The sequence below is a fragment of the Kogia breviceps genome, chromosome 19 (assembly GCF_026419965.1).
Source record: "Kogia breviceps isolate mKogBre1 chromosome 19, mKogBre1 haplotype 1, whole genome shotgun sequence".
Classification (NCBI taxonomy): Eukaryota; Metazoa; Chordata; class Mammalia; order Artiodactyla; family Physeteridae; genus Kogia; species Kogia breviceps.
The window spans coordinates 20,138,866-20,209,822 of record NC_081328.1 but is presented as its reverse complement, the minus strand read 5'-3'; the positions used below and the strand labels follow the sequence as shown (position 1 = coordinate 20,209,822).

Genomic DNA, 70,957 nt, shown 5'->3' with positions numbered 1-70,957 from the left:
CATAATTATTACCAAAAAAATCCTGTTAAAGGTCCAGCTGGGTGCTGGATGCTACAATCTGGGATCACTGTTCAGGCCTCAAAGTGAGGGTCCCTGAAAATGGGAGTGTTTCACCATTGACCTGGTGGAAGTAAGCTGAAGTGTAAATAAAGTCTAAGTAAGTAAATAAGTCCTAAGATAGGTTTCTCCACCTTTGGAGCTGATGGGTTGAATCAATTTCCTGCTTCTCATAGACCCACAGACATAGAAGAGAAACTCAGGGTTTCCCTGGTGGCGCAGTGGTTAAGAATCCGCCTGCCAATGCAGGGGACACGGGTACGAGCCCTGGTCCGGGAAGATCCCACATGCCGTGGAGCAACTAAGCCCGTGCGCCACAACTACTGAGCCTGAGCTCTAGAGCCCGTGAGCCACAACTACTGAGCCCACGAGCCACAACTACTGAAGCCCGCGTGCCTAGAGCCTGTATTCCGCAACAAGAGAAGCCACTGCAATTAGAAGCCGGGGCACCACAAAGAGTAGCCCCAGCTCACCGCAACTAGAGAAAGCCCACGCACAGCAACAAAGACCCAATGCAGCCAAAAATAAATAAATAAAAATTAAAAAAAAAAAAAAGAAGACAAACTCATGGTTACCATAAAGAAAGGGCAGGGGAGGGATAAATTAGGAGGCTGGGGTTAACATACACACACTACTATATATAAGTTAGATAAACAACAAGGACCTACTGTATAGCACAGGGAACTATACTCAGTATTTTGTAATAATCTATAAGGGAAAAGAATCTGAGAAAGAATATAGATATAGATATAAATATATATAGATGTATAACTGAATCACTTTGCTGTACACCTTTCATTGAATCACAATTCTGTACAACACTGTAAATCAACTATACTTCAATAAAATATATTTTTGAATAAAGTTTTATAATTTCTGCTATTAAAAATTTACTGTTTCTCATACACCATTTCTGCTCTTGTTTTTAGATCAAGCATAAGAATTTGTTTTCAGGATTCCCTGGTGGCGCAGTGGTTAAAAATCTGCCTGTCAGTGCAGGGGACACAGGTTCAATCCCTGGTCTGGGAAGATCCCACATGCTGCGGAGCAACTAAGCCCGTGCGCCACAACTACTGAAGCCCACGCGCCTAGAGCCCGTGCTCCGCAACAAGAGAAGCCACCGCAATGAGAAGCCCACCCACCACAACGAAGAGAAGCCCCCGGCTCGCCCTAACTAGAGAAAGCCCGCGTAGCAACGAAGACCCAGCACAGCCAAAAATAAATAAATAAATACTTTAAAAAATCTTAAAAAAAAAAAAAAAAAAAGAATTTGTTTTCAGAATGAGTCCTAGAGAACCGTGGGTGGCGTCTGGGATCACTGAGACATGTACATTCCTGTGCACACGCTTGCGTGTGGGCACACACACACCTGGCCCAGACAAGCACACTCAGCACACCACCCCATTCGTGATGAGCAGGCCCTGGAAACAAGGGTGGCCTTCGCGGGAAGAGCAAGTTCACGGGCTTGTGGTCTCCATTCCCCGGTGCATTGGTGTGACCGGTTACGCCCTGCTGTGGCGGGGCGGAGCCTGCCTTCTCTGAACTGAGTCCCGGCTGGGGCAGTCTTCCCAGAGGTTCGCCCAGGGGCCCGGGGACACAGTTCCTATTCCCTGGTCTCGGTCAGCAGCGATGCTTTCGTAGGTCAAAAGGGAAAGCATTGTGGCTGCCCTGTGGCCGGGCAAACAAGCAGCTGGCTTTGAAGTCCCAGGGGGCATTTGCTCAGGCTGGAGCGGGAAGCCTGAAGGAGACGGCTGCGAGCCTCCCCCGAGCCTGGCTGTGTTTGTTAACTCCGCCTGGCCACCCAGGCCTGGGGTGTTTGATGTCTCTCGGGAGAAGCAGGAGGAGGGAGGCCTGCCCAGGGGTCCTCCCCGGGCCAGCTTTCAACTCCTGCTGAGCCTGCGACGGAAGGAAACACCTAGCCCCCTCCATCCAGGGTGGGCCACGGGGGTGTGGCCCAGGGCGGCTGGCGGAGTGTGCTGGTTCCCTTGGGCGCTGTTTCTTTTCAGGTGGCATCAGGTAAGAATGAACAGCAAGGGAGACTGGAAGAAAGAGGTGACAAAGGCAGCCCTGGTGCCTTCAGTAGTCACAGGCCTGAGGGTCCCACCTGAGGATCAATCTCCTCCTCCCTTCTCATCCTCCACCAACTGCTTCCCTGGGTCTCCACACCATGCCTCACCCTTTCTCCCCCATCCCCAAAGCAGCGCAGGGGGCAGTTTGCCTTCCCCCAGGGGCAGCGCTGCTGTGTTCCTGCCTCAGAAGCTCTGCCCCCCAGCCCCGCCTGCAAGCAATAAAATGCACTGGGTGAGGAACCTTGGTGGGAGGTGGAGGGGGGGAGAAGTCTCTAGAAACCTGGGTAAGACAGTGCTCCCACCGGGCTGGCTCTCGGGCTTGCCTTAGGGTTCCCAAAGCATGTTTGTAACCTTTCAGGCCTGGGCCACAGGGAATGAGACAAGGAATTAACCATTATTATTAACCAGTTCAGTGTCCTATGTACGATTAACCACGAACAGCTCCATTTCTGTCTCCTTCTTTTCCTCCTAAATGTCCCTCTTCTGCTACAAGCAAAGGAACACATTTCTGCTAGAGTCTCACCTCCAACACGGCTCCATCTGGTCCGTCCCTACCTGCCGCCCCCACCACACATGTTGAGATTGAGAAAGAGCTTGTTTACGATAAGACCTTGAAATCTGGAGTTATAAATCCTTCCAGGACGGCCACCCTATCTCCGTGCTAATGCTTGTGGTGCCATCCAAAGGAGGCTCACCTGATTGTGACCCATCCCCTCTCATTCCCCGGAGCCCCCTGCTCCTCCTCTGCAAACATGGGACAATGGGCAAATGGGAGTTACCTGTCTCAACAGGTGTTAGCCCGGCCTCACTTTCCTACAGGGTGATGGAGAGGTCACCTCTAGCCCAGCCCTCTCTGGGCATTCTTGTGATTGTAAAGGCCCACCTTCAGATGTGACCTTCCTTTTGGTCCCCCACGACTTTAGCTGCAGGAGGCCGAGCCCACCTCGATGGATTTAGAAGTCCTCACTTCAGGGACTTCCCTCGGGAATCCGCCTGCCAGTGCAGGGGACACGGGCTCGAGCGCAGGGGACATGGGCTCGAGCCCTGGTCCGGGAAGATCCCACATGCCGCGGAGCAACTAAGCCTGTGTGCCACAACTACTGAGCCTGCGCTCTACAGCCCGCGAGCCACAACTACTGAAGCCCGTGCGCCACAACTACTGAAGCCCACACACCTAGAGCCCGTGCTCCGCAACAAGAGAAGCCACCGCAATGAGAAGCCCGCACGCCGCAACGAAGAGTAGCCCCCGCTCGCCGCAACTAGAGAAAGCCTGCGCGCAGCGACAAAGACCCAATGCAGCCAAAAATAAATAAATTTATATATAAAAAAAGAAGTCCTCAGTTTAGCTGTTGAGGCCACTGGCTAGAGCGCAGGCAGCACCCCCATTGTCTGGGGATGCGGTGTGTGGGGGGGCGGAGGCTGATGCCAGTCTGCTCGCTACTCTGTCGTGCACTGGTCATAGCCCCTATTAGCCTTCCCTACTAAGCCATGTGCCGCCTGAAGGAAGAGATTTTTTCTTATTCAGCGTTGAATCCCTATATGCCCAGCAGACTGTACAGAACATAAATATTTGGTAAATGACTTAGCCTAATGCTGTCATACTCATCACCAGCAAATATTTCTTGAGGGAGCCTTCTGTGCAGCGACTCCGCTAAGCAGTAGTGGGTACAGAGATGAATGAGACACCATTCCCACTCACAGGGGTTTACGCTAGAGTCAGAGAGACCCAGAGAAGCTTCACTTGCCAGGAGGTCAGAGGAAGGAGCTGGGGCTGGAGACCCCAGGGAATCTGGCAACCAAAGTTTCCCCAAAAGTTAACTTACTGTGGTTACCCCCAGAGCCAGAAACCCATTCACTGTGGACCTCTGTATATTCCAGAGTGGAGCTAACCACTTACCAATTATCTGCACGTCTAGCTTTTCCCTAAGTGATTTCCGTGACTTTGTCTCCAAAATGTGAATAAAAAAGTAGTGTCTCTCCTTGGGAAGGATTTCTCAACCATTTAGTCCTGGGAACCACGGAAGTGAAACGTGTCCCCATGGGGACTCCAACCAGAGCCACACTTGTTAGCTGTGCCCGTGCTGTTTGGTTTGGGGCTCCCCAGGGATTTGAGGCCAGAGCTGCCACCGCCCTCAGGAGGAAGGAAGGAAGGAAGGAGATGGAGGCACCTGTCTGGAGTTCGGGCCATCCCAACACAGCTCAGCACATCTGTGCTGGCCACCAGGGATAGAGAAAATGATAGCAGGGTTGTAACTCCTCCTCTTATATCTCCGAGAAGTTTGGAGAAGAAGGACAGCAAGTTGATCTCTTGGGGTCCCAGGGGGGCCAGATAATGTGAGGGGCCATTGCTGTACCAATGCCACTGTCTCATCAAAGGGACCTTCACTGCATGGACTGGGGGTCTAGCAGCGTGCGTGGACAGTAGAGGCACTGTCAGTGGGTGGCATTTTCTGCTTGATTCTTTTAAGCCAGTGCTTCTGAAACTGTTCTACTCAAGTACCATGTGGCAGAGAAGAGTGAATTTCACGTTTCTCAAGGAGCCTGGGGTTTTAGATCACTGCAAACAGGACATTTCTTTGAAAACTCATATTTGATCTTAAAAATGCATGTAAAATTTGTATTTTCTACCACGACCTATCAATTTGCTTTGATATCAAAATGCAGTTAAAATTACTTATCTCTCGGCTTCCCTGGTGGCACAGTGGTTGAGAGTCCGCCTGCCGATGCAGGGGACACGGGTTCGTGTCCCGGTCCGGGAAGATCCCACATGCCGCGGAGCGGCTGGGCCTGTGAGCCATGGCCGCTGAGCCTGTGCGTCCGGAGCCTGTGCTCTGCAACGGGAGAGGCCACAACAGTGAGAGGCCCACGTACCCCCCCCCAAAAAAATTACTTATCTCTGAATAAAATGGATGCTCCAGGAAGACGAACTATCTTTCCTGTGGCTTCTTGGACCCCCTGACTCATTGCCCTGTACCCTACTTTGAAAAGAAGCATTCCTTTTAGGACATCAGGCCCATACACACATTCCAACCCAAAGTGGGCCTATAACACACTTGCATGGCCCATGACCTTGACCCCCAAACACTCCTCTAGGTCTGTCCTATGCTGCCCTGTCCACACGTTCCTCCAGTCTGACCCTGTGGGATCACCCCTTCACCTCTGGGTTTATCCTGGTGCCTCTAGCAGAATTTGGAGATCAGGTGGCCAGTAATCCTATTCTTCAAATGTCTAGGGGCCATGGCTCTAAATCTTTTTGCAGCCTCTTTCACAGAGAATGAGCAGGGCAGTAAGTATGAGATCCTGAGGTGGGTTGAAAATAACTACTAAAATGGATACTTAATGAATCAATTATCTAAAGGGTCCTCGGCTAGGGATTTTCCTTGCAATGGCCTTGGTAGGCTTTGCTTTTCCTGACACAACTGCTCCACCTGTACAAGGAAACTAGGAATCAAGGCTGCCTGCTTACGTGATGACGCAGAAGTTAGGTGATCTGAAGTCCATAGTAGGTTTGTTATGGATTCACTCTATCAGTGGATTTCAACTTTTAAAAGAAGTGCCACCAATTCACTTATTCACTCATGCATTTGCTTATTCATTCAACGAGTCTTTATAGAGAATCTAGCATGCACCAGGCACTACACGAGGTACTGGAGGTACAGTGGTGAACAAGAGTAACATGGTCTGGGCCGCCTTAGAACTTGCTAGGGGGAGACAAAATTAAAGAACTGGTCTCCAGGAAGCAAACAGAAGGAGCTCAGATGGGGCAAGTCCAGGGCCTTCCACCATTGACCCCTCCTGCCTTGGACGTCATGCCCAATAGCACAAGGACACAGTGAGTAGGTCCGGAACTAAGTTGGGGTCATGGCGAATTACCTGCAACTCCTCATAGGAAGGTTAAAAACACATAGAATGAAATTCCCCTCCGAGTCCCCTGACCTGCCCAACTGCCCCAGAGACAATGCACCAAAACCTAAGTGTGCAAACATGCCTGAGAGTGAGGAAACTCATGGTTTCATAGAATCCTCACATTCGAGCAGCAACGTGAAGTGGCACCAGGCCCCCCCCCCCCCACCATTTCACAGATGCAGAACCTGAGGCCTTGGAGAGGGGAGGCAGCCTGTGGAAGGTCCCCTGGCCGGGCCAGGACTGCATTGGGGTTTACGGGGGCGGGGGTGGGGGCCGGGGGCGTAGGTCCCAGGCATGGCTCTTGATTCTACTGAACAGTGCTGGGCTGGAGCCTCTAGTAACCTGCCAGACAGACCCCCATGGTTCTGGAGACTCTGGCCACAGCCCTTTATCTTTCCTCCCCGTGACCTGTGCAGATCTGATGGCTCTTGTTCTGAAAGATCTGGACTCTAGAACTCAGCTAAGAGCTGGTGGGACAATGGAAACGTGGGCTTTGGAATGTATCTAAACAACCCACAGCCCTGCCCCCTCCTCCCCAAAGACTGACCAATGACCCCTAAACCCCTGGATTGTTCCTAAGAAACCTAGCGTGGCTTTGGCAACTGCCTGGATTGTCCCCATTTCCACCCTTCAGTGCTGGAGTATCTTCATCTTAGCCTGTACTGCCATGTAAAAGAAAACACAACCGAATCTGGAGTAAGTTAGGCTGTAGAGCTAATCACGGGTAGAGTCACCTTCTTATGACATTAAGACCTCCAGGAGAGCCACTGAAAAGTCTTGTGAGGTCTGCTAATTCCCCTGCAAGTGAGGAATGTGTTTATTCTTCCAAGGGGCAAAGATCCCCCACTCGAAGTGACGCTGCCACATTGTGTAACCAGGAACACGGGTTGTTGCTGATGTAAACATCGGCGGAGGGCAGACCTGCCGGGAGCCTGGGCTTCTTTTCCCAGAGGTGTTTCTTATGAATGGTTGTGTCCAGTGAAGCAATTTCCTGCCTTGTAAATTTCTGCCCAGCAAACCACATCTCCTATCTATCTGCTGCCTGGCTCTGGGTCATAAAACAATTCCCCAGAGACCAATCAGAGCCCGCTCAGGAGTCCTTGAGTCACAGGAAAATTACCCTCCACCTGCAGAGGTAATGACACTCTGCAAGCTAGTGGCTTTGCAGTTTCTGGACGTAAACATCACATGCCTTATGCCATGCCTTACCTCTGCTCATCTGAAATGGGGGGCCCACATATTTGATTCTCAGGCCCTGGTTCACTCCTCAGAGGCACTGGCTGGCTAGTGACCCATTACTTTGACCTGAGGACCCTGAAGCCTGAAGAACATATTTCACTGTGTCAGGATCATGATTTGCAGAGCCAGGGCAAGATAAGTTCAGGCAGGGGGTCTCAGGTGGCACAGAAGACAGAAGATTTGAGCTGAAACTACATTGGAACTGGTTTGGACATTCACTTTGCATTTTGTGGGTCCTCAGCCTGGAATGTCTTCTCCCCACCCCCTCCCACATCTGCTTGGTGAACTGACATTCATCCTTTTAATTTAATTTTATTTATTTACTTTTTGGCTGCGTTGGGTCTTCGTTGCCGCGTGTGGCGGTGCGCAGGCTTCTCACTGCGGTGGCTTCTCTTGTTGCGGAGCACGGGCTCTAGGCACGCGGGCTTCAGTAGTTGTGGCACGCGGGCTCAGTAGTTGTGGCTCGCGGGCTCTAGAGCGCAGGCTCAGTAGTTGTGGCACACGGGCTTAGTTGCTGCACGGCATGTGGGATCTTCCCGGACCAGGGCTCGAACCCGTGTTCCCTGCATTGGCAGGTGGATTCTTAACCACTACGCCACCAGGGAAGTCCCCTGCCATTCATTCTTTGTGATGCAGTTCAAGTGTCCTCCGAGGAAGCTTCTCTGATGATTTCCACCCAAACAGAATTTCCTCCACTGGCCTACCACTCTACCTTCTAACACCAACACAGCACATTCATTGTAATAACTTGCAAAATTTTCTGTCTCCCTGGCCAGGCTGGGAACTCCTTCAAGGCATCTTGGAATCCCCAGCACCCACCCCTGTGCCTGGCTCAAGTCAGTGTGCAAAAGATGTTTGTTGAATAAATCAGTGACTGGGCATCTATTATGTATCCCTCTACCACATTTAGATGCTTTGCATATGGAAAATGCACAATGGATATAGTCAAAGGGATGAAGCTCTGAGTTAGGCCAGTAAAGACAGACATAACCTAGGCGTCCTGTCTTGGATAAGTCTGCAATCTGGTTATGTTTCTATGGGTGATAGGAATATTTGCAGACAGGGTATAAAGATCAGATTCACAGATAGAAGAGGTTTGTTTTTGTTGTTGGTTTTCCTTTCTGAGGGCCAGCTCAGAAGCCAGAATGGGTGTTCCAAGCTGGTCTAACTAACCCTAGTACTGCACTAGCCATAAGGCGATACCTAGGACCTCCATTTTCATCTCTTTCCTTTCTCCTTGTCCCCATTTATAGCAGATATAACAGTGACTTGCTCCTTCCTTTGAAGCTTGGGAGGCCCCAGACAGAGGTGCTGAGGGTGGTGGTAGCAGGTGCACATTGGGGTCATTTTCCAGTTGTAAAACTAGTAAACTCCATGACACACATACACACTTGCATTCACTCAAAAAATATTTACTGAGCGCCTAATATGTACCAGGTGCTAGATGCTGGGGACAAAACAGTGAATGAAACTCCCAGGTCCCTGCTCTCACAGAACTTATACTCCAGCTGGGGGCAGGCACTCAGTGACGGCAGGGATGGGGCCCATCATGTTCTCTCTCACATAGTCTGAAAAAATTGGATGTAAATAACTAATATTTAGTGCACACTTTCTCATGTACCTGGTGAAGGACTTGATCCACCTTGTATCTCATTTAATCCCTACAACAGCCCAATTTTCAGAGAAGGAAACAGGCTCAGAGAGGTTAAGTAGCCTTCCCAAGATCACACAGCTAGAAAGTGGTAGAGCCAGGATTTGAACTTCGATTTGCCTGACTCCCCCCAGTCTGAGTTCCTCACCATGACTCTGTATGGCAGCAGTAAATATTTACCAGGTGAACAAAGGGGTGGATGAATGGTTAACCGTCACTACAGTGGCAGCCTGTTGTTTTGCTTCCATGATACAAACGTGAGCACCACGTTTAAGTTTTTCATTTACTTATTGATTCAAGCTTTTCCAAAGTGTGGCTCCCATAGAAAGTAGATTTCATAAAGATGAAGAAACAAGCATCTTTCTCATTATCGTCTGTGTTTCCTGGGCAAGGCAACCTATTTTACAAAAATAATCGTGAATTATCATTGAAAAAGTTATGCCAAAGAAACTGTCACCTTCAGTTCTCTTTTCTGGGTTTGTGGTAAAGTCTGTATTAGGCTGCATAACGACCCCCAAAGATAGCAGGTCTGAATCCTTGGAAGCTGTCAACCATTACCTTAAAAGGAAAGAGACTTTGCAGGTGTGATGAAGGGAGAATATCCTGGATAATCTGGGTGGGCCCTAAATGCAATGACATGGATCCCTATGAGGAGGAAGAAGAGGGAGATCTGACACAGGAGAGAAGGCAATGACACCAGGGAGGCAGGGATTGGAGTGATGTGGCCACAAGCTAGGGAACCTGGAAGCCACCAGGAGCTGGAGGATACAAGGAACAGATTCTCCCCTATAACCTGTGAAGGGAGTGTGTCCCTGCTGACCCCTGGCTTGGGCTCAGTGATACTGACTTTGGACTTCTGGCCCCCAGAACTGTGAGACTATATATTTCTGGTGTTTTAAGCCACTGAGCTTGTGGAAATTTGTTATAGCAGCCACGGGAAACTAATACAGTCTTCTACTGAAGGAGGCAGCAGGGAGAACAAGTCTTTGACCACCAGTGTAGGTGATTCAGAAACACACTCTCTTTTAAAACTAAAAATAGAATTACCGTATGATCCAGCAATCCCACTCTTGAGCATATATCCAGACAAAACTCTAATCCAAAAAGATACATGCACCCCTATGTTCATAGCAGCACTATTCACAGTAGCCAAGACATGGAAACAACCGAAATGTCCACTGACAGACAAATGGATAAAGAAGATGTGGTACATATATACAATGGAATAGGACTCAGCCATAAAAAGAATGAAATAATGCCCTTTGCAGCAACACGGATGCAACTAGAGATTATCATACTAAGTGACGTAAGTCAGAAAGAGAAAGACAAATACCATATGACATCATTTATATGTGGAATCCAAAATATGACACAAATGAACCTATCTATGAAACAGAAACAGACTCACGGACATAGAGAACAGACTTCTGGTTGTCAAGGGGGAGGGGCTTGGGGAAGGGATGGAGTGGGAGGTTGGGGTTAGCAGATGTAAGCTTTTATATATAGAACGGATAAAGAACAAGGCCCTACTGTAGAGCACAGAGAATGATACTCAGTATCTGATGATAAACAGTAATGGAAAAGAATACAAAAAAAGAATGTATATGTAAGTATAACTGAATCACTTTGCTGTACAGTAGAAATTAACACAACATTGTAAGTCAACTATACTTCAATTAAAAAAAAAAAAGAAATGCATTCTCTTTTTAGTCAGGATGCCCCCAAGAAATCCCACCTTGGAAAGCAAGGGGATTCCCCTACAAAAATGAATCCACCTCCTTCCCAGCTCCTATCCCCTCTCTTGGCTTTGTGCTTCTTTCTTTTACCTGTCAATCAATACCTGGCATACTGTATATTTGTTTATTTCGTTATGGTTGGCTCCCTTCCAGTTGAATGTAAGCTCCATGGGAAGAGTAACATTTTTTAAACTGCTTTTCTTTCCAAACTTAGAAGTGTATGTAGCACATAGTAAGCACTCAATAAACACTTGTTGGATGAATGATCAAATGTCAGGTTACTGCCACCTGGAGAGTCCTGACATCATCTCAGGGACATGATAACAGCAGACATCACAGCATGACATACTACCCAGATGCTTCCTAAAGTACCACTTTACAAGATGCCTGAGATAGAGTCTTTGCCCAGGTAATATTGTTTTCCATTTTCTATAACGTCAATTTCTATTTCCTGATTTGTCCAGGCCTCAGACCTTGGAGTCCTCTTTGATGCCACATCTAAACGATCAGAAAACCCTGGTGCCTTCAAATCCTCTCCCTTTAAAACCACATCCACGATCAGACAGCCTCTCCTCACCTCCACCACCCACCACGCCCTGGTCTCAGGCTCTGATGATGCAATGGCTTCCTGATGGTCTCTTTGCCGTCACTTTTGGCGCCTCCCTACAACTCAGCTGTCAGAGGGATTCTTTTAAAGCGTAAGCCAGATCTTGCCCCTGTTCTGCTCACAACTTTCTGATGGCCTCTAGCTCCCTCAGAATAAAAGTCCTTCCAGTAGCTTACAGCAGTCCTTACAATGGTGACAAGGTGCTTGTCATCTGTCACCACCTCCCAGCACTCTGTTCGCACCCTGACTCCCACACTCCCGCTCACCCAGGTCTATAGCTACTCTAGCCTCCCTGCCGAATTTTTCATAGATTTAAAAAAATCATCTGACATGCACATACACACATTCACGCATTCGCTACCCATCTCCTTAACCAGAATGTAAAGCTCACGAGGGCAAGGATTTTTATCTATTTGATTCACAGATGTATCTTCAGTGTCTAGAACAATGGTGCCTGGCACACAGTAGGTGTCGGTAAGTATTTCTTGAATAAATAAATGGGAAATATTATTTTGGACTAGATGATATTTCCAAAAGCAAAGGGATATACAGAAGGCTAAGGCCTTTTGGCTCAGGAAATCAGGCATGCTTTCCTTATAGTGCGATTGTTTTTTTGGTCTTTTGAAAACTAGCTTTGGACTTCCCTGGCGGTCCAGAGGTTACGACTCCACACTTCCACTGCAGGAGGCACGGGTTCAATCCCTGGTCAGGGAATTAAGATCTTGCATGCCGTGCAGCAAAGCCAAAAAAAAAAAAAGAAAAAACAACTAGCTTTATATTTTTATCTCTTTCATACTTAATTGGGAATCTTTAATATAATTGGTTTATTAAGGATGTCTGGACAATTGGCCACAGGAAGGAAACCTGCCTTTGGGGACTGTAACAGTATGTATCTGGTGAGAAAATTAAATGTGTGGAAATGGAGAAGAAATTTCGGGTGATCTGTTGGAATAAACATATTTATACACGTGCAGCCTGCATGAAACCTGCTCTGAGGATTCCTGCTTTTGATGTTGTTTCCCCTCATGTTTGCTCTGCTCATTCTTCCTTAGAAAGTATTTCCTCTATATACATGCAGGTACCATTCCATATACACCAGGAAAAAAATGGTCACCCAGGTGTGCGTGAAGCCCTGCGTGCCCCAAAGATTCATTTATAAAATACTGTCAAAAAAAAAAAATACTGTCATGCTATAAATCTTGGCTGACAATCTAGTATTTGCCCAGCTGGAATGACCTCTGTACGAAAGAGAGACAGAGACAGAGAGACAGGGAGACAGACATAGAGAAAGAAAGGGAGGGAGGGAGCCAGGGAGGGGCTTTATAGGCATTTGGTTTAGCTGATTGCAGCTTCTAGTGACTATTCAGTCTGTTTGATACAACCGGGATGTGTTTAAAGTATTAAAAAACATGGATGTGTTATATGCCACTATGTGGTCCATTACTGGCAATCTCTTATTTTCCAGAACAGATTTCAATGGCATTTATGTGAATTACTTCCTCATTCAAAGGGGACGCATCAGCCCTGATGGTGCTTGTGAAGAAGTTCACTCCTGCCTCTTCCTGACCCACCAGCTTCCTCACTCCCTGTTATTCCTCCTCCATGACTGCCCCCTCCCCAACCTTTAGGGACCTTTAGTCCCAGCCTCCTGGCTCTCTGTGGCCCTCCCACTCATCACCACACTTTACCTTCTTCTTGCCCTAAGGACACAGACTCCCCAGTCAAGCTTCTCCTCTCTCCTCAGACCTCTCCTCCCTGACTCATCCTCGGTTCACTGCTTGATTGGTCATATACCATAGACATGAGCAAAATCGTTTCACCAGTGATTGGCGGTTTTCTATACCAAGCATCACACTGGTGATGAGGGTGTCTGGAAAGGTCAGCCAAGTCCAGAAGACTGCATGAGGAGGCACTCTGGGACGAGAGGATGCTAACACACACGCTCTCACAACGTACCAGGCCCACGTCTAAGCGTTTAACATATATGAACTCAATTACTCCTCAACAACTGTATACAGTAGGTACTACGATTATCACCCAATGTTATGTAGGAGGACAATGAACACGGGGTTTAGTGGTGAAGTGGGAGATTCTAATCGAGGCATTCTGGCTCCGGAAAGAATATCAAAGACCTGGCCCCAACCCAAAAGCTCAGCTCCCTGGCTGTCTACACTGTGTTCTTATCCACCTTAATCCAGCAGTTAACACTGCAGTTATTTCTGCCTTTGCGGGGAGATAATCCACAGTTTGGCACGGACAAGTCCATCCATTTTAAGGCAGGTCTTCATTACCGATGTCATTTCTTATCCACGGATGTGAAAATGAAATCTGCCTTCCCCAGATCTCACCCTAGAGGACGGAGGCGGGTCGTGGTAAATACAGAACCACCTGTCTGTTAGCCTGGGCTCAGAGTGTAAAGAGAGACCCTGGAAATGTTGGTCCATAACATGCTGGAGGAAGGTATAGGGAGGTGTTAGTTGCAAATGAATCTTCAGAGTGGGCAATGCCCACCTGAATGCACACACAGTGAGCCTCCTTGCCCCTCTTAGAGCCAGTGGGAAGGGAGATTTGATTTAGAAGGGAGGTGTTCTCAGCTGTCAGGGTCACCTTCTACAAGTCTTGGGTCACGTGGGGTTTGGTAAAGAAAACTCCCTGGAGATTTCCCCCTACCTGCCCACCCCCCAACTCCCAGATGGCCTCTTGGATGGTTAAGACCTTCTGGATTCTCGGGGTTATTGCAATAACGCAAGATCTAAAATCTATCAAATGCAGATACTAGCTGTCCCAGAAACAACGTGAGTCCAAACACAGGGCTTCAGTTGAGGCTTGAGCTCGAGACCTATATCCCCTTCCTCTTCCTGGAACTCACAGGAGCCAACCAACAGGACATCTCAACCAGAGACAGCAAATCTTGGCCTCTCTTGATACATGGTGCTCGGCCTTGGCCCCAGTCCTTTTCAAGCCAACCATGAATTTTCTCTTGACCACTTTAGCCCAAATTACATTGTCTGGGGGAGCCAGGAGCCAAAGGAGGTCAGCGTTTCCAAACCTACCCATCCCTGCCCTGGGTACTCAGTACATTTGCCCGGCTCACTAAGAATGACATCTTCCACTACACTGGGATTTTGAAAAACCTGTTGCTTAGGGCCTCGCTGGTACAATGCCCTTGCTTACACCCAGCTTGCGAACTGCTCCGTCTAGAAGCCAGAAACCACATGCTGGTAGGTCTACGCTGTACGTAAGAGGAGACGGCAAAGAGGACAGGTCCAGCCTCCTCCTTCCTGGAGTCGACACTGGCTCATCTGTGGCAAAGTCCCTGCTGGCAGAGTGTTCAGGCCTCTGGCTTTTCACCTTTTGGCTTTTCACCTTCCTGCCTGGGAAGGAAGAGCTATTTTCCTGACTAACAGCCCTACGGAAGGGAAGAGAGCTGGAGTTAACGCTTAAAAGGAGGTTGAAAATGTCACCCACGGGGATTCCACTTTTCCTACTTTTTCTCTGCTCCTGTGACCAACAGTCACCAAGAGTTGGCTCCATGTCTACTCCTGTGAGTTGCAGAAAGACAAAGGTACTGGAGTCTGACTGGGGGAAGAGCCTTTTCTTACCTTAGCGGTTAAAACCGGCCTGAAGACACTTGGGCATGTAGCAGCGAGCCTGGTGGAGTAAGTGGAAAATTCCAAGGAGACCAGGGGTCGGGGGTTCTTGGAGGAACCGTGGCAGGGGAAGAGTCAGAGACAGACAGAAATATGAGACTCTGGGCAGTGACAAAATAAATTGTTTTAATGGGAGGTTTTCGTAAAGGGCAACTTTTCCTTGTGCTATCAAACAGCCAGTGTCCCTGTCTTGGGGTTTCCTGGGGAGGTACTGGCTGATCCCCCAACCCCACCAGAAGCGAGGACATTACTCTGACGCTATGTTCAGCCCTTCCAGGGATCCAGAGGTGTGTCTTAACATCAGGAGATTGGAGTGAGCTAGCAGACAGTCCAAAATACACAGTCCCTGTGTGTGCCCGGGCCCGAGGAAGGGGGCAGGGGCTTCACTTCCACCTTAGATATTTCTCCGTGGGGGAAGACAGAGGGGGCAAATCACTTTGAAAATTCAACTCTGACCTTTACGAAGAAACTGATAGGCACTTTAGTATTATATACAGGGCAGAGGGGAGAGGAAGTAGAGGGGAAATTGCACTTAATTACAGTAGTTTATAGTTTACACCCATTGGACAAATTTACTTCTTTAAAAGAAATCTCCAGATCAGCCGGGATGGGGGGGTGGGGGAGGGAGGTGGCTGATATTTACAGTGTGTTTGGCTCAGTTCAATAGCACGTGTCCTCCTCGCCTCATTTCAGTAACAGATTCAAGTTTTCACATCAGTTTGTTCGATGAAGGAGCATAATGTAGACGCTCCGGCTTTCTCTCTTCCTCTTCCTCGGTTTCTCATCTCCCGCCTTTAGGACGGACCAGACGGGAGAGCTTGACGTCTTGGGAGAGGCATCGTGACAATACTGCATAGAAGGGAAGCTGGGCTCCGGGCCGCGCCTCTCAGAGAGGATTGTCCGAGGTGCTGGCAGGACGTCAGGTGAGCAGGGACCTCTCACAGGTGCTGCTTGTCAGGTCACTGCGCTTTTCCCCGCGACAGCTGCCTGGAGGGTGATGGTGTGGAAAATAGGGTCCTTGTTTCTGTGCACAAAGTAAGTGATGTGTGGGCCATCACCAGGCTTGGAGAGGACACTGCAGAGAGAGAGGAGAGACAGCTCAGCTGTGTACATCTGCCGGGACCTGGGCCATTAGTCTGGCCTCTCTGGGGGAGTTGAGACCCAACTCAGTCAGCAAAGAGCTGAGGCTGGAGGCCTGGGGACCCCGTGCCTGCTGAGCCCTACGGGGCTGGTCCTGAAACACGCTCCCTTTAGGAAGACCTAGGTGCCGGCTTCCCTGGCTACTTCAGAAGAGAGAAGTGCACTGCCGCCGACCTTGGAATAGTCATAACTCGCCGACCTTTATCCTGAAGTTGGGCTCCTCTTCCTGTGAGTTTATAAACGAACTGCTCAGTTTGGTGGCAATGGCAGCTGGATGGGGAGCTCTTGCTTCTGGCAGAAACAAGGGTCTCTTGCTAAGTCCTCTAAGAGCAGGGGTTCCCCTAGGCCCCTTCCCAAACTGTGATGGACCCATGAGTAGCAGAGATCCTGTTAAAATGTACTGACAGATTCTGATTCAGTGGACCTGGGGTGGGCCTAAGAACCTGCATTTCTAATCAGCTCCCAGCTTGGGCGGATGCTGCTGATATATTTTGAGCCACAAGGCCATAAAGCACAGGAGAAAATCACCACGTACTCGCAAGCGATCCATCAGGGGAGAAGCGTGGGGAACTGCAAAGTGCTTTCTACAACATTTGTTACTGTCAGGACAAGAACTCAGAGGATCAGGATCCAAGGGCTGAAGGCCTCTGATGCCGGTGGGTCGGGGCAGGAGAGCTGCCCAGCATGGAGGAGCCTTTGAGAGGAGCCGGACCCCCATCCGAGGCAGCCTCTGCTCCCAGGGCCCTGGGCCTTCCTCATCTCAACTGTCTTGGAACACCATTGCTCGCCCTTGCCTTCCAGAGAGTCCCCTTTCTCCTCTCTCTGTCTCCTCCTTCTCTTTCCCCTTTGTTGACATCTCAGGGGAAGGTTCTGCCCTTCGGCTTAGTGGCTTATTTTCTCAAGACCTCACCCAACACACATGCGTGCGTGTGCGCGTTAAAGGCCTATTATCCCACTGTTATCTCATTAATTAGTGCTCCCAGCCGTAGCCTTGTATGAGGCTGCCATTATGTCCATTTTACAGGTGAGGAAAACAAGGTCAAAGAAAGTCCGTGAATTGTCCAAGGCTTCAGAACTAGGAGAGCGTGGGGGTGGGGATTCAAACCAGTTCTGGGAGACCTCCCAGCCCCGCATTCTTTCTATCACGCTGAGGTCAGGAGCCTTCTACTAGCTTTCTTCTTGGTCAACCTCCTTTCTCTGAGCCTCGGTTTCTCCACTTATAAGATGAAGGTTGTTGGGGGATCAGAGGGGCTGCTCTGTGTGCAATACTCCGCACGGCGCTTGGTGTAACTGTCCTTGTTAACACCGGGCTGCTCCCCCTCCAGTGCTCCTCGGAGCAGGACTGAGCTGTGCGTCCGCGGGAGGAGACAGGTTTCTGGCCCTTCTTCACTCTCGAGGCCCTGGTCAGGGTCCTCTGATACCCTTTGCCTCCTCTTCCTTCTCCCACCCGCCCCCACTCTCGAGTTTCTTTACTCCCCACTATCAGCCTTTTTCCAATTTTCAGATTTCAGGTGGAGGAGAGGGAAAATGGCTTGTGACCTTGCAGGTTTCAATAGAAGAGCAAACACCAAGAGCAGATAAGGAGACGCCAGCAAGATTCTATGACCTGTCATTAGGGATGGGCTTCCCAGCTATCAAATGTTTGCTCACATAATAAAATGGTGGCAGAGCCCTAAATGTTGTCAAAGGAACTAGGGTTATTTGCCCCCTTCAGAGTCTAAACACAAACATCTGATAAGGGGTGCACTGTGCTCCCTCAGAACGGAGGCCTGGCTCACCCAGCGGCGCGGGGGCCTTGCCCGAGGACCTCTGAGTGACTACAGAGCCCTCGTCTGGAGGGTGTAGCGGCTGGGGGATTGTTAAGGACGTCCTCACCCTAAGAAGATCTGATCCGTAACGGGGAAGAGCTGACATTTGTTGAGGTCCTACTGTGTGCCGGGCTGCACCGCTAAGTAAGGGCTTGACGCGTATCATGGCACTGAATGCTCACGTCAAGCCTCTGAGGCAGGTAAACATCATTCATTCATTTCACACGGTTTGGAGGTCCTTCCATATGCTTAGCCCCTTTTTTAGGCACTGGGTGTGTGTGCAGTTGTGAACAAGACCCTGTCCCCATCCCCACTGAGATTACATTCTAGTGAGGGTTTTGGACAATGAATAAAACAAAATGCATAACATAAAAGTTTAGGAGGAGATGAACACTCTAGAAAAACAAGCATGCTAAGAGGTTTCAGTGACTGGAGGGAAGAGGCGATAAATTGGGGAGGGGGATCCCCCCACTCTGAGGTGGTGACGTTTGAACTCAATGAAATGAATGCAGGTAAAGATATGCACGAAAGAATATTCCAGGCAGAAGATACCGCAGAAGCAGAAGTCCTGTGGTGGGATTGCTTCAGCTCTGGTTCAGCTGAAGCTGAGTGTGACAGAGGGGGGAGAAAGGGCCGTGGTCTGACCACATAGGGCCTTGGAGGTCCCTGGTTCAGTCTGGTTACAACGGGAAGCTAGTGGAGCGTTTTGGCAGGGGAGCGACGTGACAGATTTCCCTTTTCCAGAGATCACTCTGGCTGCTGTGTGGCCAACAAAGCACACCCACCCCTGTGGGGGCAAGCGTGGGACTGGGGATGCGTTTTGAAGGACCCCTAGCAGAACTTACTGATGGGCTGGATGTGGGGCGCAGGGTAGGAAATGATCAAGGGCACCCTCAGGAATCTCAGTGGAACAACTGCTATCGTGTTTGGAAATGGAGAAGCCCAAGGAGGAAGCAATCTGGGTCAGGAGGAATTGGGGCAAAATGAAGAGCTGCTATTTTAGGCAGGTTCACTTTGAGAGGCTTGTCAGGTATGTCAGGTATGCGTCTGTATGTGCCAAAGACTCATCCGGTTTGTGAATGGGCCCTCGGGGGAGAGGTCTGTACTGGAGACAGGATGACAGGATCCATCTTTGCGGACACTTCATCCGAAGGCCTGGGACTGGAGATCGCCCAGGGACAAACATGGAAGAGAAGAGGCCAAAGAGTGAGTCCCAGGGCCCTTTGACAAGTCGATGTCGCAAAGACGAGTTGCCAGCCAAGGAAAGGAGGAGTGGCCAGTGCCATAGGAGGAGAACCAGGAGTGGGTAATGTCCTAAAATCCAAGTGAAAAGAGGAGGGAGTGATTGGCTGTGTCAGAGATAGAGCTTGAGAGATAACCACTGGATTTGGTGACAAGGAGGTTATTAGTGAGCTGGCCAAGAGGGGTTTCAGGAACGTGGGGACAAAAGCCAGACTGGAATGTTCTCAAGAGAGGTATATATACAATGTGTGTGGGGGGGTATATAGACAAAGGGGTACTCCTCAGCCATCAAAAAGAAGGAAATTTCACCATTTGCAGCAACACGGACGGATTTGGAGGGTATTATGCTTAGTGAAAGAAGTCAGGCAGCGGAAGACAAATACTGTATGATATCACTTATATGTGGAATCTAAAAAATATAACAAATGAGTGAATATAGTAAAAAAAAAAGTAACAGATTCACAGATTATAGAGAACAGACCAGTGGTTACCAGTGGGGACAGGAAAGGTGGGTGGAAAAAGAAAGGAGATTAAGAGGTACAAACTACTATGAATAAAATAAATAAGCCACAAGGATCTGTTGTACAGCACAGATAATGGAATATAGCCATTATTTTATAATAACTATAAATGGAGTATAACCTTTAAAAATTGTGAATCGCTATGTTGAAACGTATAGAATATTGTAAGCCAACTATACCTCAATTAAAAAAAAAGAAAAACAGAGAATTGGGGGTGAGGAAGTGGAGACAGTGAGTACAGATGATTATTAAGTTAGATTAATTATAGCTCTATTAATTACAAGGAAAGATTATACTTGCAGTTTTGTAGAGAATTGAAGCTTACAGAGATTTTAAGTGACGTGCCCAGGGTCTCAGAAGAGAAAATTCTGTGCTCTTACCCACTACGTATGATTACTGCCTTTTCTGCGAATATTCTCGTTGTTCTGATTTTGAAATAATCAGGGCAGGCTAAACATTCGCTATATTAAGACCATGCATGTGTCCCCAGATCTAGTTCTTTTCCTAGGTCTGGTTTTATAAATGCTGGTGATAAATAAACCAAGTCTGCTTTATGTGATGAATCTTATGTGGGAAATGTCTGTGGCTCTAGGTATCCGATCAACCTTGAGAAATGGTAGCACAGCTAGTGTAATCACTTTTGAAGATAACCATTGCTAATTTGATGATTACCCGTTGCCATTAAATGAATTGTAAAAAAAAAAGATTACTGCCTTTTATCTTGAGTGGGACACCAGGGGGAAATAAATGCCCTTTGCCATTTAAAATCCTCCTTCCTGGGGAAGGGTAAGCGGTGACGATGTGAGAGAGTGGCAGGGACATATACACACTACCAAATGTAAATGAGATAGCTAGTGGGAAGCAGCCGCATAGCACAGGGAGATCACCTCTGTGCTTTGTGACCACCTAGAGGGGTGGGATAGGGAGGGTGGAAGGGAGGGATATGCAAGAGGGAAGAGATAGGGGAACATATGTATAACTGATTCACTTTGTTGTAAAGGAGAAACTAACACACTATTGTAAAACAGTTATACTCCAATAAAGATGTTAAAAAAAGAAAAAAGAAAAATAAAAAAAATAAAATAAAATCCTCCTTCCTAAGCTCGAGAGACACTCAAGGTTACCCTCAGGGAAAGCCAAGACTGACCCAGCTGCCACGGACTGGGTGTTTCCAGCCAAGCGCCTTCCGAGCTGAGTGTTTTACAAGTTTTATTGTGTTTTGTCCTTTGGGTGATCCCACGAAGGAGGAATCGTTATCTTCATATTAAAGGTGAGGAAACTGAAGTTCAGAGATGCTAAACTATTCCCTTTGGTCACACAGGTAGACAGTGGTAGAATCTTGAGCCCGGGTCTGCCTCGCGCCCACGTGGGCTCTTCATAAGCCCACGCTGCCGGTGGGGAAGGCCGGGAGGGTGGGAGGCAGCTGTGGGGCATTTATGACGACGAGGCCGCCCACCTCCTTCTCGTCAGCACCCCTGACGGGCGACTGCTCCGGGGGTCCTCCCCTGACCTCTCCCTACGTAAACTAGGAAGTGGAGCGGCGGGTAGAGAAGTTGTGGAGACAGGAGTGGGCTCACAGGCTACCCACACTTGTTCTAGCCAAGCTTGGTGCTGGCTGTGGTCTGGTTCCCAGGCTGGCGGGCTGTCGTTTTGCAGGAGGCTCAGGCAGAGACCCACTTAGGTGGTGACTTGCCAGCACCCGAGGGTTGAGAAGTGGGGGATGGGGCATAAGCTCTGGAAAGGACGGAGGGCAGTAGCTGCCAAGGATTCCCAGCAAGAAAGTTCCAGCCTGAGGTTCCCGAAACATGATCCACGAGGCCCTGGGGCATGTCTGTCTTGACAATGGAAAATACTGGGATCAGACAGATTCAAGGTCAAATGCCGGCTTTAGCCTTATACGGGCATAACCTTGGGTCATTTTAATGAGTACTTTAAAAATGGATCTTAGGACTTCCCTAGCGTTCCAGTGGTTAAGACTCCATGCTCCCAACACAGGGGGCACGGGTTCTATCCCCAGTCGGGGAAGATCCCCGCATGCCGTGTGGCACGGCACAGCCAAAAAAAAAAAAGAAAAAAAATTAAATGTTAAAAAAAAATGGATCTTAGAAGGTGAGTGTTGTCTAATGGATGTGGAGTGAGAAGAACCAAAGTCTGGAACTCCAGCTCCAGATTTACCATCATGTGAATTGGGGCGGATTCTTCCCCATCTTTGAAATTCAGGTTTTTGCTCTATAAATCAGGCATACAAATTTCTACCTCGCAGGATGGGTGGGAGGATTAGCCAGGAAATTAAGATGGACAAGCATCTGGAGTGCTGTGTGGCAAATGGGAGGCAGTCAAAAAAATGCTAGATCTGAATTCATTCATTCATTCATTCATTCATATTTACTGAACATCTACTAAAGCCCAGGCATTTGGCTACACACAAAGGGCTTGGGTGCTTTGAGAGGCCCTGAACTATCTGCTTTTCTCCTGGGACATGGGTGAGGGGGCATCCTCGTGCCAGCAGGAGAATGGGAAGCAGGGATCTGGAGCCTGTGCCCAAGAGGCAGGACGCGCTGCAGAGACGGTCCTAACCCTGAGAAATGTTATTGTCAGAACCTCCTTTGATCACATGCAGACCAAGCAGCGAGTTAAATATTGAAGGAGCTAATGGAAGGTGTCTCCTAAAGGATCACAGACAGAAAGGGGTAGGAACAGGGAGGAAGCTATCACTTCGAGCACGTGACTCTGCACTATGCATGGTCTTCAGGCACTTTGAATATTCTGTAAGAGGGACGTGGGATTTTTCCCCTTTAGAGATGAAGCAACTCAGTCTCACAGCCGTTGAATTAACTGCCCAAGGTCGTGCAGCAGGGGTGAAGGAGCTGGGATTGGCTCAGGCCTGTTGGCTTTTCCTAGCATTCTACGAGGCCTCTAAAGCAGCACTTCCCCGGGATGGGTCTCTATTCACTGCCCACATCAGCACAGGAAAGATTCTGAGATGCCCTGCCCTGTGGGATTTCTGTTTAGCCCAGCTGTTTCCCCAACAAATTTAACCGTGGAATCTTCTCCTCATGCCACGGGCCCCTGATTCCTAGCAATAGCCTTGAAACTCTTTTGGGAAAATACAACTTTCGTTTTTATTTTTTAATTTTAATTTTTTCTTGCAGTAAGCGGGCCTCTCACTGCCGTGGCCTCTCCCGTTGCGGAGCACAGGCTCCGGACGCGCAGGCTCAGTGGCCATGGCTCACGGGCCCAGCCGCTCCGCGGCATGTGGGATCCTCCCGGACCGGGGCACGAACCCGCGTCCCCTGCATCGGCAGGCGGACTCTCAACCACTGCGCCACCAGGGAAGCCCTGGAAAATACTACTTGAAAACAACAAAAAAGCAGAATTCCCACCATTTCTCTTCCAGAACTCACTCCGGACCCTTTGCCTTTGGAACAGAGTTTGTACAACTTTTCTTCACCTTGGGTCCCTTTCTGCTGCCAGGAGACAGCATCTTTACCCTCTTTTTACTTCATTCTGTCTTTCCTATTTCCTCTTCTCCTGTAGTTTGTAGGAAGAAAGTTTCCTGACTGGAATACAGTACGTGGGCTTAAGTTTTACTCTTGTTCCTGACCGTTAAAGACCACAAGAACAGCGATTTGGGGCAGGTGACCCTGCATCTCTGAGCCTCAGTTCATTTCTTTGTACTTCTTAGGAGTACTTCATTTCTTTTGTACTTCTTTGTACTTCATGAGAAGTATCAATGTAAACTGTAAAGTGCCATATGAAGTTTCATCCTCACTAAACGTGACCATCATCCTAGAGGTGAGTCCATCACAGACTCCTGAAATGTCCGGGGACTCGGAAACAACTTCACAGTAGTTCTAGAGGGCCGTCCGTGCGGCTTCAAGGTCGGCTGGCCACTCTGTCCGGTGGAGGGGAGAAGCCGGCTGGGGGCCGGGTGCAGCGTCTCAGAGAGCATCTCGAAGCATTTTGATTAAGAGACCATTTCCTGAATTCAGAGGACTTGTTTCAACAAGCAAGCATCAAAGTCAACTTGGGAAAGACAGGAATCATTAATCGCAGCCCCATCTAGGGCTGACCGAGCGGCAGATGGATTGATAGACCTTTCAAAGGGGAAGGTGTTCCCAAGCAGGGCTGCTGCGCCTGGCTGCCCCCCTGATTGAGATTTGTGAGCACAGATAAATGTTTTCCCTGCTCGCTACAAAGAGTGGGAAATCACATGGGAGTCGAAGGGCAGGGCAATGGGGGCTGTCCTTTCATCTTCCAATGGGTGAGAGAAGGGTAGCAAAGCAGGTCCCACACACCTCTCCCTCCCCAACACCCCCAATTCCAGAGCCTGGATGCCTAAGTTGTATGTGTTTCAGCATCCAAGATGTGCCAGGCACTTAATCTACATGACGTCATCAAATCCTCAGAACAAGCAGATGTTATGACTTGTTTTAGAGGTGAAGAAAGTGAAGGCTCACAGAGGTCAAGGTCACCAAGCAAGTGGCAAAGCCAGGAATTGAACCCACCTGTTTGACGCTGCAGGACCAGGAGGAGATGGGGGCAAAGGAAGAACAGAGAAGGCTGAGCCCGTGAAAGAACTGGCTCAGAAACACATGGCACTGGATGAGGTGTGATTTGAGGGAAAATGAAAGACCATCAACAGGACCAAACCCTGCCGAGAGCATCTGACGTGAAGTTCAAGGTTGTCGCCTACTTATCTAGCAATCAATAAAGGCCAAACAGTTCCCACACTGCACAGACCCCAGCTACTAAAAGGTCCTATTGTGTTGCTCTGGAATTGTGACCTGCGTTCAGACATCTTGTCCTGTTTTCTAACTCTCGGCGTCTCATTCCAGTGCGGCTGTCCAAGCTGCAGCCTCACCATGGGTCATCTTTACTCTCCATCCCCTCTATGTGGAGACGGGCATTACTCATCAACTGACATGGTGACTAAGCCTCTGGATTCCCCACTTTCAATGCACCAGGAAGTTGACTCTAAGTTTCTCTGTAAAACACCAAGTAAATGCAAGTCCCTGGCAAGGCCAGGCTGCCTACTGGGGAGTCCCCATGGGTTGGCAGAATTGCATCATTCTCTAGAGCTTACAGCGTTGGGGGGTCCAACATGGGTCCTGGACTGGGTGAATCAGCCCGAGGACTCACCGTTCACTTTCTCTATTGGTGGGAAATCCTCAGGGATCCTTCTTGCAAAGCAAGCATGGAACTCCGCAGGGGGTCTGACTTTCTGAGCCCTCCTTGGAAATGCCTTCTCCGTGGCTCACTGATCAATCCATTGGAGATACTCAATCTCAGTGCCTACAGGCTCTGTGTAATCCAGTCTCTAGCAACTGATCAAACTTCAGTACTCTAGCGCTCTCGTTAGGGATGCTGGGGGGAGCCATAAGTCCCTCCCCTTCAGGCTGTGGCCCATCTCCTTTGCCCTGTGACCTCAGGGATTCCTTTAGCAAGTACCGGGGGAGCCGCAGAAGGATCACGCTTGTGGCTGAGTCCACACCTGCCACACTCTCTGCACATGCGTAGCTACAGTCACCCCTCCCCTCCCCCCGCATCTTCTTGCCGGCATTACCTGTTTACTGGAAGACATGTTGGTGAGCGTACTGATGCTGCTGGTATCTGTGACCACCATTGCAGATGGAAACCGGGAGGTGTGGGAATACTGGGGGGGTTCCTGCTTGTGTGCATACACTAGAGAGACAGAGTGAAGACAAAATCGAGGTGTAGATCACACAGGCGTGGGCATAGCTACAGACCCCCGCCGCCTCCCTCCCACACCACTGCTCCTGCTTCCCCAGGCAGATAAAAGGAAGGTGGTGGTGGTGGTGATGTCTGGCAAGGCAGTGCGATGTGATGAAAAGAACGGCCATGCGCTTAAATCCTGGCTCCTTAATCAACTCAGTTAGCCTCAGTTTCCTCACCTCTAAAATGGGAATGATATAGGATTAGAAGAGTTCGTTCGTGTTTAAAGCACTTCGTACCAAATAGATCAATAGCTTTGCACAGTGCCTGGTATGCAGGGGTGGGAGCACTTCTTTCCCCCTGACTTTCAACAAAGTATTAGACTCCTGGGCATCAACAAGTGATCCTGAGGCATACGTGGTGCATCTGAGAACTTAAGGCAAAAAAAAGTTCTAAGTAGCCGGCAAAGCGAAGGAGCTGGCCTGTTTGCCTACTGTTTCTGCCATGACCCAAGTACCAGGTCTCGTGCTAGCAACTGCAGATTAATTAATAATTGCAAATGGACACGGATGTCATTACTTGTATAATTCTGGGCTGTTCCAGTTTGCACTCAAATGCCTTAGGACATCACACAAATATGAAGGCTGATGGACAAAAGGAGACTAGATTCCAATAAAACCTCCAGGAGCATGTGGCTCACTTTTTGTTTTTCTAGTATGTGTCCACCAAGTCTGGAACCTTTGACTCATGTTAGTTCATCCATAAGAGTCATGTAAATTCCAGGTCACATGACCAACCCAGAAAGCATGTGGATGTTTGGCCTTGAGGGAGGGACCAGCTTGTTCTACCAAGGAGTCCTCCAGTTGGGAACGGGGGTGAAGGTCACAGCCCGCTGCCTCAGCCTGCCCTGCCCTTGGAGGGAGGCTGGTTATTTCCTGGCCTGGGGCCCCATGAGCTATGACTTCAGAGCCAGCCAGGCCAGCTGGGCCATGGCAGTCGACAGGTCACTGGCGACCACTCTCTGACTGTCATTACCCGGGCCTCGCCGCTGAGGAATCCTGCCCAGGTGAGGGGCGGGGGCAAGTGGGGAGCATATTGGCCCTGGACGGAAGGGCAGTGGTACACCTGTGGCCCCAGACTCTGCTACAGGCTGTGGCACATTTTTTTAAAGCCTCGAAAATGTGATTGGAATGTGAGATGGTACTTAGAAACCAGCTCCGCAGGCCTGGGGATAGAGCCCCGAGCATAGAAGAAGGCTGAACTTGGCTGGTCTCCCTCAGACCCACAGCTCTGCCTGAGGCAGCCGCAGGAGAAACTGAAATCCTCTTTCTTATCCCTGCCTCTGTCTATTAAGGAGCCCCTTCATAAATAATCACTTGCATGTTTACAACTCTTAACGCTTACCAAACACAGTTCATACCTATTTTTGTTTCATTTCCATAATCACCCTACCTGCACACTATTTCCACTTTACGAGGGTGAAACTGAAGCTGAGAGTAGCTAGGGAACTTAACAATGGCTCCCTAGCTGGTAAGGTTCAGAGACAGGATTTAATCAGACAGCTAGGTCTGTCTGACCCTAAGGCTATCACTCTATTCCACAGACGTCCCTGGTGTCCCTGTGGGAACTGTGCTTGAAGCAGGGAAGCCATCCTTTCCATGATTTCTCCCCAAACTCAGAGGCCAGGGGCTATAGCCAGAGGACTGGGGGTCTGGGGCTCAGGAGGGGGTAGGGGGAGAGACACGGGGGTGGGTGGGAACTAAATGGCTGAAAGGTAGACTTGGGGTCGGTGTAGAAATTGGAGGCGGGAAGCAGCCTCTGTGTGGTGGGCAGAAACTCTAATATTCCTTGTGCAGGATGATGTGTAGGCGGTATTCTCTGGCCATGTTCATGGTTCTTGATTGGAGATGTTTAGGGTGTGGAGACTGGAGGGTGTGGGGTCTCTGGAAGATTTTTCAGTTTCAGAGAAGGCAAATAGGAGGCAAATTATATGCCAAGTCTGATCATTTGGTAACAGCTGCCTGGAATTTTGAACTGAAAAGGCTAAGTTGAGGCTCGTTGGGAAAAGGGGCTGTGCTTGATTGGGGGTCGCTTCCACGGGGGCCAGGGTGGGAAAGGGGGCATGAGTTCGTTCCACATCTACGCTACCCTTACTCTCTATTTCCAGCTCCCCTTTCCATATAGGCTTTAACTGTCTTCATCAAATCTTCCCCCAGGAATCCTGGGGGTAGAGAAGAGGACCAGAAAAGGCACAGCACTGCATAAGAGTTATGCTTGAGATATTGGCTTTGTTGATCACAGGTAGGGAAAAGTGACCAGACCAATAAGCTTCCAAGAAACTTCAGACCCAGAGAGGGAAGAGCTTGGCTGCTGAGGTCCCTTTGGGCTCCCTCCCCGACTTGCCCGTGTCCTTACTGTGTGAGTTCTGCAGCTGCGTCACAGCGGCCATGAAGGGCTGCTGGGCCATGTGGCTGCCCGGGCTCTGCTGCATGAGGGGCTGCTGGTGAGAGCTGTGCAGCTGCTGGGAGAACTGGACGGGCTGCAGAGCTGCCAGGCTGCCGGCCACACTGTTGATGACAGGGACGCTCTGAGCTTGGGAGGAGTTGAGGCCTGTGGGAACAAGAGGGAAGATTAGAGATGGCTTCAGGGAGGAGGACAGGTGAACAGATGTGAATGGTCATCAGTGGAGCCCCTGCTATTTGCCAGGCACTGGGCTGAACGTGTTATGCAAGAGACTGCACAGAAAGCAATCTTATAGACCCATCTTATAGACCATAAAACTGAGGCTTAGAGAGATTAAGTTGACTCACTCAAATTCCACAGCGAGTTGTGGACGCAAATGGGTTTTCAGCAGATCTGACGGGGACCTGACCTGAGCGTCTCCCAAAGCTGTCCTGTGACCTCCCAAACTTCGCTCCCTTGAGGTTGCAGGGCCCTATGCTTGCCTGCTCCATCCACGCCCGGCTCTGAGGGAGCAGAGTTAAAGGCGGCCACACTAAGGCGCAGATTACTGCCCAGATACGTCTGTCCAGCAGGGGGCAGGAGTGTGCAGGGACCCACATTTGGATAAAAAGCAAACCCCCCTCCACAGTCCTGGAGGTATGGAGCCCGAAGCCCCTCATTTAGCGGGCTGTGCAAACCCCGAAAGAGGTCAGATGGTCATTCTCTTGACTGGAACACAGAGGGGATAAAACACTGCAACTCAATCAGTCTATGAAGCGGGTGTATCTTATCTGGCAGCACAGGGCTGGTGGCATGAAAAAGACCAGGTATTAGAAGGAGTAAGCAGTAAGTTGAAGGTTGGCAGTTACAGTCGGTGTTGCTTTCGGTTCCGGGAGGATGAGGGCCTCCGTGGTTCTGTACTGTGTCTGTATCCTAAGGTCTCTTTAGAACTGGGGCCGGCACTGCAAAGATCAGGTCCCTGGTACCCACCCTCCATCGGCTCCCTGGGCGGGACTCTGGGGAAGGCATCTGAGGCAGGGTGGAAGTGGGGGTGTGAGGGTCAGGGGAAAGACACCCCGACCTCTTTCCTGGAGCTGCCGAATTTCCTTTGACCTCGCTTTCTGGGAAGTGGGGGGGAAGAATGCCACGAAGAAGGAAACCCAGAGAGAGGTCTCTTTTAGGCAAATGAGGAAAAGACACCTAGAGAGCCTTTCCTGAGATGGAGAGGGTTCCATAAGCAGGTTCACGGGAGGAGGCAGTGCTCTGTGGCGATAGCACAAAGACCTCAACAACTGCCTGCTCAGAACCCAGCTGCTACTGCTGTCAGAAACCTAAAAGGTGAGACCAATGAGCAGAAGGGAAGAGGAATAAGCCCCCTCCTGGCTCTCCTGGCTGGGACTGGGGAGGTGGGGTCCTCTGAGCACTCAGAAGAGTGCTATGTCCAATTCCCCAGGGGTTCAGCTACTCCTCCAGGCAGTGTCTCACCCGATACCATGATCTCCTGTTTCCCTTTCCTACCTTCTGCGTAAGGTCTCGGTACCCGAGGAAGCCCCATCCATGGGTTTGCTGTTGTCTCCCCGAGCTCACTGCCAGTGCTCTTTTTGGGAAATCTTTGCCCAGAGAAGCGCATTATGCTGTCTAGAGTGGGTGACAGTGGAGGGCATACTTCTGCAACCTGCCTGTGTTCTAGAATCATCCTGGGGAGCACTTTAAGAAATATACATTCCTCGGCCTCACCCATGACTTAATGAGTCAGACACTTTAGAGGTGAGGCCCAGGAATTTTATTTTCAACACAGTCTGTGACCCTGATGTGCCTCAATTCCAGGATGGAGAGCCACTGATGTCATTCGAGCTCCTGCGGAGTGTGACTCTTGGCCTTTCCATCTGTTTTCTGGGCACTGGTTCCTGCTTAAGAAGCATGTTATCCAGTCCAGTAGGTGAGTAGAGAACGAGGAATTGGCACTGCTGGGTAATCTGTTATCACCTTCTCCCTGGGCCTCTGCAGTCGCCAGGCAGGGCCCACGTACTCAACAGGACAGGGGTCGGCTATTCCTTGCCCCCAAACTCATCTCTCGGTTTATTGGCCCGCCGTGTGGAGAGCGGTACAAGCTTGGACTCGGTAACTGATTCTTCATCCTGACGCTCCATGGGGTAGGACCACTGCATCTCAGCCACGTTTTCTGGTGGCCCTCACCACGCTTGAAGTACACACACACCCTTCTAAGGTCAACGTACTCTGGTGTGTGTCTGCAGCAGGAGATTAAGATTATTGTAAGAAGGTGGAGAAGTATGGGTGAGAAAAATTAGGAGGAACAAAACAGAAAAATAGGTAATAGCTCCAGGGGAAATTTTAATTCAGATAGTGCCTAAGAAAATATATAACTGTGTGTGTCAGCCAAAGCTGGACGCGTGAAGAGAGAAGTTCAGTGGGACAGCTTGTGTATCATTTTGGTTGTAAAAATATAGGTGGGATATCTTATCCGTGGGCCTTTTCAAATCTTCTAGAAGGTAAGCAAGCTGGTTTCAGTTATCCTATCTCATTCTCAAACCCTGGTGTTAGCGTGGTTACCATATTCCTGGAGAGGGCCCGGTGAAAAGGCGGCAAATTTTAAGTATTTTATTTTGTGAGTTCTCTAAAGGCTTCTCCTTTCCCACTTCCCTTTACAAAACTCAGTGGGGAGGGCACCAATCTCCCAGCTGCTGAGGACAGAGAGCGCCACACTGATTCATTCAGTAAACGCCTGTGTCTCCTAGCGGCCTAGCCCTGTTTGGCCCTCAAGGAGAGCACAAGTCCTTCTCTTCAGAAGTGATCTGAGTTGCTACCCTGACTAGAGATGGTTTAGGGAGAGAGGCGATCCCCAGGGTGAAAGAAAGATAAGCAACGTACTGCCCTTAGATCTTTCCCGAGACTTCTCAGGGATGTTTCCCTGGGTCACAAGGAAGACTTGGCCTGAGCTGGTACCGTAAGGCTGAAATATGCTGAATACTCATGAACATCATTACTCCGAGAGAGACATCCACTGGTACAGCCGTATCAGCCTTCCCATGCCCTGAAATGGCCCATCTGCGATGGATGGGGACAGACTCTCCGTGGGATGTGAGCTGCTGGGGCTGGAAGGACCTGACCCCTCTCCCTGTCTTCAGGCCTGGGCATACACTACCTATTTCTCCTTAAATCTGTCAAGGCTCAGAGATGCTGTGACAGTTTCCTGCAGAGTTCCTTCTCAGTTATGTTTTCACCGTGGGCCAAGGAGGTCTCGTTCGACCACACAAAAGTCCCCTTTAAGAAGCAAGCCCCTCATGTCTTGCTCCATCTTGGCCAACACAAAGAAACATCAACACAACCCAACCTCCTGGAAAATCCACCACATTCTTAGGGATAGGAAGGAACACCAGACAAAAGTATAAGCTACAATATTATACATACTCATGCTTTATCGATTTACAGGCGCGTCTACACACACGGTCATTGGATTGCCTCAGCAACCCATTTTACAGATGAGGAGACTGACCCTCATAAAGCTTCAATGATTTGACCCACAATGCACAGCTGGTGAGCTGTGACCAAGATTCAACTCCGTTCCATAATTTTCTCTTATTTCAGGCTAAACAATCCAAACCTTGTTGAGGAGAGAAATAAGGAAAGAAACGAGTTGAATCAAACCTACAAGTGGTGGGTGAGTTTTAGGGGGATCTTCTTTAGTTCTCCTGTTTTTGTTTTTTTTTTTAAATCAGGTGGACTCATTTCCCATGCTGCTTCTCCCTGCCCCCAAGTTTTCTGACCAAGAACAGAGCTTACTTTGTGCAATGGCCATGACTCCAGAGAGGGGGGTCATGATGAGGTTTTGAGATTGCTGGGGATTGTGGTGCGACAGGCTGTGGATATTCGTCAAGGTGCTGACCGGGGGCAAACCTCCTCCTGAGACTGAGATCTGCTGGAGAGAAAAATACAAGAGCATCGTGAGCAGAACTGGGGTTACAAAGAGCAGGGTCCAAAATGACGTGGCTTAGCAATTCCTTGGCACGGCTAATTCACTGGTTCATTCAGTCATTCATTAACAATTATTAAGCACCAAGTGAGGGATAGGCACCATTCTAGGTACAGAGGATGGAGTGGTAAGTAATATGGACCATAATCCCTTCCCTCATGTGCCTCTGTTTGTTGACTACCTTTGAATTACTAGCTTGCCTTAGAGATTCCTCAGCCCATGTGTATTATATGATTGTCTCTGGCTCACGTTGAAAGTATCCTCTGTTCTGCTCTATGCCCTCTATATTATTGGTGCTAAAGACACGTGATTGCTAAAAATAGTAGCTGAAGAAATGCCCTGGGATTCCCTAGCGTAGCAGATTAGGGCCCAGGCAGGAGCACAGGGGAGCTTTCACTGAGTACAGGTTCTAGGAAGCACTGCTCATGCATTAACTCACAAACCTCACTATAGCCACGAGGCAGATACTCCTGCCATTCCCATTTCACGGATAAATAAACTGAGGCTCAGAGTAGTTGTGCATGTTGCCTGAGATCCGACAACTAGTAAATGGTAACTCTTGTATTCAAGCCCAAGTCTGTCTGACTCTAAAAGTCAAGTTCTCACTTTTTACAGAAGACTTTTCCCCGACAATTATTACTAAGGTTTTTCCGGGGGAGATCAGCCATTATTGGGCTTCTCTACTTTCCCCAAATCTCTACTATACATTAAAAAAAAAAACAACTTTTTTTTTTGGCAAGGAGCTACTATTGTAATGACAAAGCTACTAAATGAGGCTTGGCTCCAGGTACCCCTACTCTGTTTCACCATTATATTTTAATGACAGATTAGTACGAGAAACCTACTGAGTTTTGTGTATTTTTATCCAAAGCCACTCTGAATCCTTTTATCTATTCCTAATAGTATCTTTTCCTTATTGATTGTCTTCATTTTCCCAGTGTATATATAACGGCATCACAGGCATATAATGCTAATTGGGTCTCTTCCTTGCTAGTGCTAATATGTCTACATGTCATATTGCATTGGTTAGAATTTTCCCAGCAGTATTAACCAGTAACAGAGGTAATAGGTGCACTGACTTTAATTCTGTATTATCAGAAATGCTTCCAATGTTTCCCCATTAATTATAAGTTTTCAGTTTTTTACACACACACACACACACACACACACACACACACACACCACACATACACACATTTTTATTCATGATAAAGTAGTTTACTATTTATAGTTTTAAAATAATTTTTTAAAGTATTACTCAGAAAGGACTGTCCCCCCTCACTCTGAAATAACTCAGACATTCTTGATGGCGTCAGGAATGCTGACAGGTGGGTTAGGGTTGGGATACATACATCAGATGTTTGAGTCGCCCATTCCGTCTTCCTTCCCTTGTGACCCAGAGCTTCTTAGACTATAGGTCTCACACCAGCACCCAGGGGGGAAGACACTATCTCCTGCCTGCCCTTCTGACCAACCCCAGAGCTTCCAAGGTGAATTTGAAAAAGAAAGAAAGAAAAAACCAAACAGGTTTGTTTGTGTTTTTAGAATGAGCATCAAGACATGAGTTAGGGGTCACGTGACCAAGAAGGAATTCTGACCACATCAAACAAGAGAAAACCAGCTTGTTTGCTGGACTTGTTTTTCAAAATGTCAGAGTCATTAAAGAAAAAAAAAAAAAAAAAACTCAGTGACCTGCCTTCAGACTTCCCCTGAGTAACGCAGTTCTTTGGAGAAAGTCAATGGAGTGACAGTAATCTCTGACATTTCAATGTCTGGTTTTAATGATGAAAGAGAAACGTGGGTGCTAATGATAAAAACAATTTCAATGTGAATGGCTTTAGCACCTGTAAAGTGCTTTCACTGATTGTCCTCAATAGTTAATGACACACATAGGGAAGGCATTATGATTATTGCTCTATGGTACAGATTAAGAAACTGAGCCTCTCTCAATGTCTCGTAATAACCTACAATGGAAGAGAATGTGAAAAAAATACATATATATATATTTATATATGTAGAACTGAATCACTTTGCTGTACATCTGAAACTAACACAACATTGTAAATCAACTATATTTCAATAAAAATTTTTTAAAAAAGAAAAAGAAAGTGAGCCTCAGAAGAGTTGAGAGAGTAGCTCTGTGTCACCGGACTAGTGAGCAAGGAAGCCAGAATTCAAACCCAGTGTTGCTGGGCTTTAAATCCCATCCACTTACTATTTGGGGGGGCACCTTGGTCAAGTTCCTTCACACTCTAAAATGCAACCATCATCTTCTATTTGCCTTCGGGACTGATGGAAGCCAGGGAGCTGCCAAGAATATCGGTCATGATCCTCACAGGATAATCCAGAGACTTTGAATGGTATCAACGCTGCCTTTTGCAGTCCTTTGCTTTGTGCTTTACATACCTACCGTCTACGAGGTTGGTACTATTAACCCTCCTTTGCAGACAAGGAGACAGAAGTTTGGAGAAATTAAGAAATGTGCCCAAGTGGTACAGTGGCCACGAAGAGCAGGTGATCTGCCTCCAGGCCTGAGCTTTTCACTATTAAGCTCTACTGCTTTGATACTGTGAAAGCATCCAGCATGTGCTTTTCTAAAACACAGGGTTCAACACACACAGACTGCAATCCGAAACCTGGCCAGCTCTTTGTGGACGCATGCCATTTGGGCATGGGGTGGGGGCCCAATAGAGCAAAAGAAAGCTCAAATGGATCACCATTATTTCCAAAACCAACCCCTGTGGGAAGATTTCAAATGCACATCCTACCACAGGTCAGCACACGGAGACTGTCTTTCCCTGGATGGGTCTTATCCCCCAAACAGCAGAGTTACAGGCAATCCTTACACCACCCTGGTGATGCAGGCGTCGTTATTCCCCATTTTCCAGATGAGGAAACTGAAGTTAAGCAACGTCCATCCTATGGCTGATAAATAACAGAACCCAAGACGTGGACACACTAGTTCCCTTGCTGCGTTATTTTTAACCATACTCCACTCCTGTCTTTGGTGGACCAAGATCTGTGATGGGCTTGTTATATATTAACCGAAAACAGACTCTTGAATTTGGGCATCCAGCGATAGTGACATAACACATGAGCCAGGGTGTTGGAAACTAGAGAAAATCTGGTCCCTGCAAACAAGCTTCCAGGTGTTTGCTAACGTTGAGGTGTGTTGTCTTGGTCAATCATCAATCCAATAACATACTGCCCATTAGGGCGCTCCAGCAGAAGAGGAAGAAAAAAAGCGTCTCCTGCGGCTGCCTTTGGAGCGCCCCGGCCGGAGTGAGGCAGTTTGCCTGTTAGGAGGAAGGGCGGGAGGGCTCACAGGGAAAGCCCAAGGACCTTCAAGCAATAGGAGAGGAGACCTGTTTCCTCCGCTGGGAAGCTAAGATCTCTCCCGCAAGGCCCCCTCCTCCAGGGAAGTCTGGGCAATCCTTGAACTTCCTTGGGTCTCACAAGGCAGCCAAAGAAGAAGCTTAAGGGATGAGAGGTGGGCAAGGGGGCTGCAAAAGGGCTCCCCGAGGAGCATCTTTCGTTTCCTTTTGCAGAGACCGCTACCAGGGAGCGATCAGCTCAAGTCCCCAAACTAGAGTTGGCCAGGCCTGGCGCTCCCCTCGGATATTACACTTTGTTTTTTCCTCCAGGGAGCTGGGGACTCAGTCACCTGTTACTCACCATTCCTGTGTTGCCTACACGGCACACACGTCAAAGTCTAAAATGGCATTGGCTCCCTGCCCCCTCCTCCCCCCACCCTGCCTCTAGGTCAGACACCTCGAAGGAAGGCATACGGCTCCACCTTGAGCTTGGAAGCCAGGAACCCACGGCTCCTCCCTCCCCTGAAACACAGAGCATGACCCAAAGAATCAAGTTTTCCACGTCCTACCCTTCCTAGTGTCGTCATGCTCGTGTTCTCTCGGAAGCCGCCCTTCCCTGCTGCACTCGTGTTGCTTGAGGATTAGAACGTTGAAAATTCAACATCAACTAGTCTATTCCTCACTGGGCGGGGCTGCTCAACTGACATCTGGGGCTGGGCTGTGCTTATGGGTATAGACAACTTCATTTAGGGAGAATAATACTGACATGCACCTAACAAACACCACGATGTCATTCATTGAAATATTTACCGTCCCAAACACCATGCCTCTCGTGCTATCACCTTTGTTCCGCCAACAACCCTAGTGTTATTACTTTTTATAGATGAGAAAGAAAGAGCTAGAACCTGCCCAAGGCTACACAGCGATTAAGTGCCAGAGCTGGGATTTGAACCCGGGTCATTGTAACTTCAAAGTTGGTGTTTTCCACTCACCCTGTAAGCGCCGCCCCACCCCACCTGCCATTTTGTGCTGTGATCTTCACTGCCGTCCAGCGTCCTTCAGAACCCCCGTGCCAGAAGCTTCCCCACCTCTCGCCATCCACTCAATCCTGACTTAACTACCCTCCTTGCCAGGACCAGGGGGGTGTGAAGAGGAAGAGGGGGCTTGTTTCAAAGTGAGGTGCTCTCTGGGTTAAAAGACTGGCTTTGGAGGCCCTGGGTTGGGGGGGGGGATGAATGAGCATTTTATCAACTCAAATGTCACTGGCAGCCCCAAAACAAACAGTGTCCCACCCGCTTTGCTCCTTTATGAGGCATTCAATCAATAAAACGAGAGCAGGGCTCTGTCAGATTTATTGGCTGGGTTCAAACCGAACACCTCTTCCACCCGCCAAAGGCTGGGTCACCGGTTCTACCTTTCCGTTCCAACTCTGGACGGCCCCCATTTTCCCCTGTGGGGCTACAATGGTTCATTGTTTGAGGCAGGCCTTGTGAGAAGTTGTGTTTGTTTTGCCTCTTATCTTATCAGCTCCAGAGCTACAATGGCCCAGGTGTACTCACCATTTTACCATCAGGTGAGAGGAGATTGTGGCCCGGGTCCAGGCTGGCTGGAGAGACTTGCTGTAAAACAGACTGGCTAGTCACCATGGCGCTGTTGCCATGGTGACTGATTGTTGAGGAGGAAGTGACCTCATTGTTTCCCTGCTGGCTGTAGCGCACTCCTGCAAAACAAGGCAGACCCAACAGCGAATATTAGTGCCACCTGACCCGAGAACACTTGCTTTCTAGGGTGGATGACAAGGAAGAAAAGCTGCCTTCTTTCCCCTGTCTGCCCATGAGAAATATCAGCTGTCTTTCTCTAGGGTAGAGGTTGCATGGCCTCTGCTTGAATTCTAGAATGTAATCTCCATGAGGGCAGGATGTTTTTATCTGTTTTGTTTTGTTCATTGCTGTATTCCCTTGGTAGCCACTCAATAAATCTCTGTCGGGCTTCCCTGGTGGCGCAGTGGTTGAGAATCCGCCTGCCAATGCAGGGGACATGGGTTCGTGCCCCGGTCTGGGAAGATCCCACATGCCGCGGAGCGCCTGGGCCCGTGAGCCATGGCCGCTGAGCCTGCGCGTCCGGAGCCTGTGCTCCGCAACGGGAGAGGCCACAACAGTGAGGCCCGCATACCACACACAAAAAAAAAAAAAAAAAAAAAATCTCTGTCAAATGAATGAACGAACGAATGAACAAATGAATGGCTTCTGATTCTTGTTGCTTCAGCATAGTTCTTTCAGGATTTAGGGCCTTCTCTTTCTGGCTGGCGTATTTCTTTTGTTCTTCAAAATGCCTTCTAGAAATGTTTCCCTGGCATCTCTTGGCCAAGTAGGGCTTCAAAGCATGAGCTGACGGATTTTACAGATAGGCACTGGCCCAGCGACCCTTATAAGGGCCACAACAAAATGCACCAGACTCTGTGCACCACCGTTTTGGCCAAGCCCAGGAGGCCAGGGGGACACAGGCAGAGCAGGATCAGGATGGGGCTGAAGCTAGAAGTCTTTGGTTCTGGAACTCACATTCCTTTGGTGGGGTCCCATTTGGCTGACTTCCAGGGCCCAGGGGAAGGCGTGTCTGCTGGGAGGTGGGGCAAGCAGCATGCAGAGGCAGGAGGTGGATGCCTAGTAAACCAGTGCAGTTTGGTCTGCAAGGGAGGGGAGAACCAAGCATGTGTACAGCGCCACTGCTCTGACCCTCCCTCTCGCTCGGGAACCAAAGCGCAGGTCTGTGCTCAGGAAAGGGACAGCACGGGGCAGAGACCAGGCGACTGAAGGGGGCTGAAGGGGGAAGAGAACCTGGGCCCAGTGTGCAGAGTCAAAGTCCTGCTCGATGTGCCCATGAAACAGCCAAAGAGAAAGCCAGGGGCAGCTGAGGCATCTCACCCTCAGCTCAAAGCTGAGAAGGACAGTGTTCTGGTTTATGCTTCGGATTGGACAAAACGGTTCGGGGGAGCCTGTTCCTACCTGCAAGGGATGGAGACCAAATGCATGGAATTATTTGGAGAGGAGGGCCGACTTCTCCTTTGTTTTCCCTTTTGCCCAGTTCCCCAGGATCAAACATCACTGTATCAAGTATCCAAGTTCTGTTGGTCCGCTTGCCCCCTGCCCTGCTTCCTGCCCCACCTGGAGCCCCACCTGCTCGAGGGGCCTACAAAAGTCCCTCTCTGCACCCCCGGGAGCCAGGCAAGCTGCCCTAACCAGCAGCCTCTTATTCACGAAGACAGAGCTGGCCAAGAGGAGATCCAAGCTAGTTTTCCTTGAATTGTGCAAAGGACGTTCCCCAAGGCTGATATGACCTAGATCTTAAGAGGGCTGGGGAGAAAACAAACAAATTCTAGGGCAGGGTTCTAACCTTCAAGAGCAACTTGTTTGACTACTAAGTGGCTTGATGCATGCTCTGTGGGCTTCTTCTATGGGTTGTTTCCCCATCCTTTGATTCAAGGGGCTGCTGGGGGGCGGGGTGTTGGCAGAGGGGCAGCACTGGAATTTGGTAGTTATAGGTCTGGAGCACTATATTTTGGTGGTGGTGGGGAACAGGAACCATGAAGTTAAGAGGAAGAAAGACTTCCACGTCTCCAAACCAACACCGCCTGCCCAGTCCTGTCTGTCTTCCTCTGCACCTACCTGTAGCCCCTAGGTCTCCTCTTTACCACCCTCTACTCTATCCAGTTGGCTTAAATGAGGTCCTTTTTCTCCACTCATATTTGCCACCGGGTTCCCAGCAGGGTGCTTACTTAGGAGAAGAGAGATCTGGAGCTTGTGAGCTCAGAAGGCAGCTGGGTCCAGTAGAAAAGGGGGAGACAGATTTCAAATCAATGAAACGAAGGATTTTCTACCAAGGAGGGCTAACGGGAAGATGGTGTGCTCTGGAGCTGGACAAACTCGGGTTCCAATCCTGACTTTGCTCTTAACAGATGTGTGATCTTGGGAAAAATCACTCTCTCTCTCTCTGTGGCTGTTTCCTCTCATAAAGTGAAGAGAACGCTTCCTTAATAGGGCTAGTTTGGATTCGAGATAACATCTATAAAGCTCTCAGCAGAATGCCAAATAAATGGCAAACACGGCTAGGGATGCCGCAGGAAGGGAGCTGGTGTAGGGACGGAGCCCGAGATATTTGCCCTAAGACTCTAGAATTCTGGACAATGAACAGCAGATTCTAAGTACTGAATGGAATTACCTTTCCACGGAGAATCATTTCCAAAGAATCCAACTCTGCTGAAACCACGGATGCTTTGTCCTGGAAGCAACCTGGGAGGGGGGCCTGGCCCCTGGCCCTCTTGTTCTTGCCTTTTGGAGACACTGGACTTCACCCTGTTTTTCTCCTGCTTTCTCTGACTCCGTGACCAGCTATTTACCTCCCCAAGATGCTCTGCTCCTGAGAGAGCCGTGATAACGATGGGAGTCAGGTGTGTTTTCACCTCCCAGCTCGTCCCCATCATTGATTCAGCCTCAAGTCAAACAGACGCTCATTTTCGCCTATTTAATTTGGCTGAAGGAAGAGGGCCAGTCCTCTGGTGATCGAATCTGGGTCGTGGGGAGACTTCTCCCCTACCCCAGGCTACATAATTATTTATTTAAAAATAATTAACCAAAGATATCGGCAGGAAACAAAAGCCTTCTTTACAAGGGAGCCTGGCAGGAGGGAGGCAAGAGCCATTTGTTAGAATCCCGGCAGCATAGCCCAAGGCTGCTGTGCTTTGTAAACCTTGTTTTCTCCCCCAGCGGAACTTCATTATATGAGAAATAGAATGATGGAGCTGCTCTCTTCAAAGACAGACGGGCCTAGACCTCTGCACCGCCCTTTAAGGACCTCTGGTTAAGAGAGAGCGTCTGGCTAGGGATTAGGGGATCCCTGTTTTGAACTCAGCTCTGCCATCAGTGTATTGGGTGAGCTCTAGCTCCCTGGGTTCTCAGCCACAGGAGTGCCTACTGTGGGGAGGGGGCTATCTTCACCACACCACTCTCACCAGAGTGCGATGAGAGCTGGGCAGGAGGCTGCCCATCTGCTCCAGGTGCACCTGTAGCTTTTCCCACGAACACTCCTCTCACCAGGAATTTGGCAATCACTCAGGCTCCTGAGAGGGTGGCTGTAATCAGCCAGCCGCCTTAAAAGGGGGTGCGGAGGTGGAGGGTGGTGTATCACAAGGTCTCTGCCGGCAAGACCAGAAATTGGTGTTCTCGTTAGAGGAAGGAGAGGCCAGGTCCTTGTGTATTTCACAAACTCCGAAGAGCGCTTGAAAGGAGAACCAAAGTAGAATAAGCTCTGGTGCCAGGTGACATGGGTTTAAATCCTGGCTCTACCACATAATAGCTGTGTGACCTTGGGGGAATTACTTAACCTCCCTGAGCTTCAGTTTCTTCATTGTTAATGATTTCCATCCCTTTGGTCACTGGATGAGTTGCGGGCGTGAAATTACCCAGGCCACGCTTGGCACACGACAGTTACTCGAGACGCATCTGGTCCTCCTACTTGGGGATTGTCTTTGTCTAAAAGACATTTTTAGGAAGGCCGAGTTCACAAAACTTCATTGAGCACCTATCCTGTGCCAGACATTGTGGCAGGGAGCCTGTAAGAAGTGGAATGGCATCTTCCCTTCTCCCTTCCCCATTGCAGGCTCTGAAAATGAACATACGACGAGGGCTCTGGTTTAATAGTGACTGACTGATGATGCCAGGCTAATAGCCACAGAGGTCCCGTAGGAGAAATGACACGGCTAGAAGGTGGTCATGTACTTTCCACTCACTTCCTGGCTCAAGTCACTAACTGGCCACATCCCTATCACCAGCCCTAAGAACCACAGCAAGTTATGTCCAGCAGCAAAAGGCATCTTAGCTGGAATCTAGAGACATCCCTGAGGCCTTGCAGAGGAGGTATCTACTCTCACTTGTTCCCGGTCCTCAGCATCATGGGTGATGATGCTATTTCTGAACTCCTGACAGCACGTGGGACAGAGACACATCATTTGGTTTCTACCTAATATGACGGGTCAGAAGTGACAGAACATGAAGGAAGCTTATGGTTCCAGAAGCCAGCCTCTCCATACGCTGCCTTCCTGTACCAGCACCCAATCCAGGGCACTCTTTGCACTACTGCAGGTTGGGATTTCCTTCTAGAACAAAACTGCACCATGTCACTGTGCCATTTGGAAACCTAACACTGCTCCTCACTACCTTCTGGAAAAGCCCCAACACCTCAACGGCAGGATTGGGCCGTTGTGACTCCAGTCTGCCTTATTGGTATCATCTGTCACCACATTCCATACGGCCATGTCAGAGCCCTGCCACTCCTCACCCAGACCCTGCCACCTCCTGCCTCTGTGCCTTTGCTTATGCTGTTCCCTGTGCCTGGAGAGCTCTTCCCTTCTTCTCCATGTCCCATCTTTTTTTTTTTTTTTTTTTTTTTTTGCGGCACACGGGCCTCTCCCCGCTGTGGCCTCTCTTGCGGAGCACAGGCTCCGGACGCGCAGGCTCAGCGGCCATGGCTCACGGGCCCAGCCGCTCCGCGGCATGTGGGATCTTCCCAGACCGGGGCACGAACCCGCGTCCCCTGCATCGGCAGGCGGACCCTCAACCACTGCGCCACCAGGGAAGCCCATGTCCCATCATTTAAAAGGGCTAAATGTCACCTCTTCTGTGAAGCTCTCCTTGATTCATCCTGGTATTATCTGCTCCATCCTTTGTATTTTACATACAGTAGAGACTCTTACAGCAGGAGCTGTTCACCCTGCACTAAAATGCTCTGATGATATGTTTCCTCCTCTCTCCCTCTTAAAGAGACGGCTTTTTACTCACTAGTGCATCCTCAGAGCCTAGCAGAGGGGAGCTGATGTGTGAATATCCATTGAATGAGGGAATAAGCTCTCAGGTGCTTTGAGGATCCTTACCCCAGAGAACAAGGGAGCACCCCTTCTGGCAGAAGGAGAAAATACAGTCAGTTCTGCGGTAATATTGGTACTAACAGTGTGGATTGGTTCCAATTCTATTGATATATTAGGGAATAACTTGAGTACAACATGAATTTCATATTTGAGGGATTCAGAAATCTGCCCCCAGCTGAATGGAGCCACATAGGAATATACTACAATTGCTTTTTTTTTTTTTAGTTTTTTAAAAAATTGTAGTATAGTTGATTTACAACGTTGTGTTAATTTCTGCTGTACAGCAGAGTGATTCAGTTATACACATATATACATTCTTCTTTATATTCTGTTCTATATGGTTTATCCCAGGATATTGAATATAGTTCCCTGTGCTATACAGTCGGACCTTGTTTATCCATTCACACAGGAATACACTAAATGCACGCGCACACACGCACACACACACACACACACTCACACACACACACACTCTCTCTCTCTCACACTCTTCAAACACATACCAGCTACCATTAATTCCCTGCATGTACGGTAACCCACATCCACGCCCCACCTCACAATAACTCACCAGCTGCAACCCTTCCGATGCTCAGTTCAAGGGGCAAACTTTAGGACTTTCTCAAGGTAAAGTGCCATATTGATTGTTGTACAGTGTTTATGTATTTCTTAAGCATTTAACAGGTGTAAAACTCTGCTAATGTTTCTATTAGATTCTTATCTTTTTTAAAAGGTGTCAATGACAAAGTTTGGGAGTATTGTGCCCTTAACCCCATTTTTTTTCCCATAAGCCCTGTGGTTTTTATTGTGTGACCTTGCAAAGCACGGGTGGTTTTTATGATGGGTATGTTGGGTTCTATAGGACTGACTGTGCCCCTGTGTTCAAAGATGGAAGCAACTGCCTCCCAGGAGGACCCCAGAGAGGAGCTGCCCAGGGTGTAATTAACCACAGAAACTTTTCATAAACCCGTGCTTCAGGGGCTTGGACTACCCCATAGAGCCCTGGGTATCTAATCCAGCTCTCTATGAGCTTCAAAAAACAGCTTAGGGGTTTGGGATTAACATATACACACTACTATGGGACTTCCCTGGTGGTCCAGTGGCTAAGACTCCACATTCCCAATGCAGGGGGCCCGGGTTGAATCCCTGGTCAGGGAACTAGATCCCACATGCCGCAACTAAGAGTTTGCGTGCTGCAACTAAGGATCCCACCCGAGGCAACGAAGATCCTGTGTGCTGCATCTGAGACCCAGTACAGCCAAATAAATAAATAAGTAAATATTTTTTTTAAATACACACTACTATATATAAAAGAGATAAACAACAAGGACCTATTGGATAGCACAGGGAACTATACTCAATATTTTGTAATAACCTATAAGGGAAAAGAATCTGAAAAAAGAATATATATGTATAACCGAATCACTTTGCTGTACACCTGAAACTAACACAACATTGTAAATTAACTACACTTCAATTTTTAAAAATGGTTTCAAAAAACCAGCTGAGGGAGTTTCCTGGTTGTCCACTGGTTAGGACTCGGTGCTTTCACTCTGCCATGGCCCGGGTTCAATCCCTGGCTGGTGAGCTAAGGTCCCGCAAGCCATGTGGTGTGGCTAAAAACAAACAAACCAACAAACCAGCTGAGACCCCAATTCCACAACTCCAGAAATCATCTGGGCACCAGTGCCCAGCCACTTTAAATTCATACTCTCTCTATCTCTCTGCTTTGACTCTCTGATGATTCTGGGCCAGTCAACTTCTGGGCCTTGGCATTTTTATCTATAAAATGGGCATACAGATCTCCCTTCCTCGGAAGCCAGAATAACGAATGAATAGAATAAAGTTAGAGAAGCACTGGGTTTTCCTGAGAAAGAAAATGCTGGGCAAACAGAACAGAAAGCATGACCAGAATTGCTCTCTTAGAAAGAAGCAAAGAGGGAGGTGGGGGTCTCCTGGGCAGTCGTGGGGGGGCGGGGCTCAGCTTGACCTCACGTGGCCTTCGAGCCTGAAGCCTGGGGGTCCCTTTCACTGGGTCTGTGAGCTGCACCCAGAATCTGGTGGGCTGCCTTTCACTCCTGACATTTCAAAGCCAATCTCCCATCCCTGATAATGCAGGAATGTTCCTCTGGCTGGTGGACCGCTGCCAGCTCGAGTGAGAGTCCCAGCCACCAACAGAGTAAACATTACTCAACCGGCTGGGGCTCTGTCACACACATTCTTCCCCTGTGTTCCTAACCTCACGCAGAGTGCAGCCCAGCACTGTTGGGTCTGGAAACTGGGAATTTAAAATCAGGCAGGAGGGAGAGTGCAGAGGAGAAAGCTCTTCCAAAAAGGAAACAACCGTGTCCGTCAATGATAAGTAGGCAGAGCTGTCTTTCTTATGAAGCCAAACAGAGGTTTGGGGGTAGGGGCACCAGGAGGAATTAGGCCAGTCTCGATGGGTCCAGTACTGCATCCTTATAAACCCACTCCCCCTCTTCCCCCAAACGAGTCACTTTCTTGAGGAGAGAGGCAGAGACACATGTGATTCAGTCTAGTGAACTGCTTAAGATACTCATTTAGGATAAAAGAATGTGAACAATTCCCCCAGCCTGAAACTGGGAACTCCAAAAATGAAAGCTTTCAAATAAGCCGGCACTGGCTGCCTCAGTTTCCTCGTTGGTCGCGCAGGACTACGGCCGGTTCTTATTAACGTTTCCTTCTCTCTGAGGATAAAGATGAATGTTTGCCAAGAGTTGAGGAGATTAAAAATCTGAAAGCCTAAGAGGAAAAATCTGAAGCAAGATGAAAGCAGTTTAAACATGGGGCTGGTTTCAATTCCAGATCTCTTTCTACCCGAGGTGTCTTAGTTAGGAGCCCAATTCATAAGAGGAGAAACACAGACAGGCCTGCGGGGACGGTAAACATTCTTGAACTCAAGGAGTAAAAGTTGAGTGATACTTGAGGGAAGCCCACAGACTGGTTTTCTTATAAAAATCAAAGCAAATGTAACCAAGAAAAGACAAAGGCTTCCATCAAAAGCATCTTGGCTGAGAACAGACATGAATGTGCACCTGAAAAAATGGCACACGTGGGGAGGTAGAAAGGGCTGCCTGTCGTTCCCACTGAGCCCATCTTGGCTACCACGCCTGCTCCTTAGCAGAGAGCTGGTTTCTGCAGGCAAACAAGAGAGGGTTTGCAATGAACACTGCAGCCAGGAGGTGCTGCTGCAGGTGAAAGAAACCCAGCCAACCCTCGAATACTTGAGAGGTCCTCACCTTTGTAAGTGTTTTACACAGTCTGCTTCTCAACGTGTCCCAGATGCCCGTTTGACAGAGTGGAACACTGAGGTTCAGAGAGGAAGAAGTCATTTCCACCATCTCTTGCTAAGGGTCTCCCAGCAAAGCAGTAGTATCCCGAAGCTGGCCCCTCTCCCTCTTCCCCAGTAGCCCCACATTGATTCCACGTATCCTGAGCCTCCCGTCGTGATGCACTAATAGTCTGAAATGATGTCATTTGTTTTCTTGGCTGCATCTCTCACTGGAATGTGAGCCCAGTGAGGGCAGGACCTCATCTGTCTTCTCCATGATCTCCTTCCTCAGCACCTCGTACAGACTATGCTCTGCCCCCTCGATAAGAGCATGTGATGAATGAATGACCTGCACTTCAACTCTGACTGAGCAGTGGAGAAGTGACAATGGTATAATTGATTCTCTGACCTCCCGGGTTTTCTGAGGTTGATGGGAGGCATGTATTTTTAAGGAGGAATAGCAGAGAAGGAGAGAGGAGAAAGAGAGATTAACATCTAATCAAAATGAAGACAGCATGGATGCATTTCAACAACTTCATGTTGGAAGGTGCGAGGTGGAGGTGCTGAGGAGTAAGTGTGACCTCGCAGCTCCTCCTTCCCGCACCGGACACTTTGGACAGTGCTTTATCCAGAGTGCAAAGGGCCAATGGGACGCCTGCAAGGACCTACCCATTCCCTGCTTCTTGAGGACTAAGAACATACCCGTTACCTAGGGTCCTGATGGGCTGACCATTTCTAAAGGGTTTGGGCTGCCGGTGGGAGCCCCAGATTTGCCATGTTAGAACCCAGTTTTAGGCCCCTTGGGTTTATCTGGGGGTCAGGAGGATCAATTACTGGGGGTTTACCGTGGCAACCTGAGTAACTCAAATGCTTTTCCCCAAAGGAATCTAGGGTAAAACTAAGGGTTAATGATGGACATCGTTAGGCCGACAAAGTCTGTGCAGGCAGACACAGCCCTGCCACCGTCTGGCTCCTGGGGTGTCTTTTCTGAGAGGCTGCCTTTGCAGGCAGGGGTAATGCGGCTGCAACAAAGGCCCCTAGGCTTGGCTGGAGAATGAGGATGCTCCTAGCGGGTCTGGGGAACGGGGAAGGCTATAAAGTCATCAGCGGACTGAGCCACTGGGTGTCCACATAAAAGTGAGGTCCCATAAACGGACATCTGTATTGTGACTGAAGGGCTAATAAAATTGCCTTAGAAGAGAGAGGTTTTCCACTGCGACCTATTCATAAGCAGGACCCTACTGGGAAGTGGTACCCGGGGAGAAGATCCTTGGAGGCCTGGCAAAGTGTCAGAGCCGCCTCATTCTGGGAGCTTGCCCGGCCACACCTCAGCCTCTTCCTCACCGTCGTGGAGGGCAGCTCCAGCATCATTATCACCATCATCATGACAGAGAGCCACTGATCACCCACAGGCTCATGGATGCTGGTCCCAGGGGGCAGCAGGTGTTGGGCACTGATACCTTGGAAGGTGGATGATCACTGGCTTCCATTGACCAGGAGCGCCAGTAACGCGCTTAGGGATCGCCCCAGAGACCTGGGGGCAGCCTAGCGCTGGGGAGTTTCCTTGCCGTTTCTCCAAACAACTGATTTGCAATAAGTCCAATCCCTTTTCTAGTCCTCAGTTGCTCAACGGAAACTCAGGAAGAGTAATTCTTGCTCTTTGCTTGCCCAAGGGATGCTGGTAAGAGATTATAAAAGGAAGTAACCTAGAGTGAAGTTAAGTCAGACAGAGAAGGAGAAATAACATATGGTATCACTTATGTGTGGAATCTAAAAAAAGGGTACAAATGAACTTATCTACAAAACAGATAAAAAAACAAAACTTATGTAGAAAACAAACTTATGGTCACCAGGGGGTAAGGGGGGGAGAGGAGGGATAAACTGGGGGATTGGGATTGACATATACGCACTACTATATATAGAAAAGGTTACTAATAAGGACCTACTGTATAGCACAGGGAACTCTACTCTATACTCCGTAATGGCCTATATGGGAAAAGAATCTAAAAAAAGAGTGGATAGATGTTTATATATAACGGATTCACTTTGCTGTACACCTGAAACTAACACAACATTGTGAACCAACCATACTCCAATAAAAACTTTTCTTAAAAAAGGAAGTAATCTAGTAGAACTGAACTGAACTAGTAATCGAAACTCAGCTAATACACTGAACAAGGAGAAGCTAAATTAGTAGAACACAAGGGAGAAAGAATAATAACATGTTCCTTGAAAACTTCCTGCTAGCATTTAACGTTGAGGGATTTTTTTGGTGAACTGTATACTTTAGTTAAGCAGTGTTCATGGAGGTGGAGCTGAATGACTTGTTTCTAGAAAGGGGAGAATATGCTTTACATAATAATAGGTACATAAGTTATGTAGAATGAAACTAATTCCATGCTCAGCTTGAGAGTGAATAACACACTTATAAAGCAGGGGATTTATGCATGAAGCTTTTGGACAGGAAGCCCTCTGCAAGAGAGGCTGTCATTCCACAAATATACGAAAGGTCTACCATGTGCCAGGCACGGGGCTTTGGGCTAGAGACTCAGTGGTGAAAAAAGCCAAAAAAAAAAAAAAAAAAAAGTCACAGGGAGCTGGATTTTTAGAGACTCCAGGGACTACCTTTTTCATGGTGAGAATAAGACTTTCTTGGTTTTTTCCTCTGTCTTTGACAGGTAGGGATGCAAACCCTACACTCTACCTGGCGGTAGTATTCTCAAGACGACGGAGGAGAAGGCTCATTTCTGTTTCCATCCTTAAGACATCTTGAGATAAATTAAGCACCTATTTTGCGCTCACCATGCAAACCGATGTCCTCCAAATGGGAGGTGCTGTTCAGAGGTTTCGCATCCTTGCTGAGCAAGGACTCACTGGCTTTCATTGCCAGCCTGATCCAACAGGTGCCGACTGGAGAGAGGCGCCCTGCGGCGGGCAGGGCCAGAAGGCCTGGGCAGCCAGGCCGCCACTCAAAGGCCCTGAAAGTGTTAACCTCCAGCAGTTATAGGTGCCTCGTTTATACCCATTTTAAATCTGTTTATTGTGACTGGCCCCACCCAATCTGCTGGTGCTGTAAAGCTCTAATGGTCCCTAATAAAGGTGGAAGGCACACAGTTCCTGAAATGGGGAAGAAGTGAGGGAGTGAGGGAGACCAGGAGGGAGAGAGACAGATGATGAGCTTAACAATAAAGTATCACAATGGCAAAGCTCCCTCTACTACTTCAAACGGCAGAGCCCTGGGCCCCAGTGTCCAAATAATAACCTGTCAGAGCTGAAAGGCCAGAGCTGAAAGGTCTCACTTGCCAGACTCCCGGAGAAATTAAGTGATTTGCCCAAGGTCACCCCTGATCCTCGGTGCCTCAGGGCTCCTGGATCCGAGTCTGGGGCCCTCAGCCCAGCTGCCTCATCTCTTGTACTTCAGCAGGGGACCGTCAGGACTGTTGCCAACCCCTTGAGACTCTGGCCTTCTCCCATCTAGCCTATGATGTCCAGCCCTGACTGTATATCCACATCTCTCAGGGAGTTTGTTGAAACTTCCCATGCCTGACCCCTTGTTCCAAATTCTGATTCTAAAAGGTGTGGATGCGGAAGACATGGGTACTTTTAATAAGTTCCCCAGATGCCTTACATGTGGCCTGGGAAGGAGATCCGAGAACCACAGATCTTGTCAATACTTGGGTTTCACTGTTCCTGATGTTTCAAATGAAAAGCAGGGTTCATAAAACGGGAAACTCTTCCAGGGTGAAACTGCAAACCACAGCCTTGTCAAGAACCCAGGGAGGACCAAAGCTCTTCCTCTCTCTTGATGCCCTGAGGGTTCCTGAGTCAACCTAATAACCCCTTCTGGGTCAGGCACTGTGCGGGGCACTGGGTGCACTTTACCACCTTTAAGCCCCTCAGTAGTCTGAAGGAGATAGGTATTACGATCCCTATTTTATGGATGAAGAAACTGAGGCTCAAAGAGGCTAAGTAACTTGTTTGAGGCCACACTGCCAGACAGGGACAGAACCACAATTCAAGCCCAAGCCTGTCTGGGGTGCTACACCTTGCTACCCAGACACACCCATCTGAGTGTGGTCCTGGCAACGGACTGCCTGTGACCAGCTTGCCTGGGGGATGTGGATTTCCCTTGGGAAAGTCATTAAATGCTAAAGATCATCTGCATGCATGGTGTGTCTCCAACTTGGGAGGGACATGCAGCGTACACGTCCTGAGAAATTTCTTGACTCCCTGAGAGCACTAGAGAGACAGAGCCTCACTGGTCAGCTCCTCTGTGGCTGAACTCACACAGGTGTGCTTTGGACGGGGCTGCTGAAGCCAGAACAGAGGGTACTGGGGAGGTATCTTAAGCAGATAGATGCCTGCTCTCAGGTAGAGGAATGTCGCTTCCAGAAAATCAGCCCTCAGGAGCATCTGAGGTTTCCCGCGTTCACTGCAGGAATCATGTCTACCCCAGCCCTTCTTACTGCTCTTTTGCGTGAAGTTTGGGGGAGCTTCCTTCCCAAGAACAAAGGTCATGAAGCTTCTCAGATTTGGCCTCCACCAGGAAAGTACCGCACCCTCTCTAAGTGGCAGCTTCCCAGGGCTAACTACCAACGAGCAGGGGTATTCACACCTCCTTTCATTAAAGGAGAGAAATGCCTTATTAGGTACAGGAAATTCAGGGCCATCTTATGTACCTGACCTTGCTACACGGTCATGACCTGCCATCCCCTCCACCATCCACGGTTCCTCCCAGCTTTCTCTCATCGTTCAGTGTCTTTGCACTGAAAGCCTATGGCACTGGATATGGCACTTGCAAATGCATTATGGATGTCACAGAGCAGTCCTTCCTGGAAGCATGAGAGCCTGCCTGAGACTCAATTACTACAAGAAGCCAGCCTGAGTCTACTGCAAACACCAAGATGAGTATCTAGTAGAACTACTCAAATTGTCTCAAAATTGAGGTTGAAATAAACCTATAAGAGGAACAGAGGGAAAGAGGAAAAGAAACCCAATCCACTGGGCTCCACAAGGTATGGTAATAGGTACCATTTATGAGAGCCTGATACCTCTGGGGTGCTTTGCATATGTTATCTCACTTAATCCTTCCCTCATCTGCATGAGCGGGTGTCTCCATTTTATGCACTGAGAAACGGAGGCTCAGAGTCCAGAGTCACACAGCTGGGTGATCAGTGGCCAAGTTGAGGTTGGGATTCAGGTCGACCTCCATACCCATGACTTTGTTGCTACACCCACTTGGATTTATAACAGCATTTCCCCAGAGTATCTTTAGCATATATTAAATGTCGGTATTGTTGACGGTCAGGCATCTATGGTACAGCCCAGGCACTGGGATTTTTGGAAGTCCCCCAGTTGATTCTAAGATGTGGCGAGATTTAGGAACTGTTGTCCTAGAGCACGGGTCAGCAAACGGTGATCTGCAGGCCAAGCAGCCTGTTTTTGTATGACCCACGAGCTCAGAATGGTTTTCACATTTTTAAATAGTTTTTAAAAATAAAAAAAGAATATTTTGTGATACGCGAAAATCATAGGAAATTCAAATTTCAATCCCCGTCAATGACGTTTACTAGAAGACAGCCATGTCCATTCGTTCACATATGGTCCATGGCTGCTTTTGGTCTCCAAAGGCAGAGCTGAGCAGCTGTGACTGAGACAGTATGACCTGAAAAGCCTAAAACGGTCACTAGCTAGCTCTTCACAGAAGGCTTGCCGTCCTCTAGACTAGAGTTCTTATGCACAGCTAGGATGATAACCAGGATTGAATGTATTTGACTTTATTTGGGGGCTATGTTTCATATATATGTATCTTTATGTTTCATATATATATTTTTCCCCCTCTCCCCATTTGTGTTTGATCGTGTGGCCTCCCGGCCAGCAGTTAGCTTCATAGACCCTTGCATAGCTCTCTGCCTCTGCTTAATTCTCTCCCGGTTTTTGTCAGTTTCCATCAAACCTTCAACAAACAAGACTCCGAGGACACTTCTCCCATAACTTGCGGGCTGGGGCAATGTGCTTGCAGGCAGCTTCCTTCCTCCTCGGATAGGACAGGAGGCATCAAGGAGTCCTTGAATTCTCTAAGGGTCCTTCAGGGGGATTAGGCACGCAGGTAGGGCTGCCTTCGGTGATAGAACTCCGGTATCTCCTTGGCCCCTTTGTGAGGAGGCTGGAGTCCCACTAGCCAGGGCAGCCGGGTTTCTTTGTATGCAGACCAGGGTTGGTCCGCTATCAGGGGGAGGCTGCCAGCAGAATGCTCTGAAGGCTGGGCCTCTTAAGCTCATTAATATCCTGATTGTCTTCCCCAATCTAGTGGCAGCCGATGGGGTGGTACCCGCAAGATAAAATGACCTTCGAATTCAACAGATAAAATGGCAGTCAGATAAAGTCCCTACCAGGAGAACGTGGGAGCCGTGGTCACCACGGAACTCCACACTTTAGAAAATGTGTTTTCTAAAAATGGCAGATGACTCAAGGCAGGATCTGTTTCTCTTCTGAACTCAAAGAACCTACTACTTAGGGACAGTGGGGCTTATTTACTGTGGGGATCTTTGCTGCGGAGATGAATATTTTTACAACTGCCCTCATAAACCCCCTCCGCTCGTCTGCTGCCCAGGGAGTGGGCGGGGCTCCAGAGGTGAGCTGAGGTGCCTGCACTGTCTCAGAAGCCCCATTAAGTTGTTAAGGCATTTAGTGCCCCAGACAGTGCCGACTGCAAGGGCAGTTCAAATCCCCACCCAGATGGGGATGGGGTTGTCAAAGAGGGGGCTTTGATTTCTTCCCTGGGCAGGGCACAGAATCCACCTTGGTCAGGGGCAGCAGTTGGTGGCGGGGGGAGGCTGAGAGGGAGGCGGAAGCAGCAAACTAGCCAGACTGGGAGACCCCACCCTTAACCCACCTCGAAAAGCCCCTTTGTCATTCAGAGGGGAACAGTAAGAATATAGGAGAAGAAGGAACTGTCGGAGGATTGTGTGTGTGTGTGTGTGTGTTGATTTCCACGCCTGAAAGTCCTTAGCGTCTGCGTAAAGCAAAGTGATAGTCAGTGTGTAACAGCTCAAAACCTGTCTCTGCCACTTACAAACTGTATGAACTTGGGCAAATTACTGACATACGAAATATCTCACCTTCCTTGATTGTAAAATAAGGGTAAGGTTATGGATGGTGTCTACCCTACCAAGTTGTGAGGATTAAGTAAGATGATGCATTTACTCAGCCCAGGGCCTGGTACCCAGGAAGCGCTCGATCCGCACTAGCTGTTCTGATGATTCAGATTTACTCACTACCCCGCCACTGGGCACTTTGGAGATTTCCTTGGGTTCTGTAGATTTCAGTGTCAGGGAAAACCGCAGCGACCACGTGATATCCTGGCCCAGAGTCTGGTTTGTCTAAGACCCCGGGTTAGATTTCTGCAGGCAAGTTAGGAGGAGATGTAAGAGGGGTTCGGGGGGAGGCAGGAGGCTGGATCCTCAGGTCCTCAAGCTCTGATCTGACCATGGGGGCAATCACAGCCCCTGGGCTTGGAGAGGCAGGAGTAGAATTTGAAGGGAGCGAGGAGTAAGCAGCCACAGAAATAAACGTCTCCTCTTCTTGGGTAAAGAGGCTGTGTGGCTCGGCACATCCAAAGGTTACCCTGGTAGGGCTCGTTCTCGCCTCTGGGCCTCACTTTCTTACGAGGAGAACGAGCCTCTATCTCCTTCTCGAAAGATGATACAAGAGGGAGGACATTCGGTGTGGGGTGAATGAAGGCTGATGGAGAGCTCTGCCCCTTCCCTGCTGTCACAAGGCAGCCAGGTGAGGTTTGCTTGAGGCGACCAGGCGAGTTTGCCACAGACTGGAGCAAAGGGGACAGTACACAAGGCCACCACAGATCGTGCGGCTGATCCCAGGGCTTGGGCCAAGGCTAGCCCAGCTTCCGTCCCATGCCAGCTTCCTCCTCCTCGGGCTGATCAATACAGGCACCAGTCTCCAACCAGTCTGCTTCCTGGCCACAGCCCTGCTCTCTGACCTTTGGGGGGCCTTTCTCTTGATTCCGCTCCAGAATGGAGGTCGGGGCCATCACTCCGGGCCTGCTCAATGGCCCCAGAATGGGCTGTCACAGGGCCTATAACCAGGGACAGCTCCTGCTGGCGAGAGCCGGGATGGGGGGGGTGCAGATAAAGGCCTTCCCGGCTGAAGATAAATGGCTGCCCGCAGCCTGCTACAGTAACTCCAGGCCTCCAAGAAGAGCAAACAAAGGGTGCCCCTGTGACACTCACTGGAAAGATGAAGCCCCATCAGAGGCAGCCAGGCTGGTTCAAAGCCCCAGCTTAATTGTCAATTAAGCATGCATGAGGCAGACAAAGCCATGACAACCCAGGGCTGCATGCTGGCGTGTGATTGTAAAGTCGGGAGGGGCAACGCTGAAAACAGCTGATTCTGCTGACGGTGTGTTTGTAGGGCACCTTGTAACCAATCAGCCTCTGCTGACAGAGGCAAAGGGCTCCTCCTGCCACCTCTATTGTGCTGGACATTCCAGGACCAGGGTCACACTGTGGTCACCGTGGGCAAGTGGACCACAGCAGCATAAGCGTGGCTGGGAGGGAAGGGGCTCAGGTACAGAAGGGATGCTCTCCTCTCCAGGAAGAGGGGTCAAGGGAAAGATCTGTCTCAAAGGTGCCTCCTGTCCTCCTGGCTCAGAGACTGGTGTTTGGAGGGGAAAGTGGGGAGGAGGTGGGGACCTCATCTCCCCAGCTCAGCCTTAGAGGTTGCTAGTGCTGACTCCGGCTGTTGGTTTCTCCTCGGCCACCACAGAGCTCTTTTCTGCAGCCCGGTAGGTTTGGGGCTTGGTTAGAGACCATCCCTTGGTTGTAGGGACCGCAGTGGGAAATACATCATGAGAAGTTCAGATCAAACCTTCCCTGAGCGCTGGGCTTCAGCCTGCCGTCTGGCTGGCCCTGGGCGCACTCCCTAGGAGCCTGTCACAGCCCGTGCGCTGCCTCCACCAGCAGCCTGCAAGGGGGGCAGGGCCTGATCCCAGCATTTGCACCCCAGCCCCAGAACACACCTCACTGCCTCTTAGGAGCAACGCCCCTGGATGAAATTGAAAAGGAAATAGATTTCAGCGGCTTGTTTAGCCTTCTGTGATAATAATAATGATAATAGTAGTTATGGTTTATTGGGAAAGATGGTGTTTACACACGCTCTCGTTTAATTCTCACATGGGCCCTATGAGGTAGGTACTATATCTCCATTTTACAGACAGGAAACTCAGACTCAGAGAAGTTATGTGAATTGACCACGCTGCAGTTATGGGAATTAGAACCAGGTTAGAACCAGGATTCAAAACTAGGTCCAGAGAATCAGTCCCTGGACTATTTTGATGAACCCTGAATGAAAATTAGGGGAGAGGGGAAGGTAGTCACTGAAAATACACAGTGGTCCATAATTATTGCTCCATAAATAGGAGAAAGACGCGCAAACTCCCCATAGATAACCTTGATCCCCAGCCAGTTCTAGGGGCTCTACGCCAGCAAGAGGTCTTCCCAACTAGACCATAAGCCCCCAGGGGCAGGGCCGCGCGCGTGTCTTACCCATCACCGACGTGGTGCCCGGACTCAGCGCATGTCTGTGCTGTGGGAAAGTACAGGGTGGGAGTCGCCAGGCCTGGGTTCTAGCCCTTATTTTGCTACCGTCACCCTGTGGAACTCTGCAAAGTCACTACCTCTTTCTGGGCCTCAGTTTCCTTCTTCCAAGTTCCTCCCGGTTCTAATATTCACTGATTTTTAAAAAGGTTGTGACTTCCGGGGATCCTAGAGAATCCACTTCCAGTGGGATACGCCTCCTCAGACAGCTCGGTGGTGTCTCAGGGCCGTGTTCCCCGCGCGACCCCTGCCCTGTCCCTAGTACCTGCTCCAGCCCCTCCAGCCCCACCTCTCTGGGTCTCCTGTCACCATACAGAATGCCTAAGCCAACAACCGCCTGGTGACCTCACCACAACCCCAGCTTGTCAGAAAGCTGCCGGGCCTTTGTTTGGCTTGCAGGCTCCCTGACTTTGGTGTGGAGATCACAGGTCCCAGCACAATAGCCATTGTCTTCTCAGGAACGCCCCTAACCCCAGCCACGCCCCACGGGAGCTCCCCCGCTCCTGCTCCACGGATTACTACTGCACAGGGGTACGTTACTTTGCCGTCAGGCCAGTGTTCATCTGGAGGCTTCTCTGCCTCTCAAGAGTAACCCCAACTTTCTTCCCGTGTGGCTGAGCCCTCTCCTTCTGTGGCAACGGGACCCAGAGAAGCTCCCCTCCCTGGCCCCCCAGGCTTCACGCTGGACAGTAGCAGGCTCCCTGAGACACTTGAAGGGGTCATGCTGGGGGGGATGGGGTGCAGTGTGGAACAGATGCTTGGAGACGGCCCAGCTGCTGGCTCTGAGCCTGTGCCCCCAGCACTTAGGTCAGCACCCAGGTCTCAGGCCTCTCCCATCAGAAGGGCAACCAGCAGGCGAGGAGACGAGCAGTTTCAGAACCGTCCCCCGAGTTAGAAATGGTGCTCGGCTCTCCTTCTGCAAACCCTTCCCCGGAGCAGGCAGCAGACTGTGACGCAGTCTGTCTACACAGGCACCAAACCGACCTCAGTAAACACATCCACTCCGGGAAGCCGGCTTTCCTGGGAGGACGAAGGCCCAGGGGAAGACGTACTCATTCCACCCCCAGCCTGTGCCCCACGCAGCCCTCCGCCTAGGGGGGTGCTTTCCCACCAGGAAGGTGTAGGATTCCAATCTGACAGGCCCACAGCCCAGAGCAGAGGCACCTAATCCCGGCCGGGGCCCGGCACACGGCAGCACACATAGGTACTCAACCAGTTTTGGCCAACTCATCACTGCCAAGATTTCAAGTGACCCGCCCTGCCCTAACTCTGGCGGAGCACAGACGCCAACAAGCAGAGTGGCCCTTCCCCAGAGGGCCCTGGGCTCCTCCCGCTGCAGCTGGACGGAGCCCTGGGGGTGCACCTGGATGGGGCGGAGGGGCGACCCCTCTGCCTGCGGCGCGGACCAGGCACACCCGCGAGGCAGCCTGCTCCGTCTCACCCGGTGGTGGCCCTGACCCGCTGAGTCAGCAGCCGCAAGGGCAGGAGAGAGGAGCCTGGAGAAGAGCGAGGCAGGCGGGAGGGCTCCCTGGAGGCCGAGCAAGGAGTCAGAGCAAACCCAACTAGAGTCACACACTCTTCTCACGAGAATATTCCAGCAGCAGGAGGAGGTCAGCCCTAGGACCATCCAAAAGCACTGCCTCCTCTGAGACACCCTGAGAGCCGTGGGGAGAAGCCGGAGGGTCGGGTCGCCCGAGACGTTGGGGCCCGGCTTACCTGGCAGCTTGTTGGGAGGGGAGGTGCTGGGCTGGTGCGAGGGGGAGCCGTGGGAGAGCAGCGGGTTCAGGCCGTGCGTCTGGCTGGAGCTGTAGGCGTCCATGGCCAGCTTCTGCCGGAATGCCTCCTCCTTCCTGCGGTTCGCGAACCAGTTGTAGACGCGGACCTCGGTGACCAGGTTGGAGCCCAGGCCGTGGGCCTTGGAGGGGGAGACACCTCGCTGCAAACATTCTGCCCTGAGAACAGGAGGGAGGGGAGGCGGTGAGCAAGGGCGGCCCGGGGCCGGCCCGCCGGCGTCTGGTCCCAGATCCCCAATCACGGGGGGGGCCTTGGCAAGGAGGGTGAAGAGGCCACGGAGAGAGTGGGGGAAAGCCTGTCCTGAGAAAAGGCCAGCCCGTGTAGTTATCTGATGAGACGGAGGGAATGGGGCGGAACACAGGTATGGAGCAGGCTCACTGCCCCGGGAGTCAGGGGCGCAGCCTCTGGTGTGGCTCCTGAAAAAGAGAGGAAGCCGAGGGGCAGGCAGCTCAGGGAGAAGGTGCAGGTGGGCCTCCTGACTCCTCCTGATGTGGTTCTTCTTCCCACCCTACAAAAGGCAAGCTCCCGGCTCTGCCTGAGCCCTTCCAAAGCACCCTGAAACGACTTCTGGTCTTCTGGGGTTTGGACATCCCACACAGGTAGCAGGGAAGCGAGATTCCTTATTCACACAGCAGAATCCCCTCCAAGGGGCAGGCTGGGTGAGGTATAAATGAGGCCACGCAAAAGACGGCTGGTCTCTAATTTTATCGCTGCTGCTGAAACCCCAGTGCCAGGCGTGAGAGAGATTATCCTAGATACCAGTGGATACTGGGGGGTCCTTCTCATCCGCAGGGGGCCAGAGCACAGCTGAGGACGCTGTGACATGTATGGGCGGATCGCTTCGCCTCCCCACTCCCCAGCCTGACCTCCCTGGCTGTATCCTCCCACTGCCAGAGCCAGTCCAGCCCAGAGAGAGGTCTTAACCGGAGCAAAGAGCAGATTTTTTAAAAAGTCAAGGTTGGAGTCAGGGCGGATGGGGCAGGAATGCAGCAAAAAGGTATCTTGAGGATTTCTAATAGTTTTCTTTAAAATTCCATAAATGAACTCTACAAAAAGAACTCTAATCAGCGTAGACAGAGCGGAGGGAAGATCTGAGCAATTCTTGCTCTCCTGCTAAGTTTCCTTTGAACCAATGTGTGTACAACATTTGGTCAAGGCCAAAGCCAGCCCGTGGCTAAGGGATAGGTTTCCCCTGGTCCGTAAGGGGGGTCAAACACATGATTCTCCCTTCATTGGCATTATATTTTAGACCAGCATTCTCTGGGATAATAGTTCATAGGGGTATACCACAGAGAGACCTCCCATGGTTAACAGCCAATTCAGCAACCTGAAGTGGGTTTCTTGACTGCAGGACTTCTCAGAGCCTTTACAATATTCATGTATGTCATGACTCCCTAAGAGGAAGTATGCAGAATGATGCTTCTCAAACTGATTTATTAATGGCTTGAAATGAGGGTTCTGTGGAACACACTTTGGGAAACCCTGATTTGGCCACTTATCTGGATAACTAATGTCTCAATATTCCAGGACTGAGGGGATGGAGCTCGGGTCCATGTGCTTGCCTGCCTCCTCGAGTGAGCTTCCGGTGGCGTTACCTGTTGCACTCCTCCACTAAGGCCTCCCTCTCTTCCTTGCTGGGGTTCTTTTGCCGGTCGTAGGCCTGGTACAAGATTTGCTGGGACGCGGGCCCCCATTTGAACCGGTTGCGACGCATCTTCTTGTTGGTGGGCTCAGAGCAGGCATCATCGGACTGCCCAGGCCCCTGGCTCTGTTGACTGAACTCTGGAAAGAGAAACAGCAGCTGATCCTGACTGCTTTTGTCTGTCAAATTTCCAGAACTCTGGACTGTCTGGTTGAATTCTGAAAAGAGAAAGGAGTAGATTTGATAGGGTCTGTAGCCTTCACTCAGCAGACACACAGACAGATAGACCAATGGAAAAAAAACACCTTTCTTCCTCTCCCCTGAGCTTTGGGATCTGCTGTTACTGTGGATGGGTGTGCAGGGGGTAGGCTCGGCTCAGGCCCCTCACTGCCCACTTCTGATGGCTCCACCAAAGCCACCCCTTTCCTTTCTTTGGAGGAGCTCAAACGTGGCCGACCATTGTTTGCGGGACAATTTATTTTTATTATTATTTCATTGGCTCACTGGCTCTCAGACATGAAGCAACACTCTGAATCCTGAACTCTTGTGTTTTGATGTCAAGGGGATGAACTCCATCAAGTCTCAGGTCTAGGGGAAAAAACGCTCAAAAAAAAAAGTACAATTTGCACTTAGACAAAGTGTTCAGAGGCTGAAAATAGCTCCCCCCACAGCTCTCCTCATAATTCCCAGGGATCAACATTATAATGTTATGCTTTTTGAAAAAACCCCAAACCCCGAATCTTTTGACTACTGCTTTGAAATAAATATAACTGGACCTTTGTATTGGAAAGAGAAGAAGCTCTTTAGAGCTCAGATCATTTCAGAGGCAATGGTGTGAGTGTGTGTGTGTGTGTGTGCGTGCGTGTGTGTGTGTGTGTGTGTGTGTGTGTGTGTGTGTGTCCAGGGGTCCATTTGGGAGGGAAGCAGCCCAAGAGGGAAAGGTCTTACAGATCTGCCCTCACATTTGAAAGATGGGGAAATGCAGGAGATAGCAAATACAGGGCCTTCCTGGGAATGGCATTTAGTGAGTTGGAGAAAGGTAAATATAGATAGCATGACGCCCCTTGTCAGTCCAATTCCCAGGATCCAGGCACACTGTGACCCTCAATATATTTTGGTTGAATGAATGAATGAAAGACGGCAGTTTGCCTGATGGTGATTCCCTAGCCTTTGCGGTTGCAATGAGATTTGATATTTACTCATGGAAGAGGAGGCCTCGTTGTCCTCTTCCTCACATGTGCGTGAAAAAGGGTTCATCAGGGTGATTAATTCCACTTTACAGATGAACAAGCATAAGAGGCCGAGGACCCTGCTGACAAGGACACGTAATAGATTCATCTCAAACTCCCGGTCCCTGGGTTCTGGACCTTGATGTTTTTCTTTCTTGGTTCCTGGAGTCAGCCCCACAGGTCTCAGAAAATCCTCAGGGTCCGAAGTCAGGCCACTACTTAGTGCTTGAATCTCGTCCACAACACCCTACCACGTGGCCTTCCAGCCCATCCACCTCCAGCAATGGGAAACTCACTACCATCTAAGGATCCATGTCCATTTTGGTCCATCACAAGGAGCAGTGAGCCCCTAACAAGCCTGTACCCCAGATGCAGGTGGTGTTGGCCTTTGGTTAACTAGTTGCTGATTGGCCAACTTAACGAGCTGTCTCCCAGGTAGATGGAGTGAACGCGTCTCTGGGACCTTTGATTTGGGCCCCGCCCACTTTGGATGATTCTCAGGCCACTTAGGGCTCTGTTTTCACTGGTTCCCAACAATTCCTTTAGATACCTGAGAACGTCTCTGCCAAATTGACTGGCAGGAAGTCACTGACTCAATGAAATACTGTAGGGCCCCAACCAAGTTCCTTAATGCCTGGTCCCTCAGCTTCCCCGCCTGTGGAATGGGCCTGGGTGAAGACCTAGGGGCACTAAATAGTCTTTTAGAACATCTGCCCCTAGTCAGGATAACGGGGATGATAATGATGATCACCCAAGTTCCTACGGAAGTTATACTTTTCAAAGTGCTTTTACACTTCCTGTATCATTTGGTCTTCATAGCAGCCATCTAAGTACAGTGATTTGGGGGAGGATCATGGTGGGAGAAGGAAGTCCCCTGCTCAGTGGGTGTCTGGCTCAGTGACTCCTCTCCTCCCTGTGGCCCTGTGCAGTTACCATGAATAACAGCCAAAGCCAGTATGGATGATCCCGAGGACCCAGGATCAGTATGAGGTTCCTCATTTGATGTGGACGGATGTCATCACAGGGAAAATTTACTGAACCATTTCTACAGTGAGGTATTATACAAAATCCTCCAAACCTATCCCTTCATCTAATTCTCACACCTCTCTGTGCAAGAGGTATCGTTATCTCCATTTTACAGATGAAGAAATTAAGGTTCAGACCAGTTAAATTTGCATGGGCTTGGGGCGGGAGCCAGGACGTGAACCCAACCTGCAGACGCGCTAAACTCGTAACCATTGCATCACCATGCATATGCATGGCGATGCACCATATGCATCACCTCTCGTTTGAAACAAAACCCAAACAACACACCCACAAAACCTTCCAATTGGCCTTGGGTGGAGGTAACTGAACTGACTCCTGAAGTTCTTCTGCCTGTGGTGGGTGAGAGACACGCCCGCAGTTGCCCACGCTGTGGGGGCTGCCTCTGGCTGTTGGCTGCCCGCTTTGAAGAACTAGACTCCCCCATGTCCTCCATCCACCACCAACTCTCCCCCATTTCCTTCCAGATTAACTGGGGGAGGGGCACAGAAAATGTTCATTGCCCATAAAAATTAACTTGGAGCAGTTGGCTTCGGCAACCTCTTTACAGGCTCAGGAGCCAGCCTGGACAAGGAGATTCTATCTGCATAGATGGGTTCAGGAATATTACTATTTATTATTTTTAGTTTCTCAAGAAAATTTATCATGTGTCATCTTTTTTTATCTTCCCCACTCTCTCTTACCACTTGCCACGCTCACTTGTGTCCCTCTTTTATTCATCTCACTTCCTATATTTTATCCCATGCGTGCATGTCTTATATTCATCCTTTAAGAATTGGTTGAAATGTCACCTCCTCTAGGAAGCCCTCCGTGATGTCTCTAGGCAATTTAGTAATTCCTCCGCTGCCCCTTGTGTATACTTTTATAACAACTCTTAGAAAGCAGCTGTCATTATTTTTTCAAACATCTCATCTCCCTCATTAGGTTGTAAATCCCTGGAGAAAAGGACCTGCGTATCTCACAGCCCAGCAAGTGCTTGGCACCTCATAGGTGCTCATACAATATTTACAGAATGAAGGGATGCTTCATAAGCTTTATGTCTCATGGGACTCTAAAACAATAGTAATAATTTAAAAATCCTTTGCAGAGACTGTCATACATTTTTGCAAAATGTCATTCTCAAGCATCTTGAGAAACTTTTTGGGACTTCTGTCTTTTTAGAAGCTTCCGGCTGTCCTCCTTCTCCTTTCTGAGGGAAATCCCATGGCACGCAGAGAGGTAGCTCAAACTGGAGATGCTGCCTGAGGCTTGTATTGGAGTGAGGGCGTGTCCCAAGGGTTCTCTGGCCTTTGGAGACTATGGCTCCTGAAAAATTTTCTTAGGCTTTCCAGGAATTACAGGGAGTTGCTTCATGTCAGACACACAAATTCTTAAAGACCTAGTCACCATGGATGGTGGATCATCCCAGAGTTTAAAAGGGGTCTCTTCCCCTCAGTAGCAAAGAGCTCTCACTTTGCTTCTGCTAACCTACCCATCTAATGCTTCCAACAAAAGAGCAAACCACCACAATATGAGATGAATCCTTAAACCCTTTCCCTCCACCTTGAAGTTGTTTCCAGCCCACAGACATTGAGACAATAAATACTGAAACAATCACTTCAGGTCAGTGTGTGACAGAAAACAAGAGTGATTTTTAAAAGTAGCCCTCCAGTGAGAGGGAAAAAACCCAGCCCAGAAAGTGGTAGAAACTCATATCTTGACAGAGAAGCCCACCGCCCAGAGGATGGCATGTGGGAGGAGTGAAAGCTCATATAAATTTTTCCTAGATAAAGGGCTGGATCGAAATAATCAAAGTGTCATGTAAAATATACCTTCCTAAAGTAAAAACAGTAGGTCACTGATACTCTTATCATTGAAAGGCAGTTCAAACTTCCCTAGACTTCAAAACAAAAATCTTTGTGTTACTGGGTAGAAGAAATCTTGGGACAAAAAGGAAATTTGGGAATGACAACGGGAATGACAAGAATTCATGGGTCAGAGTTGCAAATGCAGACGCTTTTAGTGTGTCCTGCTTTAGCCGGAAGCAACTTCTTTCTCCGATAGGCTCACCGGCTGGGGGTCTCAAAACTCTACCGATTTTGGTAAATGTGAGCAGGCATCTTAAGTTGCTTCAGAACTCAGTTGCACCCCCCGACCCAACCCTCCCAAATAACAGGATCAGGTTCTGAATATATCTATATATACAAATGCCTTCTATTTTTTATACACTTTTCAGAGAGGAGGAAAATAACGATACTAGTGATCAATATTATCGATTGCTACTAAATGTCTTCCTTGGAAACTGATCCATGGTCACGTATCAAGGGGAGATGCGTGGCTTACTTTGGGGACCATACTCCACTGTTACCTACTTGGTTTCAAAGAGAAATATGTTGGAAGCAGGGACCAAAATATTCAAGGTGCACTGCACACACTGAAGGGCTTGTCAAAGCAACTGGCTGGGTACTAGGGGACCGTGGGAGAAGAGAATGATATAAGTCAACCCATTGTACAGCAGCTCTGAAGGCCAAATCCACATGCCAGCTTCCTTGTATCTGCCAAGTGCTACGCAGACCTTGTTGATGAAGAGGAAACTGAGGCATTCCACAGGGGTCAGAGTTAGGGCAAAGGTCACCCCTGGTTGAGGCAGAGGCAGGATGAAAGCACTTACGTCGGAGGATCTCCCGTTGCTTTCGGACGTACCAGGTGTACAGGGCGGCGCGCTTCTGGGTCTTCATAGGGGTGCCCTTGTTGAGATGCTGGGAGAGGTGTGACTGGTTCAGGCCAGTGACGTCGACCACTTCCCTCTGGGGGATGTTGTGTTGCTGCATGTAGCCCTTGATCATTTTGGCAGCCCTCCAAGGGTCCTCACTGGACAGATAAGGAGATGGTTAGGATGCTGGTAGAAGAGGTCGGGGAGAAATACCCTCTTTCTAGAGGTTTTACCTAAACTCTGTGTAAAACTCTGACCTTCCCCTGTTTCTCCTCCTGTCCAAGTTACATCCTGGGGAGAGGCCAAAATAGAACCTAAACAAAAGAGGAGATGGAAGCTCCTATATAGTGTACTCCGTCCCTTTCATCTGAGATTAGGAGGGCAAAGAGGAAGATGAGTTCCCTGCTTCAGGAATGGGAAAGCACCCCAGCACTCTCTCTTGGGAAGCAGAAAGAGAAGTTTCTGCTTTGTTTTGCTTTCCTTCACTTTCCTGGAATGTGAGAGACTTAAACAACGGCAAGAGGCCCACTGGACAGTGGAGGTGCCATTAGCTTGGGGCTGGGCTGGCTGATCCGACAATGACAGAGGGCAGAATCTCTAAATTCACCTGGACTGCTCCCCCATTATTTTCCTTCAGAATGGGTGTCTCCGTTTCTTGTCTTATAAAACAGGAGTAAAACTTTCGTGTCCACCTCCTGAGAAGCAAGGAGGACTTCTTAGCCAAATGTTAAACAGTTTTCAGAGTTTCAGAAAAGTTTTAAGAAATGATGTTCCTTCCTGGGGCTGAAGAATCGCTGCACTGAGGTGAGGTCAGTAAAGTTAAAAAAAAAAAAAAAACCAAAACAACTTCACAGCCCCGCCTCTCAAATAAGACCAAACGGAGGGAGAATAATTTCAATTTCTGAATAAGATATGAATGATTCCAAATGCCATGTTTTCCTGTATTCTTACATTTCTCCTCTGACAGGATAAGAGTGTCTGGAAGTTAATCTTTCTCATAAATTTTAAGCTTGGGATAAGAACTTACATTTCTCATAAACACAGGTAATGTAAAAAGCTTCTTTAAAACACCGTATTAGTGCCTTTGAATTTATTCCAAATGTTTTCAACTTTGCCAATATCTTTTCTTGCTTATTGAATAGGTGATTTAAAAGTGAGAGATATAATTGAAAACAGAAATTAAGAAAACAGTGCACAGTATAGAACAAAAATATTCAAGAAGCAATACATCCACATATACTATTTGTTTAATGCAGCTACATATTTAACTTAAAAAAAAATAAACAGCATCCCTTTACTGTATGTTGATGTATATAATAGCCTGACAGAACATGAAAAAAAGTGAAGGGAAAAATTAGTTTCAGAGGTAATAAAAAACAATGCTGAAAAACAACATTTAGTGTTGCAAATGAAATAACCGATTTATTTCTAAATGGTATCTATAACATGTCAACTAAAGTTATGTTTGTGTAATGAATTTTTAAAAATCCAGTAATTAAACTGAGATTTTTGTAAGCATTTGAAAAATTGTGATTTTAGCAAGTCTTTAATATTAAATTTATGAAAACACAGGCTTTGATAGACATGTTTTGAAAAATGCAAACGAGATTAATTACATATAGCTTAATATATTTCTCAAGTATTTAAAAAGGTACTTCCATGTAATACAACATAATGAAGTAACAACAGGAACAAAAAATGAGGAACTGCGTCCCGGTTTCAAGCATGGAGAATTCACCTTGAGTAAGAGGAAAGTAATGTAACATTTTGTACATACCCGTGTAAACATCAGAGCTCATTTAAAACCTTATTTCTGATGAATATTTCCACAGATATTCTTAAGGTAGAAAAACACCTTCAACAGATACCAACAATAGCTTCGAAAGTTAGAAAAAGTACTTGGATTTTAAAAGTTAATGCTGCTTCGACAGATTCTTTGACTTTTTTGGTTTTGTTTAATATTTTTTTACTTCTATTTATTTCGTGTGTCTAAGAAACCTAACTGAAATAGTGTAATGTTCTAAGAGCGAATGATTCCGTTGTTAAGAGTGAATTAGCTTAACAATTGGGAACGTTAAAAAAAAAAACAACAACAAACCAGTAAAACCTTACAAACGGTAGCAAATCTTTCAGCCCGCATTGAAGGACCAGAGTTGGGGATAAGATGGCGTAGTTACACCTTTACAGCTCTAATCACGGAATTCTCATGCATTCACCGGGAAGAGCCCCGAGAGTCGGTTACGTTTTGAAATTTGAAAATACAGCCCGTGCTCAGGGGTTCCCAACCCCGATAAACACACAGAACGGGAGAAGCGCGCCCGGGCATTGTGCTCAGGACGCAGGTGTCAAGCGCCCGACCTCGGCGCCCGCCTGGCCAGCCCAGCACGCTCCTTTCCAAACAATGCCTCGGCCGCCCACAAGCAGAGAGGCCCTGGACCCCGTCTCAGATCGCCGTGATTCTTCTTTAGGAAGCCTCAAGCCCGGCCTCTTGGGAGCAACCAACTTACTTTCCAACTTTCCACCGCGCGCCAGCCTAGAGCTGGGGCCGGGGACCCGGCAGCGCGCAGCCCCCGGCCTGCTTCTCTCGCCTTTCTCTTCTAGGAGATGGAAAGAGCGGCCGGGCGCTCCCCAGAGCGACTTGCCCTGTTCTTTTCTTTCCGCCTTAGGGGAGCGAGGTGGGCCAAAAAAGGGAGTGCGTGCGTCTGGCGGTCAGCAGCCGACTGTGCAGTGACCTGGGGACCGCTAGCGATTTCTTGAAAAATTACTTTAATCAAGTCCGACCACTCCCGAAGTTGGGGGAGGGAAGGCAGCAACCGCTGGGGAAAGGGAGCGAAACCTTGGGGTCTGTCCTGCGACCCCCGCCCCAGCTGGGGGTCTCGGGCCCCCTAGCCTCGCTCCCCGCCCCCTGCAGCCGGGGGCCCTGCTCAGCGAAGAGCGCTGAGGTCCGGGGCTCCGGGCCGGGCCTGGCTCTCTGCCCGCCGGGCCTGCGGCGTCGGCGGCGCTGGGGCAGCCCGGGTCCGGCGCCGGGTCTCCGGGCGGCGCGGGGCTCGGCTGGGAGGGCCCGGCAGCGCGGTGCGTGTGCGCGGGCGGCGGCGAGCAGCCCCGCGTCCGCGTTCTGCTCTCCTTCCCCCTCGAAGCCGCCGCGTTTACAACTTCACCAATGAATAACCCGCCTCTCCGTTCAACCTAATCACGACTTTTTGTGTATCTTTCTGTTGATGATTTATAGAAATAAATTAATAACACCGGAACTCCACGTGCTGCAGTTTATATTACATCTCTGCCGCGTCCGGCCCGGCGCGGGGCTGGGTGCCGAGGGGCGCCCCAGGTCCTTCCAAATCCCAGCTGGAAGGCGGGCGCCTGCGGCCAGGCAGATGGGCCTAGGTCCCGGGGCGTGTGTGGGGGGGTGTTGGCCCGCCGGTGGGCGGCGGGAGATGGGTCGGTCCGCCGGTCCCGGGTCAACCTCCGGGCCGCCCTGGCGCCCCAGCCGCTCCTCTTCAGACCCCTCTCACCTTCCTGCACCCTAACCCCGGCTGGGGAGAAACCGCCGCCACGGGCGAAACCGCGAGGGAAGAACCTCAAACCTCAGAACTATAGCAACATACTTTCGGGAAGTAAAAAATCTAGAAATTCCCCTGACTGTTTTGCTAGAGAGTAAGCCGCCGGGTCCCCAGGTAGCAAATTCAAATGCAAGGTCATATCCCATCCCAAACTGCCACTGCGGGCGGGTGACCGAGGCTGCCCGAGTCCCCGGCGCGACTTTGGTCCTGGCCCTGCCTAGAGACCGCGGCTCTGAAGGGTCCGAGGCCAAGCGAGGGGCTTGGTCCTAAAGCAGAGGGGCCGGGAGCGACGTGCGGTCTAAGGGGACCGCTCGGCTCCTTGGATAATTAGTAACCAGCTGTCAAAGCCCTAGGCCGGTCGGGAAGTTTTAGCAAACGACCCGGGGCCGGGAGATAGACCTCCCGCCAGCCTGCCTGGATTCCCCAGGGACGCCGGGGTGTCGGCGGCGAGATCCGGAAACGCCCTCCTTTCTCCCACCGAATCCGCTGCGAACTGGGGTCTTGGCCGCATTCTCCCCTCGCTTGCTTAGTGACATGGTTTCTTTCGCCGCTTGAGGATCCACCCTAACCTGACAACGTGCAAACATTTCCTTTCGCGAATCTAAACGGGTTTTGGGGATTCCGGCTAGCACTGGGGTCTCGCACGGGCGCTGTAAGTGGGAGTGCACTCCAGAGAAGTCTCCCCCCAGATCCCGGCCCGGGTGCCGCCTGTCCCTCTGCCAAGAGCGGCGGGACGCCGTGTCCCAGGCCGGCTGCGTTTCCCCGGACCGCGGAGGCGGCACCTCGGAGAAAGGCTTGGCCTGGGGCTGATGCGGGCCCGAGCCTGGTCTCCTGGGAATCGCAGAGGTTTCACTGCGCCCACTCGCACCTTCCGCCGCGTGGGCAAACCTCCGGGCAAAGGGCCCCGCAGCTCGGGTTCGCCCAGGCCGAGCCCCAGCCCGGCCGGGAGGGCCCCGCGGGTCCCGGGCGCTGGCCTGGGCAGGCGTTCTGAAGCTTCGGGGCTCGGGCCGTCCAGTTGAGGGACTTGGAGGGGTCCAGGTGTTGGGAGAGAAGCGGAGCGCCCCCCCGGGGGACTTCTCTGGCGGGAACCAGGCTTGGCAAGAGCGGTCGCGCGCAGTGTCGCTCAGGCACAAGGCCGGGGGCTCAAGGGGCTCGGGCGCACAGCCCGCACCTCGGTCCGCGCCTACCTGAGCATCCGGTCCACCTCCGCCCGCTGCTCCGCCGCCTCCTCGGTGTTGAGGGCTTGCAGCTCCTTGAGGATGGGAGGGGTGTCATAGTCGTCCCCGTCCTCGGAGCCCTCGTCCCCGGACAGACGGCCCTTGGCGTGGCCGTTCGTGAGAGTATGGAAGACCGGCTTGGTGTCCGGCTCGGCCCCGCTCCCAGGGGACAGGGGCAGCGTCTCCAGCTTCACCCCAAAACTCGGGGATGGCAGCAACTCCTCCAAGGCCTGGACCAGCACCTCCTTGGTGACCCCGGAGCTCAGCAGGGCGCTCAGGAGTTCTTGCTGGAGCGACGTGAGCTTGGACACCATTTTCCAAGGACAGAAAAAGAAGGGGGTGAGGGGGTGAGGGGGTGGGTGGGTGCGAGAGAGGAGGGTGGAGGGGAGTTTCACAAGCGAACCCCAAGTCCAGGAACCCCCCCACCCTTCAGCCTCCAAACACCTGTTACTCCCCAGGGCCCGGAGTCTCCTCCGAGAGGAGTCAGAAAACTTCTAACTTGCCATGATCGCCACCATTAGGCCATATAAGATATGCAAATTAGTGGGGAGGGCCCGGCTTTCGGCCAGATGCAAATGGTCGTGGGGAGGGGGGAAAACCGAGAGAGGGAGAGCGCGAGGGGCAGACGCGGAGAGCAGGAGACCCGGGCCGGGAGCGGGGCTGCCAGGGTCCATTGTACTCACGCCAGGGGGCCGAAGAGACTCTTGTCCCGGTTCTGTTTATCAGCCAAACTTTAGCTGACCTTTGGACTTGTTAAACAAGTAGCTTGCAGCCTAGTGTGGAAGGCTCCGGGACTCTTCCACCGGTTGCGGGGCCGGCTTTAGTCCGGAGAGAAGGAGAAACTGCGCTTCGGGGGTTCAGGTGAGAGCTGGAGGAAGCTGGGGTGCTCTTGGAAGAAGGAGATGGAGGAGGATGGGAAGAGCAGAGACCCTCCGACGCGTCCCAACCGACGCAGGCGATGGGCCCGAGGGCCAGGCGGGCGGAGGATAAACTGACCGCAGGGGAATGGACGCGGAGACCTGGGGGAAATGGGGCGGATTAGGTGGAGTGAGTGTGGATTGCGGGGGCGGGTGTCCCATTTACTTGTACCTGAGTTACCGCTCTGCGGTCCCCAGGCCCTCACCAGCTGGGTCTAGCGGTTTGGATTTGCACAACTGCCGGCCCCAGAGCGTAGGCAAGCGGGAAGGAGGCCCGGAGAACACTAGGGAGGAGGCACCGACTAATTTATGACCCGAGGGAGTAGCCAAAGTTGAGCTCCCCCAGCAGCGGGGCTGCGCCAGCACCCAGCCTGGCCGAGCCGCGGAAAGCTGGACGCCTGGGCCACTGGGTTCCCGGGTTTAAACCAGGACTGTCAAAGCGCCTCCGCTTTCGGGGCAAAACTAGGATTGCCGGGCCTCCTTTCTGGCAGTGAAAGCAAAGCTTGGCCTGCAGCTGGATGGACAGTTGGAGCTGCGCGTTCTCTGGGCCCACTGATTTCTGGTTTATTCGCAGCTCCAGGACACAGCGGTTCCCGGGGCCAGGGGCGGCGCTCTGCAGAGGCGAGGTCAAGGTGGCCCTGGCAGGCGTCTCCCACGCCAAGTTGGGAAGGCACGGACTAAGCCGCTGGGGGAAAGAAGTATTTTTCCACGCCGGCCTGGCCCAGGAAGGAAGCAGGCAACCTTTCAGCACTATCGGAGTTTCACCTGCCTCTCCCTGAAGCGCCCAGGGGAAGGAAGTATGCAGGAGTCACACACAGACCTACAGGCTGGACCGGACCTGCAGAAGGACAGGGGCTTTTTAGGATCCATCACTCACAGGCCCATCGTTCCTGGGGCAGAGAACAACCCCTTCCCCTCTCTAAGCCTCAGGTTCATCATCTGTGAAATACTGAAACCTGAAGTGCAGGGGATGGGGCATTGTACACAGTGAATGAGACCACCTGTGAGACCCCCGTGGTCTAACAATAGTGTCCACACTTTTCCTTCCGGGAAGGTAGGAAGCCAGTTCCCAGTTGTAAAATCTAGTCCCTCTGGAGGTTTAGGATTCTCAGAATCAGGCAGATCCAGTGCTGGGGTTGGAGGGACCGGGAGATTCAGAATGAGCAGGGAATTTGCAAAGGAGCTTCTAAGTAAATTCTCCTCCCTTCCCACCTTTAAAAGAAATTAGGGGTCTTCCCTGGTGGTGCAGTGGTTGAGAGTCTGCCTGCCGATGCAGGGGACACGGGTTCGTGCCCCGGTCCGGGAAGATCCCACATGCCGCGGAGCGGCTGGGCCCGTGAGTCATGGCCGCTGAGCCTGCGCGTCCGGAGCCTGTGCTCCGCAACTGGAGAGGCCACAAGAGTGAGAGGCCCGTGTACAGCAAAAAAAAAAAAAAAAAAAAAAAAGACCATTAGGAGGAAGGGGGGAATTTCAGCACGGATAGGGGTGAGGAGGGTCTGCAGCCCTGTCTGTTTCAGGATCAAATCTCCCAGGCGTGTGAAGGCTGAAACTCCAGATGTGTCTGATCCAAGTCGGGCTGCTAAGGAGCTAGGTAGGCTGCCTCTTTTAAATACAGGGCCTGCTCCACACGCCTGGGCCACCCACGAGAAAGGGGTGGTTGTATGCACAGAGCTCTGGGGGACCTTTACACCTCTCAGTGTCTTTCCCGGAGAAAGGGGTAATAAGTTCATAGAAACGAGGGCTCTTCCTTTCACCTTATTGTCTTCTAGTTTGTTGTGGCATACGGCAGATCCTTGCCCCTCACAGTTCAGCCCAATGGGAGAACATTTTCTGCCAACCCAGCTCCCCTCAACAGGGATAATGAAGTGTTCAGAGTAAATGTCCCTGGAGAACAATCGCTTTTTCTCTGTCTCTCACTTACTATCAGGATAGAAGCAGTCAAGTGTAATGAAGATCAGTTTCTGTATTTAGCTGGAAAACCCATTAAAAAA

General features: G+C 49.9%; 1 protein-coding gene and 1 non-coding gene across 3 annotated transcripts; one reads left to right on the top strand and one right to left on the bottom strand.

The window, feature by feature from the left end:
• Positions 1–15,019: 15,019 nt before the first annotated feature.
• Positions 15,020–68,364, bottom strand: HNF1B (HNF1 homeobox B). 2 transcript variants are annotated; one of them, XM_059048643.2, is made up of 9 exons: positions 68,020–68,364; positions 63,231–63,430; positions 58,261–58,525; positions 56,588–56,823; positions 36,609–36,769; positions 31,546–31,678; positions 27,718–27,912; positions 25,193–25,311; positions 15,020–15,990 (listed from the first exon to the last, which is right to left on the bottom strand). In XM_059048643.2, the coding sequence occupies exons 1-9, from the start codon at positions 68,361–68,363 to the stop codon at positions 15,970–15,972; spliced, it is 1,674 nt and encodes a 557-aa protein (XP_058904626.1). In that variant the 5' UTR covers position 68,364; the 3' UTR covers positions 15,020–15,969. The 2 variants fall into 2 exon arrangements, with proteins under 2 accessions (XP_058904626.1, XP_058904628.1); XM_059048645.2 differs by having other exon boundaries at positions 58,261–58,447.
• LOC131747213 (small nucleolar RNA SNORA72) lies at positions 20,032–20,163 on the top strand. Its single transcript, XR_009332837.1, has one exon. It is a non-coding gene; the product is annotated as a small nucleolar RNA SNORA72 (small nucleolar RNA).
• Positions 68,365–70,957: the final 2,593 nt, after the last annotated feature.

Coding starts and splice junctions, on each gene's coding strand:
- HNF1B (XM_059048643.2), bottom strand. CDS start 68,363: ATGGTGTCCAAGCTCACGTCGCTCCAGCAAGAACTCCTGAGCGCCCTG. Junction 63,431..68,019: donor GAGGTGGACCGGATGCTCAG/GTAGGCGCGGAC, acceptor TTATCTGTCCAG/TGAGGACCCTTGGAGGGCTG. Junction 15,991..25,192: donor ACATGTCTTCCAGTAAACAG/GTAATGCCGGCA, acceptor CTCTCTCTGCAG/TGTCCTCTCCAAGCCTGGTG.